The sequence below is a fragment of the Esox lucius genome, chromosome 17 (assembly GCF_011004845.1).
Source record: "Esox lucius isolate fEsoLuc1 chromosome 17, fEsoLuc1.pri, whole genome shotgun sequence".
Lineage (NCBI taxonomy): Eukaryota > Metazoa > Chordata > Actinopteri > Esociformes > Esocidae > Esox > Esox lucius.
In genome coordinates this window covers 25,583,880-25,645,849 of record NC_047585.1, presented here as the reverse complement: position 1 = coordinate 25,645,849, position 61,970 = coordinate 25,583,880, and the positions used below count along the sequence as shown (strand labels likewise).

Below are 61,970 nucleotides of genomic sequence, written 5' to 3'. Positions count from 1 at the left end.
AAAAGGTTACATTTTTAAGGCCCCTGGTGCCACACTCTAATCAGCTAATTAACCCAAAACACCTGCAAAGGCCTTTAAATGGTCTCCCAGTCTAGTTCTATAGGCTACACAATCATGGGGAAGACTGCTGACTTGACAGCTGTCCAAAAGACGACCATTGACACCTTGCACAAGGAGGGCAAGACACAAAAGGTCATAGCTAAAGAGGCTGGCTGTTCACAGAACTCTGTGTCCAAGCACATTAATAGAGAGGCGAAGGGAAGGAAAAGATGGGGTAGAAAAAAGTGTACAAGCAATAGGGATAACCACACCCTGGAGAGGATTGTGAAACAAAACCCATTCAAAAATGTGGGGGAGATTCACAAAGAGTGGACTGCAGCTGGACTCAGTGCTTCAAGAACCACCACGCACAGACGTATGCAAGACATGTGTTTCAGCTGTCACATTCCTTGTGTCAAGCCACTCTGGAACAAGACACAGCGTCAGAAGCGTCTCGCCTGGGCTAAAGACAAAAAGGACTGGACTGCTGCTGAGTTATGTTCTCTGATGAAAGTACATTTTGCATTTCCTTTGGAAAAATTTTCCAACAGGACTTGGCACCTGCACACAGTGCCAAAGCTACCAGTACCTGGTTTAAGGACCATGGTATCCCTGTTCTTAATTGGCCCGCAAACTCGCCTTACCTTAACTCTATAGAAAATCTATGGGGTATTGTGAAGAGGAAGATGCGATATGCCAGACCCAACAATACAGCAGAGATGAAGGCCACTATCAGAGCAACCTGGGCTCTCATAACACCTGAGCAGTGCCACAGACAGATCGACTCCATGCCACACCGCATTGCTGCAGTAATTCAGGCAAAAGGAGCCCCAACTAAGTATTGAGTGCTGTACATTCTCATACTTTTCATGTTCATACTTTTCAGTTGGCCAACATTTCAATTTTAAATTTTTTTGTATTGGTCTTAAGTAATGTTCTAATTTTCAGAGATACTGAATTTGGGATTTTCATTAGTTGTCAGTTATAATCATCAAAATTAAAAGAAATAAACACTTGAAATGTATCAGTCTGTGTGGAATGAATGAATATTATATACAAGTTTCACTTTTTTAATGGAATTACTGAAATAAATCAACTTTTTGATTATATTCTAATTTTATGACCAGCACCGGTAGCTCCCGATGTTTGAATGACAGAGACCTTATGGGCTTCTTTCGCAAACACAGATTAAGCCTAGTCCCTGTATTTTTAAAGTGATGTCAAACTAGAAAATGTGCAAGAATTAAGCAGTTAATGAGGGTGCAGGTCTTCAAATCCTCATTAAATAATTTGTAGATCTCCAGCCATGTGAGCTGTAAGCAGGTGTAACACAATGGCATTAGGGAATCTAGATGGTAAGATGACATAGCTTTTTCCACTGTGACTTTGTCATAAGTTGATAAAAAAATTATTTGTAAATTGATCGCATAAATGTAGTTTTCAGTACTCCTGAATCCATGAATTTGTCTTTTTACCCATCATTATTGCTCTGCTTCTCCACACAGCACACTCATACAGCCATGGAGTGCAGTACTAAATATCTCTGCCTACAAGCACAAGAAAGAAAGGTATTACTGATATCTCCCCTGTTTAATCGCTCTCTCCTTCCCTAATTGATGTTCCTTTGTTAGGGAAATGGTTTCATATAGAGGAATATTAGCAGATATCCCTGGGGATACCCACTCCTCCACAGAATCTGGGATATCAAGATGACTCATGGGAGGATGACACTCCTGACCACTGAGAGCAGGTTTAGGTTTCTCAGGGAGACAGAGAGAGATCATGGGTGCCATGTGGTCTTCATTTCAGGGTAATTCCTGCTCTCTGGTATTTTTGCCTTCTTTACATTTAATTTGAGTAGAATCAGAGAAGCTTTGAAACACAAGACACAGATTTTTCTTTCCAATTCCATTTCCATCACAATGCTCCTATAGTGAGAAGACACTCTATGTGACTTAGACCGCTGCTCCATCACCAGGAGATATGTGACTTAGACCGCTGCTCCATCACCAGGAGATATGTGACTTAGACCGCTGCTCCATCACCAGGAGATATATGACTTAGACCGCTAATTCATCACCAGGAGATATGTGACTTAGACCGCTGCTCCATCACCAGGAGATATGTGACTTAGACCGCTGCTCCATCACCAGGAGATATGTGACTTAGACCGCTGCTACATCACCAGGAGATATAATGTCTAAACTATTAAAACTCGTAAACCAATGATCTTATATTACTGAAATACAAATGGTACACTGTTTATTATTTTACAACACTGAAACTCAAAAAACGAATTATCCTATGTGACAGTGTTTTTATGTTGGGAAGTATTTGTAAGAAAAAAAAACATGTCAGTTGCATAAAAATTTTACTCCCACACATTCATAATGTGTTTTGCATGTGCATTTCTCTGTTTTTCTGAACTTAAGATTGATGTGTCATATACAGTCGATATAAAAATTCTGCACACCCCTGTTAAAATGCCAGGTTCTTGTGATGTAAAAGAATGAGACAAAGATAAATCATTTCAGAACTTTTTCCACCAATAATGTGACCTATAATATGAACAATTCAATAAAAAAAAAACTGAAATCTTTGAGGGGAAAATATTTAAAATAAAACACTCGCAATTACCTGGTTGCATAAGTGTGCCAACACCTTTTGATTTTATTACGGCACTCAGTCTTATTGGGTAGGAGTTGGGTAGCATGGCACATCTTGTCGTGGCTATATTTTCCCTCTCTTCTTTGCAAAAGCGCTCCAAATCTGTCAGATTGCGAGGACATTTCCTGTTCTTTGTGGATTTGGATGTGTGCTTTGGCTCGTTGTCATGCTGAAAGATGGACGTCCTCTTCATATTCAGCTTTCTAACGCCTGAAGGTTTTGTGCCAAAATTGCATGGTATTTGGAACTGTTCATAATTCCCTCAACCCTGACTAAGGCCCCGGTTCCAGCTGAAGCCCCAAAGCATGATGCTGCCACCACCATGCCACCAATTGTGGCCAAAAAGTTCAACCTTGGTTTCATCAGACCATAACACATTTTCCCACGTGCATTTGGGGGACTTGATGTTTGTTTTTGAAAACTTCAGCTGGGCTTGGATGATTTTCTTTGTAAGAAAAGGCTTCCGTCTTGCCAACCTACCCCATAGGCCATTCATATGAAGAATACAGCAGATTGTTGTCACATGTAGCACACAACCAGTACTTGCCAGAAATTCCTGCAGTTCCTTTAATGTTGCTGTAGGCCTCTTGGAAGCCTCCCTGACCAGTTTTCTTCTCATCTTTTCATCAATTTTGGAGGGATGTCCAGTTCTTGGTAATGTCTCTGTTGTGCCATATTTTCTCCACTTGATGATGACTGTCTTCATTGTGTTCCATGGTATATCTAATGCTTTGGAAATTATTTTGTACACTTCTCCTGACTGATATCTTTCAACAATGAGATCCCTCTGATGCTTTGGAAGCTCTCTGGCTTTTGTTCTGAGATGCAACTAAGAAAATGTCAGGAAAATCCTACTAGAACAGCTGAACTTTTTTTGTGATTAATCAGAGTCACTTTAAATGATGGCAGTTGTGTAATGACTTCTATTTAACACGAGTTTAAATTCTGAACACAGCTACATCCCCAGTTGTAAGAGGGTGTGCACACTTACGCAACCAGGTTATTGTAAGGTTTTTATTTTTCATTTTTCCCTCGAGGATTTCATTTTGTTTTTCAATTGAATTGTTCACATTATAGGTCACATTAAGAGTGGAAAACTCATTCAAATTCATCTTTGTCTCATTCTTTTACATCACAAAAATGTGGCATTTTAACAGGGGTGTGCAGACTTTTTATATCCACTGTAATTACTTCAAAATGTGTATTTCTATTGGCCCAGTGTCTGACCTTTGCCCCATGCCCGAAGTGGCATTCAGCTCTTCCAGAAATGTGGCATGAACATGTTCTAGAATCATTCTCTGAAAAAACAAGATTCCATGGGACAGGGTCTGACTGACCATCTAACTAAGTGGTAGTCTTTATCACTGGGGTTTGTCAACCATCTCATTAGCCACCAGTTAGGCAGTTTGAACAGTCGTAGACACATTATAAAACATTTAAAAACATAGCACACAATGCCTGTTAAAGACTGCTGGTAAACATAGAGGTGAGAGTGCAGACAGGTTAGCGAGTAAAGGTCCTGCTGGTAAACACCGAACTGAGAGTGCAGACGTGTTAGAGAGTAAAGGTCCTGCTGGTAAACACAGAGGTGAGAGTGCAGATGTGTGTTAGAGAGTAAAGGTCCTGCTATTAAACACAGAGTTGAGAGTGCAGACGTGTGTTAGAGAATAAAGGTCCTGTTGGTAAACTCAGAGGTGAGAGTGCAGACGTGTTAGAGAGTAAAGGTCCTGCTGGTAAACACCGAGTTGAGAGTGTAGACATCGGTTAGAAAGTAAAGGTCCTGCTGGTAAACACAGAGTTGAGAGTGCAGACATGTTAGAGAGTAAAGGTCCTGCTATTAAACACAGAGTTGAGAGTGCAGACGTATGTTAGAGTGTAAAGATCCTGCTATTAAACACCGAGTTGAGAGTGCAGATGTGTGTTAGAGAGTAAAGGACCTGCTGGCTTGGAGGCCAGTAGGAAACACATACGTCTGGTTGAGCCAGCAGAGGTCGGGTCCCCTGAGTGTGACGCTGAACAAGACTCCTTTGCTTTCCTAGCTACCTATAAGCTATGAAAAGAAATGAGGAAAGGGGGATAGGAAATTATGAAAGGAAGGGATCTAGGAAAGGATGAAAGCAACTTAGGAGAAGAGGAAATGAAAGGGGAGCAAAGAAAGGGAAGGAAGGAAATAGATCTGCTCACTGCGACAACATTCTGCACTTGCAGGACCTGTCCTTCACTTGTTAAACCAAACGCATGGACTCCTGACTCCCTCCCACCTCCCCCTCCCTGTCATCCACATCCCCCTCCCTGTCACCCACGGCCCCTCCCTGTCACCCACGTCCCCCTCCCTGTCACCCACCTCCCCCTCCCTGTCACCCACGTCCCCCTCCCTGTCACCCACGTCCCCCTCTCTGTCACCCACCTCCCCCTCCCTGTCACCCACGTCTCCCTCCCTGTCACCCGCCTCCCCCTCCCTGTCACCCATGTCTCCCTCCCTGTCACCCACCTCCCCCTCCCTGTCACCCACGTCTCCCTCCCTGTCACCCGCCTCCCCCTCTCTGTCACCCACGTCCCCCTCTCTGTCACCCACCTCCCCCTCTCTGTCACCCACCTCCCCCTCCCTGTCACCCACGTCTCCCTCCCTGTCACCCACGTCTCCCTCCCTGTCACCCGCCTCCCCCTCCCTGTCACCCACCTCCCCCTCCCTGTCACCCACGTCTCCCTCCCTGTCACCCACGTCTCCCTCCCTGTCACCCGCCTCCCCCTCCCTGTCACCCACCTCCCCCTCCCTGTCACCCACGTCTCCCTCCCTGTCACCCACGTCCCCCTCCCTGTCACCCACCTCCCCATCTCTTTCTGTCACAGCTGTCTGCCTTAATTGCCGTTGAGGGAGAGAGGGAGGCGAAGCATTGGGTCTCCATCGGGGGTTTCCATTGGTGATCACAGGCAGGTGAACTTGGCCTTTGACTACAGATTGAGCAATCAAGCTAAATCAAGCTAAATCAAGCTAACTCTCTGTTGAGTCAACCTCTATGCTCAAGTCTCCTTCCAACACATGGATGTATAATGTAGCTCTTCTATGTCTTTATTTTATCTCACAAACCAATCAGGTAAAGTCTTCATACAAGTGTTATGTAGTGCTTTCATTCCTCTTTAACACGTCTGTGTATTTGAGAATGTAAAGAAGACAAAGAGAATTGTCCTTTTCCCTCTGGGTCCCGGTACAGCCATTTCACGGCAGGACTCCGCCGCCTCCACAGTCCAGGATGACCCGACCAAACGCCCTGCCGTCCCTCCTATCTGTCACCACTGAACTCACACCTGGAAGGGATCACAGCTGAGATGGGCTCCAGGGCCAAACTATCTGGACTCAGGATATTGACAGGATATTTAAAACACGTCGGTACCAAGTCTGCTGCAGTGTTTGTTATTTTAATGAATGGGATTAAACCAGCGCAGGCACGCACGCACACACACACACGTAGACACACACACACACATAAAAGCACGGATACACACAGATGTCATGACATGAACATAGAACCCCCGTTATCAGAGTCCATTACAGCGAGGCACGTACGAAGAAATACGACAAACTAGATTATAATCTTTGACACGGCATATATTTCATTTTAACATACATTCATACGCAGTATAGTCTTCTTCAGTGTATAATTCTTTACAGATCTATGTTTCTATAATGAGTAGCATGATACTATAGAGAAGCTTGGGTTTATGGTGGTTGTACATGTTGTCCATACATAGGTTTGTTCCTGTGTCCTGGCAGGGAACTACATGGGGATATTCTGTGTGTGGCTAGTGTGTGTTTAGCGGGCTATGTATTTAGCAAGTGTTTGTGCGTGTGTGTGATAAGGTGTAGCGACAGTAATGTGTGTGTGGAGTCGTCATGTGAACTGAAGATGGTGCGTGTTATGATATGTGCGCTTGGAGAGAAAAGTGCTCATGTCATCATGTACAGCATTCCTGCTCCACCCAACCCTGTATATGTATGGACACACAGACCCCTTGGTCGTCTGGCACCAAGGCCGGGATTCAATCCAACTCTGGGTACTGAGTTCCTTCTTCTGATTGAGTCAACGCACGCCGCGGTTTGCATTAATGGGACTTTCACCTTCAACACCTTAGCATCAACACATTCAGAGTGAATCCCGGCCTGTGAGTGATTCGGTGAGTAATGTTCTGAGGCACTGAGTGACGGTGTGACAGTTGATGAGTGGAGCAGTATCTGGCTGTACAGGGACAAATGGCCACACCACCACTGCTAACACAACATGATCATGTACACCTGGACCGCTCATCATAAAGTCTGTCTGTCGGTCAGCGCTCCTCCTCTGGCGGGTGAAGTCTGTTCTTTCAGACCGACCGGCGCTTGTGTCTCCCCCTTTACATCCAGACACTCCAGATGAGTCCCTAAAGCAGCAGCAAAGAGGGAGGGCACTCAGCCCCCCCGCCTCCCCCCCCCCCGACCCCCTCCCCCATTCCCTCCTCAGACCCTCCTCTCCTCGCCCGCCATCGCCTTTCCCCAGGTCCGACATGCCCCATCCTCAGTCCCCCTCTCTCCCCTTCAGTCCGGTCTCCCCCTTCGCCCACCTCACCCTCTGATTCACTCACATCCACGTGAAATAAGTTAAGGAACAAAACGTGTGAAAATGAACAAAAACAAAAAAGTATAGACAAACGTAACCACAAGAATGAGAATCAACAGAGGGTGAGGACACAGGGGGTGAGGACACAGGGGGTGAGGACACAGGGGGTGAGGGTGTGAATCCTCCGTCGGGACCCGGTAAACATCTGCCATTTTAGTTGTGTACATCCCGTCGATGCGTATCATTGGGGTGGCGTTGACACAAAGGGGAGGGAAAAACCACAAAGCCACCCCTGCCTCCCTCCCTCCCACTCGCTCCCTCCTCCCCGTCCCGCCCCCCACGCGCGGGCGAGGAGGGAGAGGGTGTGGCGTGACTGGCGATCGTCCTGGGTCTCCGCCGGGGTTCTCCGCGGCCGTCACCGACAGGTGTGAACCTCCACCATCTTGCGGCACTGCTTGCACTTGACATAGCAGCACCAGTGGAACTTGCAGCTGCACCTGTCCACCACCTCCACCTCCTCCGTCTGGAAGCCCCGGCCGCAGCACATCAGCTCGCAGCCGTCGATGGCCTTCGACGTCCGGTTGCACTGCCGCCCCGCCGTGCCCAGCATGCCCGGCGTGCGCGGGTCGTGGTCGCAGAAGTCGGGGCTGGGGTCCAGGTAGACCAGGTCTTGGTCCGTGTGCGGTTTGAACTGGGAGTTCCGCGGAACCAGGACCTTGGTGGTCCCCGCCTTGCGCTGCTCCACCTCGGTGGCGCCGTCGAACTTCTCCTTAATGACGTTGCCCACCTTGCGGAACGGGGGCATGGCCTTCCAGCAGGTCTTCACCTCGCAGGACCCGGACACCCCGTGACACTTACACTCCACGCGCATGTGGCTCAGGATCGCCTGTGGGGAGACAGAGGGGAGGACACGTTTACGTCCCCGCTTCGCTGAGGACACGTTTACATCTCCGCGGGCTGCGACGCGCCACGCCGTACCTTCCTCCCGGCCTCGTTGTTGTGTAGGTTCATGAGCGCTCTGCTGGAAGACTGTCCTTTGCTCCTCTCCCTCACGTCGACGAAGGACTGGGAGAAGGCCACTCCGTATGCGATGTTATCACTGCAGCCTGACCACTGGAACCCTGGGGGAGAGGACAGGCGGACGGTAAGAGGGGACCGGTTCAGCTGCAGCTTCTCATCTGGGTTTGGTGTGTGTGTCCTACCCTCTGGACTGACTCCGTGGACGTTGCGGTCGCAGCCACATTTTTCCAGCTCCCCACTGCTGCAGGCGCGGGTCACGGCGAATGCCACACTGGCTGCTGAGATGGCATAAACAAAGGCTGCCTCCCGAGTGCCTGTCACACACACACACACACACACAGGGCAACTTAACACAGCACTACACTGACATCTGTCAGCGACAGTCTGCATGACCATCCTGAAACACGCTGTGGTTAAGGTCATTGTTACTAAGCTGTACCTTGCGTGACCACCTTGCCAAAGACAGGCATGGTCTCCAGGGTGGAGCAGTTCCACCTGCGGTTCCGGAACTGAAACTGACACTCGTCTATGGCTAGCTGAGCCCCGCGGCGCACTGCATCCATCACCTCCACACTGCGCTTACAGATCTGCACCTGGTAAGAATTATGAGCATAACATTACAGATCTAGACATGGTCAGAATATTGACATAACATTACAGATCTAGACCTGGTATGAATAATGATCATAACATCACAGATCTAAATCTGGTCAGAGTCATGACCATAACATCACAGATCTAAATCTGGTAAGAGTCATGACCATAACATTACAGACCTACACCTGGTAAGAATAATGGCCATAACATTACAGATCATGACCTGGTATGAATAATGACCATAACATTACAGATCATGACCTGGTAAATATAATACAGATCTGCACCTGGTTCAAGGGTAATGACTGTAAAGGCTTGTATCTTGTATTCTAAGCCTTGGCTGTAACCTCTGTCCCATCCTGTCATTCCCTGCCAGCCCAGTAGGTGATGATAGATGTGTACCTGTCTCTGAATGAGTCCCCGCAGGCGTTCACACGTCTCCTCATCACTGATACTGCCAACCGATGAAAGCTTAGCCAGGTATCTGACAGAGACAGGGCGGATTAGAGAGATAACAACACAATGACTTATACAAGAGGAAAGTGTCCACAGACAGAAAGAATATGCGTCAGTATAGGCTGGGCACAGGATTAGTTCAAAAGCCCGATGGAGAAAGTTGAGCAGTGAGAGTTTGGCTTTGTGGGAATGTTTTGTTCAATTGGTTGAGAGGAGGTGAAGAGGTTTATCGCCCACCGCCTTCGGGGGTAAACGTTGTGGGAACGTTTTGTTCATTATGTTGAGAGGAGGGGAAGAGGTTTATCGCCCACCGCCTTCGGGGGTAAACGTTGTGGGAACGTTTTGTTCATTATGTTGAGAGGAGGGGAAGAGGTTTATCGGCCCCACCACCTTCAGGGCACACAGGTTAATTGCCCCCCCTTCAGTCCCATATCTCTGGGTCAAAGCAGCGGACAGAAATAGGCTCATTTCATAAGCTCATCACAGACACTCTTCACCAGAACTTCCCACGGAGGGGCCTGGTCTGCGACCCTTCCCTTGCTCTCTCCCTTTCTCTCTCCTCTCTCTCTATATCCGTCCCTCACCTCACTCTCTCTTTTCTCCGTCTGTGTCTGTCTGTCTCTCTGGCCCTCTATGTTGACAGGGTGTAATTGGTCGGATGGTTCCCAGTGCTGATTGTCTACACACCTCCTAGCTTTGCACCCTCACCATCCTTCCTCTACTGCCCAGATAACCCCTCTCTCCCCCACTCCCAGTTGCCCTCCATCCCTCCCAATATCACCACTCCTCTGACATCCTCCTCCTCTCCTCCATGCAGATAACCTCACTCCCCTAATCTTCCTTTCTCCCTCAATGTCAGTCTGTGTCTTTGTCTCTCTGTGTTTCTGTCACCGTCAGATGGGCTCATCTGTCCACTCAGCCATCAGATAACATGGACCTTGACCACTCAACCACATCCGTCCTCTGACAGTCTTGTATATACAGCAGAGTGACCTCAGTATATTACCCAACTGCTCCATTCATCCCATGTCTGTCTGAAACAACAATCAATCACCTTTTTAAAAAAAGGGAGGTCTTTATTTTAAAGTGAATCCGTTTTAAGGTTGTCACACTTGGTTTCGGAAGTCAAATGGCAAAAACATTTACAAAGTTCCACATAATTGCTGGTTATAGTTCTTCTGTATGTTGAATATGTAGACAAATGTCTGTGGTGACCATTAATTAAAAAGATTACAATTGCGATCAATCATGGTTGTTGCTCAATGAATGTGCTCCTCCAGCCCATATGTGCCAGAGATTACTTCCTGTTTGTGCAATCAGTGTGATTAGAAGGTAAATGGCTTAGCAAGATTTGTATTGTAGAACATGTTTCAAACTTCTATTCTTCTGAACCTGCTGTGAAATTGTTTCTATGAGGTAAGTTAATAATTTCAAACTGTGCAACACAACACCAATTGGGAAATAAATATGGGATAGAAAAACAAAAACATGATTTTTTTAAATTCACTATATGGAGAACAATCTAAATAATTGTTTTTGACTGTAACAATTATTGTACTTATTCAACAATTGGAAATTGTTGCCATCTGACTTCTCAAAACATTGAGTCTGAGCCCCATTATCCTTGCTTTATGTGAGCATAGCCATCTTCCCCCAAATAAAATACACTGAAGTTCAAATAGGGATGTACAAAAACAAGTCCCACAACCTTGAGCTGTGTGCTGTCTGAGTCCAAAGCCTCCACACATCCAGCTGTGTGAGGAAGTCACCTTGAGGCAATCAGGCCTCTTCCGAACACTGGAGAACCACAGTCTGTCTGTGGTTTGCAGCTGGTGCGACTCACACACACATGCTTAAAGTATGCATACGCATGCGCACACAAGCACCTGTGCACACACTCAAGCACACACACGCTCACACACAGACACAGACACACACACACACACACACGTGCCCCCACTCCTTCATGCACACACACACATAGATGAAAGTACTTATAAAGCACCCATTTTTACTGGCATGCCACTGGCCCAGTCCTGACCTGGAAGCATTTAATAAACATTGGATAAACCAAATGAGGACAACAGATAAGCTCTACGCAGGTGATGCTCTGTTGTCAGACACTAGTGCGTGGGAAAAGACTAGCCCAGACATTTGGTGTGTGTGTGTGTGTGTGTGCAACGTTATCTGTTTACTGGGCTGTGTACCCTCTGTCTCCCAAGCCAGGGTTACCAAAACAACACACAAGAGACATGGTGGGATTCCTACAGCCGTCCATACTCCCCCTCCTCCCCCTTAAAGCAGAATGTCTCTACCTTTGTCCTGTACTGCTCTCCTTCTCTTCCTCTGATTGCATTCATGTCTTTCTAGCCCTGCCCTGTCCCTTTATGCCCAGTGAAATCTTCACTTATGAAAGGTTCAGTTAAAGATGCATTCCATGATATTTGGCCACTGGTTGTAAAAGTTGCACTGTTTAGCCAAAAAAGGGTCCCAGGAAATGGTGTTCTGTATCATTCATGTACCTGTACGTGCCCCATGTCATCAAATCCACTGGCTTTCTACCATAACTGATAGTTTCTACCTATGCACATATCAACAACATATTACAAATCCATCCATTTCTTTTTTTTGTTGACTTTATGTTGATTTGCCTATTCTATTTTTATGTGACTATAGCTAAGAAGGAGAAAGATTCTTTAAAAAACACCTCAAATATTTATCTCTATTTAAAAAAAATGTGGATCTGAAGGAATTTTTGTCAGGAAAATCAAGATCGAAGGGCAATGAATAGCTCCAAATGTCAATATATTTAGGCGCGAACACTGCTGCCCTCTGCAAAAAATCGGAAGTTAAAGAACTATTTAACCTTTAACAACCATCTGAAGTACACAGCAAAATCAACAAGGAATGTTTTGCAAAAAGACAATGTCTTGGAATGGCCCAGTCAAAGCTTGGAAATCTGTTAGGGCCTTTAAATTGGGCTGTGCACAGGAGATCCTGTTGCAGTTTGACTGAGCTTCAACTCTTCAGCAAACAAAAAAGTTGCATAAATGTACAACATTCAGGCGTGCTAGGTTGATAGAGCGCTATCCAATCAGGCTTACGGCAACAATCCAAGCAAAAGGTGCTTCCATAAAGTATTAGTTATGGATGTGCACACTTATGCAACCAAGGCATTCACAGTTTTTTATATAGATTTTCTGAAAAATGATCCATTTGCTAATTATATTATAAAGGGTTTTGGGGAAATATGTTATTTGAAATGGCACACTTCCCAAATAGTTTGTTAAGGTCAACATTTTCAAGCTCATTAGACGTCGACTCAATGATTGTCTCTTGTTTATTTTGGAAAAGTCGTTGTGTAGCACTGCCAGTCTCAAAGAAATTAGGATAATGCTTTGGAGTCAACTCAAATCAGGAGGCATTGCTTTAAATCAAACATATTTAGTTAGCTGCTAAGGCTATCCAGAGTTGTAAATACATTGTTTCTGCTATTTCCCTTGTTGTCTCTAGAGGGCGGAACACACATTTCTACTTTAAGTGAATTACACAATTGCAAGTTGTGGTCCGAAATGGATGCAGGATCCTGGCAGGAACTTTTGGTGTGCTAAAATAAATCTTTGCCATGGCCACATTTGGAGTAGAGCCAATAAGCACTACATTTCTCCTATCAAATTTCAAGGGCTTGGAGCCAGAGGGGCATGAGATTTTGGACAAATATGAGTTTGTCAAATGATAGTCAAATGAAAGCCCTCGATGAGCACTATTCAGTGCCAAAATGACAGAAGTGAAATGATGACCAATAAAGAATAAAACAATAAACCATAAAGACCTAACCTTAATTTTGTTTTGTTTTGGCTCCCTCAAAGTTTGTTCAGTATCAGTTATGTCCCTCTGGCTCCAAACCCTCGATTTGCAAGATACAAAGCTAGCTGACAACAAGCTTCCCAGAGAAGCAGAAAGACAACGCCTTTATAATCTCTATTATAATCAATTTGTGTCGCAGATGAGTGAAAAACTATACAATTAAGAGTTCCAAAGAGTTACAATCTATTTATTTAAGACGCCTTGGCCTCCTGTCCTGGGTGGAACAAATTCCCTTGGCCTCCTGTCTTGGGTGGGACAAATGTCCTTGGCCTCCTGTCCTGGGGGGGACAAATGCCCTTGGCCTCCTGTCTTGGGTTGGACAAATGTCCTTGGCCTCCTGTCCTGGGGGGGACAAATGCCCTTGGCCTCCTGTCTTGGGTTGGACAAATGTCCTTGGCCTCCTGTCCTGGGGGGGACAAATGCCCTTGGCCTCCTGTCCTGGGGGGGACAAATGTACTTGGCCTCCTGTCTTGGGTGGGACAAATCTACTTGGCCTCCTATCCTGGGTGGGACAAATGCCCTTGGCCTCCTGTCCTGGGTGGGACAAATGTCCTTGGCCTCCTCTTGGTGATAAATCAAACACTTTTACAAGTGTAAAAGGTAGTGTGCGACAAATAGTATTTCCAGCAGTTTACACAATATATATATATTTTGTTTTTATATATTTCCGATGTAAATCTGTCATCTAGATAAAAATATCACAGTGCAATGGGTAATGACGCTGTCAGCCACTTCAGCCAATCGCTATGCCCAGTGACATTCTTCCTAATGTATTCACTATGAAAAGACAAGTTTGATGTGTTGGTCCACCAAACCTCCCCTTTTGCCCTGGATGGAATTACTTCAATCGTAAACCTTAACAACTGGGAACTTAACCAAACTTTACAGTCTTTTTAAAGTTTTTTCTGTGGTAACCCTGTTCTAAACACAAACCCTCAACCACTTGAAAGTTAATACCCAAACCGTCAAAATGTATGTTTATTTTCACTTGATACATAGACATTTATCACCCCCCACCTCATAAAAAACCGCCTCTCTCTTTCTCTATCTCTTTCCCTCTCTCTGGGGTATAGTCAGAAGGTTTGTGGAAGCATTCCACCTGGTGTGTGGGGTATCTGCCGACTGCTGCGTGTTTGTGTTGCATTATGGATCACAGCCCTCCCATCACTACTGGCTCCAACAGGCTTAGCCCAGCGCAGCTTAGCACGCAATCACTCCACTACAGCCCTACCTCCACCTCTCTGAGAGACAGACACAGGCCACAACCACTGCCATTTTATATTGACAGACTGAAAGAGAGAGCGGGGGGAGAGAGAGAGAGAGAGAGAGAGAGAGAGAGAGAGAGAGAGCGAAGGGAAAGAGAGACTCAACTTAGCTTAACAACTCTACTGCTCTGAAGATGCCAGGCCCTACACCATTAGTCAGGTGGGTCTCTGAGCTGTACCAACCCACCCAATGAAAACAGATCAACCTCCAGATGTATCTCTACTCACACAGAGTTGGACCTCACAGAGACCAGCCCTCACACACTCTCACAGACACCTCTGTCTGTCCCTCAGGGTATTTATATCAGCCGATTAAACTTTCCTCTGCTGAGTACACAGAGGAGGTAAACAGGTGGAGGTGTATGTATGATTTCAGGGAGTAACACAGGAAGTAATACATGGAAACAGATGCCGTTTGTGTTCACTGCAGTATTCAGCTACAAATGTGTACTGCAAGTAAGTTGTCTTGGCTTGCGCATGGTGCCTGTAATGGAAGGAGAAGAGCTGTTTGGTGTCGAAGTGTTGGAAGTGATGTGAGCAGAGGTCATGTCAGACAACCCTCTGTCCACACATCTTGTGGTGGCCATTGTTCAACCAGCCAACTGGACAACCACAGAGATTTTCTGAGCACCATTTGGAAATGAAGTGGGAACTTTGCGGTAAGACAGGCGCACACAGAAAAAAATACGAATACGCAGGCCTACATGCAAGCACGCAAACACACACACACACATACGCGAAAACACGTACACACAGTCAGGGGTTTGTCGAGATTACCCATCATTTACTGCAATCTTTGGATTTCAGCATACTGTGGTTTGCCCCAGCACATTGATGAACCCCTCACCTAGATACAGTATGTGTATGGGCATACAGAGTTTAAACATGCCCTTATCTGAAATAAATGAATACAGAAATTGTATATTTATATATATATATATTTATTGACATTTTTCATTATTTATTCTTTGTCTTGCGTATGTCATGCAAATGTACTGGGGAGGATGAAACTTAAGTTTTGCTTTTCTGATTAGACTGCAGTGTTATATGCTGCAAACCCAAAGGGCTGTTCTTAAATGCCTCATGGCTAGCAGCTTTCGATAACTAGCATATTATTTGAGTTTGTAGTACAACTAAAAAAGAAACGTTGGGACTGGCAGATAATACATAGATGGTGTAGTGTTGATAACCAGAGGAATGTCTAGACATGGGGAGATTCCAGCGTTATACTGATGTTGATGGCATTGCAGGCACCTAGTTTGCGGAGGACATTTTGATCCTGATATAATATTAGGTACTGGTCAATTGATTATTAGATACTGGCCTTGATTAATTTGATATTAAATTACACTTAATGGTCACTTTATTAGGTACATCTGCTTGATAAGGCAAATAGCCAGACATTGAATCATGTGGATTCAACTCAATATGTAAAGCATGCAGACAGGGTCAAGAGGTTTAGTTGTTGGGTAAGAGGTTTAGTTGTTGTTCAACCAAACATTACAATAGGGAAGACCTAAGTGACTTTGGTATGATAGTTGGTGCCAGATGGGGTGGTTCCTACATCTCAGAAACAGCTGACCTGGGATTTTCACACACTACGGTCTCTCCAGTTTACTGAGAATGGTGTGATAAACAAAAAGTGAGCTTGATCATTCCACAGCTATGCATTGTTGCTGAATATGTGCCTCCCTTCATGGCCACAGTACACCTGTTTAAATGGACAACTTAAGCAGGACAATTTGATATGTCACAAAGCATTAACTTTAGCTGGTCCCATAAACATTCAGTTTCCTCCAATGACCGATACAGTCCACAGACCTCAGCCCAATAATGCACCTTTGGGATGTGGAACACTGGGAGGCCAATTCATCAGTAGGGACTGTATGATCGAATCAGAATGGACCAAGTCCAAAAGGAAAGTTTCCAATACCTTGTTGAATGCTTACTGTGAGGAATTCAGGCTGTTCTGGAGGCAAAAGGGGCTCCTATCCAATATAAAACAGGTGTACCTAAGGGACAGCTAACTGCGTGGCTCAGATTGGAGAGGTGAAAGAGACAGCCTGCCTGTCTCTAAGACTGCCCATTGACCAATCCAAGACTAACCATTGACCATTTCAATACTGACCATTGACCAATCCAAGACTAACCATTGACCATTTCAATACTGACCATTGACTAATCCAAGACTAACCATTGACCATTTCAAGACTGACCACTGATCAATCCAAGACCAACCATTGACCAATCCAAGACTAACCATTGACCAATCCAATACTGACTATTGACCAATCAAAGACTAACCATTGACCAATCTTAGAATAACCACTGACCAATCCAATAGTGACCATTGACCAATCAAAGTCTAACCATTGATCAATCTGAGTTTAATCAGTTTGGGAATCAATGAAAACTGTTCAGGTGGGTGATGTCATGTAATGAGCTGTGGAGGCAATATATCGTTAGCGTTGGTCAGGGATGCAGAGGCTGCATACTCAACATGGGTTTAATCATCTCACCAGGCAAGGCTGCCGCAAGTGCTGGTTATTGAGCTATAGAGAAATGGTGCTAGGTCAACACAGACAAACAAATCTGGCCCAACCTTCCCCTTCCCATGATGCACAAAGCATATTTATCGTAACATTATTAATAAATATAAAATTTTTAATTAATACATACATTCAAATGTATTTATGCATTTATTTTAGAATAAAGTGGAATAAAACCTACATTGCCAAACAATGGCTGATCCTGGCTGGCTGTTTTTTGCAAAAGGAAACTAGACAATAACTTATAGATATTCTAGAGCAATGTAAGGCCACAATATCACGGCAGCTCAAAAAACTCTATACCACCAGTTTCTGAGGAAGTCCAATTCGTTGACCTGGGATAACCTCAGCAGACACCTGTGGCACCCAGCCTGGCCTGCAGAGGGCAGGATGATCTCAATCTCCACCTAGGAGTTCCCCTGAAGCAAAGGAGCACGGCACTAGGCCAAGACCATCAGCAACCAGAAAAAGAAAGAATATATAATTTCTGGTGTTAACTGAGAAGCTTATGATGCTCTTAGATAACATCACATCATGATGCCAGGGCAGCCATGTTAGAGTTGTGATGATAAGTTCCAACCAGTCTAATGAGATGTTAACAACTCTAAGGGCAACCTACACTAAGTGAGTAGTTCACCAAGTACACCAAATGCTCCTTTCCTGACAGTGAGTCATGTGGTTTGCTGACAGGCTGACAGGCCTCAAGGCTTTCAAGTACGGTAAGAATGTCAGTTTGTGTTAGAATGGGCAAAATGAGGTCCCTAAGCGACTTTGAGCGTGGTATGATGGTTGGTGCAGGAGCGCTGGGCTACATGTGATAGTGTCTAGGGATTACAGAGAATCCCTGTAGAGCCTATCAGACACCTTGTAGAATCCTTCCCCCAAGAAATGCAAGATGTTGTGGAGGCAAAATGGTCCTAAAGGAGACATGATTGGGTCAACCAAATTAAGTTTAAAGTCATTGTACGTCCATTGTTCTAGTCAAAATTGCTCAAGCTCAGAAAATGTAGGAATCACTAAAGCACAGCAATATTCCATGTCTCAGATTTTCTAAATCAAATTTAAGTCACTTTAGTTTAAGTCAGGTGTACTCAGCAGCTCTTGGAAAGCAATTATCTTTGGTCTGGAATAAGCATGGGCTTAAATAATTTTATATTGGATAGAATTAGCTTAGTAAACAACACCAACTGGCATCAAAAAAGTCAACATTAAAATATAACAGATTGATAGCTAGAATAACAATGTCTAGCTACAATTCCCAAATGATGTTTGGGCTAGAGACGGGTGAGGGATAAAGACTTAAATTAACTGTCTATTAGGGAACTGCGAGGGAAGTCAAATCAACACTAGAGGCAGTAGACTTAATTGATTCCCCACCCATTCATTTACAGAGAACTGAACAGCCAATAGAGATGGAAGAGGATAAGCTAAAATGAGGAGTTGCATGAAGGACACGGAGGGAGCTCAGAGGAAATAAGAGGTGACAGAATGTGAGACAGAGAAGAGAGGAGAAAGAGGAAGTTTCCCGAGTTAGAAAATAAACTCACCCCAGCAGTCTACAGGTCATATCAACAAACAGCAACCCTCTCTCAGACTGACCCTACAAGTGACCTCTTAACCTAACACCTGAACCCTGGCCTTCCCTCTCAGCTGCTGGTGTTTGTATTCTGACATCTATACTCCAGTTGGCAGCTGTGAAATAAGAAAACTGTGAATTTGGACACAATAACTTATATTAGATTTAAAGTAACAGATTTTGCCATAAGACAGAGATTGTCTATACAGCATCTAAATACATAAATAAAATGTTTGCCGTCCAGGTAGAACTTGATGGTGGTCGATTTGCAGAAATAAACCAATCTTGTTTCACATAATATCAGAAATATGGACAAAATATGATCTGTGAAGATTTAAAATGTTGAAAAACCTATCAATTAACCTAATGCCTAACATATTCTGTCTGTATCTATTTCCTGCTGAAATATGGTGACTAATATTGAAATGTCATTTTTGTTTCTTTTATGTAATGACTAATGAGTTTTGGTAAATTGCTTTAGTCTTTTGAATTTTTGGCAAATAATAGATCCACAACCATTAACTAAAGTTTGTCAAAATTAAATTTTATCTGACATAAATAATGATTTACCACTTTTATGTTCTCTGGCACAAGGTGAGAGTTTTATGCTTAACTTAAATTTTTAGGCCCACATCTGTAAAAACATTAAAAGCAGCTTTTTATCACTTCAAAAATATTGCCAAAGTGCATATGTTTCTCCACAAGGCTAACACTGAGACTAATACATTCGTTTATCACTATTGTGAGAGGTCACATTGAGATTTCTATCTCTTTTTCAAGTAAGAACCGGCCAAGAAGCTAGCAGTCCTGATTACTAAAATGCTGTCCGTCTGGCCCTCATGCCCCCTCCAAACCCGGCCCCTCCAATCCTGCCCTACACCCTTCTTCCCCAAAAAGCAAATTAAAATTCAATCAGAAAGCAGCAGCGCGTGAGCTAACACATACCAAAATGAGAAAACACCCTGCACATATTTCCCTACAGTAGTTTCGTTTTTTTGGTATTTATTTCTAAATAATGTTTGAAATGATATGTTGCCTTGAACATTTCTGATCTGTTTTAAGGTTCCTGGTAAGTCGCTCAACTCCTTGGGCACTGGCCTCCAGGTTGAGCCAACAGTCATTTGAAACAAATAAGGGGAACAAAGTGGGTGAAGCTGTCTTAATTCCCAGTTGTCCTGTCCTCCAGAACAGCCTGCTGGAGGGTCTTTCAGCTGTGGTCGGCGGTCTCGAGGTGGCTTGACATCATCACATTCTGTTATCCACAGCTCGTGTGTTTGTGTTGGAAACATATTTTTTCTCTGCATCTATCTGTGTCTTGTGAATCCACCTTATCAGGCGTTTATGTGTGGCATTGCACAGAAATGTTTTTTCAGTCTAAAAGACAGATGTCACAAAAACATGTAATTCTCAACCTGTTTTGCCTACAAATGACTTAGTTACATATTCTAATAGGAAAAGTCCCTGGGAATACACTGTTTTTTGTTGTTTTTTTGCTGTGCCTTTCGTTCAGAGTAGCCTGTGCTACTTTAATGAACTGTTCAGACTCAGTGTCTCTGGAACAAAAAGATGGTTTTGCTGTATGATACCCACAAGCCTATGATCGAAAGCTGAATACCTGTGCTGTAAAAATTGGTAAGAAAGGATATGAAAGCCTATTACTACCATAAAAAAGCTATGTAAAACATACCTCCAACTTTTGTAATCTCAAAAAATTATTATACATTATTGGAATATCTACATACGTCCTTAAGGTTCATATGAAGTTGAAGTCCATACGATCCATAGAATCACCATCTTATAACAATCCCATATGTTGACTTTGAACAAATCACAAAATAAGTAAATAGGAGGGTGTATTTTAACTGGAATGCTTAAGGACATATACAATTTATTGCATTTATTTGGATCACATTTTAGGTTGCGTTAGTTTCTCAGGTCCACTGTTATTTTATTGTTTTACTATTTTAAATTGCCCAATTTTGTTTTAATCTTGTTATCTTTTGACATTTGATTTAATTAATATCTGTTGAATACCATGAAAAGCATTCCCTGTAGAATGTAAATATTCAATCCATTTAGAAAATGTTTTTGTGATGGGAATCATTTGTTCTGTTGTATTCCTCCTCCGGGCTGGAACATAACTCTTTTCTGTTTTAACATGAGATGATTGCTGAGATCCATGATCCTCTCACCTTATCCATACAGAGAATCCAGGATGGAGGACATAGTCTATTGTTTAAGTCCCTGTATAAATGAGTGACCAATAACACTTAAAATAGCCTTGCCCTCATGCATTTAACCATACACACCACATGCTAAGCTAGCCCCTAACCACAAAACTCTATCCGGCTGCAATAGACAAGCACACTAATGTGTGTGTAATGTGTGTTTGTTTGTGTGTGTGTTGGTGATGGGGTCAGGGTGTTGGCAGAGGCTGTTATTTTTAGGGTGAAATGAGCTCTAGTGGAGACAGCAGCAGAGCAGGCACCAGGCAGTGAATTAAAAATACACTCACACACACACACTCACACACACACAGAATAGAAGAGGCAATAAAATCCATTAAATTAACCTCCCGTCTGGTGTTATAATCCCCTGGCCCCAACAGGTCAAGCCTACTGTGTGTATGTGTACGTGTGTCTCTGTGCTTGTATGTGTGTGTTTGTGTGTGCTTGTGTGTATGTGTGTGTGTGTGTGGAGGGGGGGGGTTGTGTGTGTGTATGTATGCGCGTGTATGCGTGTATGTGAGTGTGTCGGAGTATCCTCCTAAAAGGACTTCATACTAGAAATGGCTGTATTGTCAATATCCTGACAGCACACCATTAATATCCTGACAGCACAGATTAATGTGTAAGAGAATGTCAGTTTGATCGTTGACAATGATGTGTTTGCTATAGTTTTAGCTATGTTAGCCTGAGCATTAAAACCATGTTAGCCTGTGTTGGCCATAGTGTTGTAGCTATGTTAGCCTGAGCATTATAACCATGTTAGCCTGTGTTGGCCATAGTGTTGTAGCTATGTTAGCCTGAGCATTATAACCATGTTAGCCTGTGTTGGCCATAGTGTTGTAGCTATGTTAGTACATGTCACAATAGCTGTAGCATATTAGCTATATTGACCATGCCCTTATGAGCTAAGACTCCACAGGTAATAGCCAATATCAGACATTTGAGCAATTGAGTTAAAATGGGAGGGCCAAACATCTCAATTAAATAATAAAATATTTAATTAAACACAGCATTTCCTTTGAATATACAATATATATATATATATATATATATATATATATATATATATATATATATGAATAGCAACACTTTATTCTGGAAAAAAGCTCTTCAAAAATTGTCTTTGTTCATACAAACATTTCTATTTAATAATATTGGGGTGCATTTCCAAAAGGTGTTCTTCACAACTGTGTTTTTAATTTCAGGCCTGTTTTCACAATATTCATAGCAAATCAAAGGACACAAGAGGGTGTGTTTTATTTTGTCAGAACTCAACTATGGGTGTACTTATGGTATAAGATATTTGCTCATATCTTTAGCAGATGAAGTCAACTCCAATGACAGAGCCAAGGATGTAATTTTGCCCCACATCGAAAAGGGAAATGTTGGCAGAGACAATCGCTCTATGGGACATTAACATTAGCAAGGGTGTGTGGACTGTTCTGAATGACACTGAACACTATACTGTCATCTAAAAAGACATCACCGGCTTACTCTGAGTGTCAACCAGCACAAGTCGAGGTCTTTAGCTGACAGTATGTATGTCTCAATTGCACTGAGTGACATATCCAAACATATCGTAATACTCATCCATCATGACTATGGCTAATTGAACCAATATGGGCATGTTCAGAATGCTCTAATCATCCTTGCTGTGTTAGTCCTGCAAAGATTTTCCAAGTACAGGGGGCTGTTCTTATATCTTTTTCAAATCAAATTCTTTATTTACATGTTTTTTATTCACTGATTTAATATGGCCCACATTAAGTAAAACGTATACGTATTAATTGAAAACCAGCCACTACTAGGAGAGTTTGACTTTTAAGGTTGTGTTAACAAATATTTTACCTTAGCTTTACCCAAGCCTTAAAACCTACCTTAACCATTCTGAATAAATACCTTAGCCTAACCTTAATCATCTCTGTGTGGAGGCCATGCTAATCTGTTCCCTGTATTGTTTACAACCATCCATCTAGAGACCATGCTAATCTCCCCTGTATTGGACAAACATGAATCACTGATGAGAGGCTGTAAAAATACTGCATGTTGCCCTAATATTCTACCATTTAAAAGACACACACATGTTTCTCTTTCTGTGTAACCCTTGTGGGAAAACACAGAAAGCCATGTTCCCTAGCTCATAATCCTAACCCTAACCTTAACCTCAGTAATCTAACCTCTATAGCTAAATTCAAGGTCTAGCTCCAAACCCTAACTTGCAATGCCTAAAACTAAAAGTAACCCCAATTCTAACCTGGCAAACCTCTAAGCCATAAATTGAATTTTTCCTAGTCCAGACCTGCCAAAAACCTTTGTTGGGACAGACTGATTACATACACAAACCGACACAATGCTACTCAAAGATGCTCACAGAATTTTTACCAGTAAAAGACAAGCTTGAGTGTTCTAAATCATGTATTATGTGACAAGAAGAATATTAGTAATGCAGTAAATATAATAATGTTTTTGATAACAAAGTATGTTTAAAATTTTATTATCTTTGAATGTACAAGTACAAACAGTACAAACAGACTAGTTTCAACAGAAATTACAGAAACCAGTTCTGTAATTTTGTTATGCCTGACAGCAATATATTTTTTAAACTCAGCAGGCTCATGGTCTGCTTGGCCAGACTAGTCCTTAGAGGGCGTACATAAAAAAATGTAGTAAAGACTGTCTGTTGGAGGCAGTAGTGAGCACAGTAAAAACTAAATAGAGGGGATTTTTGGTAGGGCATAGTGGTCAGGGATCGAGGATGGGAGAAAAAAATGTCTAACCATAACTCAAACATTAACCCCAGTACTGTGATGCCTAATGTAAACCAAACCTTAACCTAACCTTTTTCGTTTTATGACCTTAACCTAACCTTAATCATAACCTTTAACCCTAGTGCCATGATACATACATTTTTTTGTAATATTTTTAAAGTTTGTGTTAATTTGTAACATATGATACATTTTAGCAATTTCGTAACATATTATTCGTTTTTCGGATTGTGAAGTAACATTTTACACGAAATCGGGTGTCACAGATTTGTGTATGATATGTTACGCATTCCCCTGAGACCACGTCGGCTTGGTTCAATCATCAATGTCACATTGGTCATCAAAGTTTTATGCGATCCATTCTGTTAATATGACTATTTAACTCAAGCAATAGTCAATGAACACTGTATGGGTGTTTAAAAAACAATTACTCAACACGTTCAACGTTTCAATTGCGATGAGCGATCTAAAACAAATAAACTAGGATTATGTTAGTCTCCCCTGGGCCAACTCACCCGGCTAATGTTGAGTAAATAAATGAAACCGAAGCAACAAACCAACACATATAACCACTGAAGGCACGCTCTTAACCCTGATTTTTCCCTTGACGCACGCCAGACGTCTGTCCATTACGGTGACGCGTCCAATCTCGCTCTCTCCCTGCTTTTCTCTATCCCAAACACGCGCACGTGCGCGCACGCACACAAAGACACATTTAAACAGGAGCCAGCTGTTTACCAGGCATGGGAGCTGGAACCGGTCGAGCCACGCGCAGGTGCAGCGGGGAAGTCGTTCCCGCTACTGAGGGGGAGAGGAAAGGAGAAGGAGAAGGAGAGGAGGGCGAAAAGAAGGTGTTGACGGACAAACTAATGAACAGTAGTACTGAAAGCCTGTCAGCCCTGATTCTGGGGAGGCTTTAGGAGTATGACTCAGCGCTTAGTAGCCGATGAGTGGTATACAGAGGGAAAGTATTAAACAATAAGAAAACGATAGGCCAAATCCAAATAGTTCACTTCAACAGTGCTTGATCAAATTGGGACTAGTATTATTTCTCTTATCCAAATTACAGAATATAATTCTGAAAATATATGTGGGTTGTGAGGCTTTTCTCTTTATGGATCCTAAATGGCAAAACCATTAAATGTATGTGATCTTTCAAGTATCAGGTATCTTACATCAGGTGACAATGGTCAATTGAATGACAAAGTTAGAAGATGTCTTAACGTACGTGATTACAAGAATAAGCATTGCGGAAAAACAGAAACAATAGCCACTTGGATACCAGAATGACAGGTCAGCATATCATCAGTTATGTATTAGAACATTCTTATGATTTATCACCTTTATCTTGAATTGGTATAGGCTCGAAGGTAAAGTGCTATTTTCGATTTAATCAAAGAACACATCTATAAGTATTTATTTGATACTATATATAACCAACACATTTGATAAGAGATCACATTTAATATATTTTTCTGCAATACGCTACATTTTTTTATAAAAATGTGGTGAGACAGAACAAGTCGAACATGTTTTAGAAGCAACATTTAAAAGAAAAATGTATCTCTAGCCTAAATCCAGATAATGTGGAGGCAATCGAAATCCATCCCTTAAGCGAAAACATCTACTTTTCATTCATGCCAAATTCTACCGCTTGTATTCAGCGACATTGCCTATTTGTAATAATAAACAACCACAAGAAAATTACAGATAAATAATAATACCTAATAACACCTATGCCATCCTCAGTACCTAGGGCTATATTCGTTTAATTTGGGATATCGTTTTGGGTGTATGATGATACATTTCATCAATTGCGTATGCAATTTAAGGCCTAAATTCGATTTGTTTTTTACAATGTTAACACGTAAAGCACAAATATATTAATATTCTGTCGATACACTTTTAAATGACCTCTATAAGTAGTTGTACAATTTACGTGCAATATGGCAAGTGGAAACATATGCACATTTTAAACGTTTCACTCTACCGTGAATATTAATATGATCAGTCCAATATAGTTTTTCTATGCACTATTTTGAGAACGTGTTTGCCCTCTTGTCTACCTGCTACTACTTCCACCTGAACGTCTCCCATCGACGCCGGGGAAGAAGAAGACGGGGGTTAGGGCTAGAGAAAGCACATGTTCCCGGTCGGATGCCTCCTACAAAATAATCATATTTAGCAGACAAGCAGGGCGCTGAAACAGTTTTCACTGCGCGTGGAACATGCCCGCACACGCCCGCGTAATGCTCTCTCGCCACGCCTTAAGTTAAAAAAAAACACGAACTGCCATCAAACCAAACTCAATTATTAATTCACTATATGTTTAATATAGACCTAACACACAGATTGACCGTGTGTATAAATTGAAGACATTGAAGTGCTATTAAAATGTAACATCTGTGAATTAGCAAATTATCAATGTATAACGCAATACTGAATCCTGACTAAACATTAAGAATCATCATAATTGGATAGGCAATCCTCCTCTGACAACATAGCCTGCATCAAATATGTGAGAATATGACATTACCAGTTCGGTAGAAGCCTGGAGGCCTAAGCTACGGTACATCTAAGTAAAATGTTAGTCATGAAGTCTTCATGTTATAAACAGGACATTAAAACCTAATGCTGTTGCTTCTCTCTGTCTCTCTCTCTCTCTAGGTATGCAAACCCACCTAACCACCCACGAGTTTCTCTGAGTGCAAGCACGCACATGTGATAGAACAGCGAAGCCGGTGCAGCGGGAAGAAACGGGCAACAATATACAATTCGCCCATGGTATAGTAGTCTAGACCTATCCCTTACTCCGTGTACCCGGCAAATTTCAAGGGCCCAAGGGACAACTGAGACAGACAAATGTGGGTGTTTTATATTGAAAGAAATCCTATAATGGAATATGACAGTCCACACAGAGATGCTATAACCCTAGCTACTTAATTGAAGCAAGAACAGGTGAGGTACGATAATGTCGTGGGGCGTTATGTGTAGCCCAATTATTGTAACTTTCTTAGCGTATAATAGCGAGGACAGGCTCAGAATAGGCCTACTGCATTGAGTGTAAGAGTGGAGTGTTTGGGTTAACATTTAACAAACCAGGGCAGTGAGATGTGACCATGCCGACAAACACACCGATCACAAAAACAGGGAAAGAGACCGCGACAGGTACAGCTTCGGTGATGACGGTAGGAACAATGCATAGAGGGAAATGACTTGAGGAGGGAGATGTTTAGGAAAAATAAGGCAGGTTAAGGACAGCATAGGGAAAGGTACCATGTTCAGGAATGTGATGGCGAGGGGCAGAGGGTGGGCAAAGATATGCGGGAGGCAGAAGAGATGAAAGCGAGAAAGCGAGATAGGGAGAAAGTTGGAGACCACAAACTTCACTTACAGCCAGTTACTTGCGTTTGCTGAGAGCAGCGCGAGGAAGAGCATCAACAGGGACCGTAAAACATATTCCGCGGTCATCTCGAGCGCTAACTGTGATGGAAAGAGCCTGGTCCGTAATCCACACAATGTATGGCGTAGATTTTTGCCAAGCGGTCCCACTGGGTAAGGGAACTGATGTGACAGCGAAGGTCTCGTGAAGGACCGGAGATACTTGGGGCCCAGTTTAATACAGTTAATCCATCGTCACACATCCACAGAGATCCACCGGAGAAGCGCGAGACTCGCAGCTGTATCGCCAGGTCCGTTTTCACAGAAAGAGAGAGGGAGGAAAAGGGAGGAGAGGGAAAATAGAGGATGCTAAAAATACGGCGAAATTCTCTTCTGTGCCACGGCGCGAAACTCAGGCAGACTGGGACTGAATTGGACCCTTCTTATTTCACTTGTTTACTCTCGTTCATGTTCTCCCATTAACACCACCGGGCGAGCGAGGAGACTGGCAATAAAAACCTTAACTTCTTCGCTAGTTAAAGTTTTAATCCCTCAGGTGCTCCTCGAGACGCTCCTTGATTGTGGTGGTGTTTCCGCTGTGAACAACTTCAACGGATGGGCTTTGGTTCTCTCCACGTTGTCAGGCATACATTCACGTAAACACACGCTTCGCACACTTTCTTGCACCCTGTCTGTACTTTTGCTCTGTGGATGGCACTCTGCGAGGGGAGAGGGTGAACGCTGACTTTACTGGAGGGGCGGCGCGAGGCTGAGGGGAGGTATGGGAGTGAGTTTGTAGATGAAGGCGGGTTTAGTGCGTTATGAAGGTATATTGTGTGTGTGTGTGTGTGTGTGTGGAGCGCGGTGAATGGTTGCGCTAATGCATCCTCCCCAGGGAGCTTTAAAACGGCGCAGAATACTCACACACACACGCACACACACACACGTCTTCGCAAAGTCTTTCTCAACCCTGTCCCGCTCAACCAAATATTCTGTGGCTAGGAGGATATTTAAAGCCTCTCTGAAAATCATTGTGTTTTAGACTGACGTAAAAATTCGTACATCGTAATGGTACAAATAACCTGTCTGGAAGATGTAATATACCACTACTAGTACTAATACTACAACTACTAAGCAACAACTCAGGTACTAATTGGCTATTTTTAGTACAACAACTATACTTAAACTAGTGTAACACTAGGCTACTACCACTTTTGCTAATAGTAAAAATAATTATAATATCTGGGAATTATGTCAAAGGCTCATGTTCATTATCCCAAAGTCCTGAACCCTATCGGTTTTTTTGTGGGAGTTGCCAGCTAAATTCTAACGAATTATCACACAAGAAACCTCCATGTACATAACAGCATATTAATTTCCAGACATGAGTTCAGTTCAGATATTTAACAGCGCGGATACATCAGAGCGTGGCGTTCTAATCTCGTTTGTGTGTGTGTTTGTGGGTGTGCGTTTATGATCTAATCTCATTTTACTTATTGGGTTTTAGGGAGCTAAGAATACCCCAACCAGCGTGAGAGGCAGCGGCGGCACCAGCTGTGTGCAATGTGGCTTCTGCAGTCATGACACACATTCTAAACTAGTGGATACCTGAGACCTAACCTTGACCCAGAAATCCATGTTCCCAATTCCATTACCCCAACCTTAACCCAGTAACCTAACCGTTATGCATAAACTTAACCTAGCCCTAATGCCTAATCCTAAACCTAACTGGTAATGCCTAAACCTAAGAGGAAAAAAACGTATGGGGACCTTTTTTCACATTTTACTATCTTTATGGGGATAACAAATCTCAAGCTGTACACAGAGGCCTGAATCACACATAACACACACACACACACACACACACACACACACACACACACACACACACACACACACACACATAGACACAGCAGTGAGTGTATTTTTCAAATTTGGCATTTTGTGTACAAAAAGCATCATGCCCGGCATTAGGCTATTTTCTACGTGCCATGGGATCAGGAGTTTTTCAACATTAGATTACTTTGTAAATTAGCACTTCAAATGCGAGAAGGTAACAGCCATCATTAAGCCAGTAGCACCAATTCAACATGCATATGACATTATTTGAGATCAGTAAAAAGTCTATAATTTGCTTGAAGATCATCCACCAGGGGCAATAGTAAGTGTTGTTGTTGGTTATCAAATTGACTCTGACTCCAAATGTAGTGAGTTTGAATCCTTTTAAACTCAGTGCCACTAGTATGTTATTATATGTGCTGCCACTCTACTTTCAAGTTGGCTTTGATTTTGAACATTTTCCATACCATAATTCTTAACAATTCAGGGCTGAACATGTTGACATTTTGTATTTTCTACTAATCCAGCAGATTCAGCAAAAATTTTTAAATTATGAAATAATTTGATACTGCTGAAGAGTTAAGGTTTGGCAAATGCTTGAAATAACACTTAAAACACCTAAGCTGTCTGTGAGTTCTTGATTTATCTGACTCGCTTAGCACTGGGATTTTAAAATGAGCAAAAGATTAGGTGATAAACTGGCCAACAGAGGGGGACAGTGAGTAACGTTAGGAGGTGTGTAAAGATCAGGATTTGGAATGCAAGCACACACATACACACTATCTGTCCTTGTGGGGACCTGAAACCTAACCATAGTCAAAAATCCATGTTTCCAAAACTCAACGCTAAGCATTACCCTAACTTAAATTTACACCTAATATATTAAATTCTAAGTTTTACCCTAAACCTAACCACTAAGCCAGAAATCATAATTCCTCTAGTAGGGACCTGCCAAAAAACTATTTTGGGACCAATTTTGTTATCCTATTCTGATCACACACGCACGCACACACACACGTACACACATTGCAGTTACAATTGCACAATCCCTCACAACAAAATGTGATTCATTGTCTTGCAGATGCCATGGATGAGTCTGTGTGTTTGTGTGTGTGTGTGTGTTATTCCCTTCCACTACTAGGCTGTCAAACAGGGCCATTATGTCCAACTATCCCCTTGTTGATATATTCTTATTTCTGCTCTTATAAGAACATTACTGTCTTGGAACACTGGTGCCAACACGGCTTTCATGAAAACTGTACAACTCAAACAGAAGGCTACAGTACAGTATGATTAGGCCAAGGCATACTATACCCATGAGAAGTGAAGTATGTGTGTGTGTGTTTGTGTGTCTATGCATCCCTCTTTGGTGTCCCCCTGGGGTCTTCCCAGACAGCCACTTTCCCCTGAAACCCCTCCCTTACAGTACTGTGTGTGTGTGTGTGTGTGGGGGGGGGGGGGTTCTGTGTGTGTGTGTGTGTGTGTGTGTACGTACGCGTGTACATGTGTAAGTATGTTGTAAGTGGCTGCCAGTCCCCCGCTGTGTGTTTAAGTGAAATTAGTGTAGGCATGCGCCGCCTGTGAAAGAAACCATTATCCTTCTAAGGACCCCAGACATCTGGGCCTGCTATACCCAGCATGCAGCCAGCCCACACACTCATATGTGTCTCTCTGTCTGCTTGTAATGGTGTTTTTGTGCATGAATGTGTGTGTGTGTAAGTGTGCAGGCGCACGTGTGTCTGTGTGTGTGTGTGTGTGAGAAAGAGAGTGGGGAAGAGATAACAACAAGAGAACAGAGAAGTTACTGGAAGAGAGAGACTCAGAGACAGATAAAATGTGTGTGTGTGCATCAACATGTGATGAAGCTAACTGGGATGGGTTCCTGGGAGAAAGTCCTAAGTCAGGACAGCAGATTTCCATAGCAACATGAGCTGGCTCATCTGTCTGTCACAAAGGCATTCTGGGAGGACAGGTTTTATATGGCCTTGGCATTAACGCCCAGTACGTTACCCAGGAAACACCAATGCCACAAACCCCACTTTGCGTTTACCCCTGGACGGCTCACACACACACACACACACACACACACACACACACACACACACACACACACACACACACACATATTTACTCTTTACTGTTCTTATGGGGACCCAACATTATTCCATTACCCTCTCACTTTAGCCCCAAAACCCTAACTCCTAACCCTAAACAGCTAATCCCTAACCTCTTACTTCATTTCTAAACCTGAGCCCTAAACCCTAACCCAAAAATAGTACTGTTCCTCATGAGGACTGGCAACATGTCCCCCTAAGGTCAAATAGTTCTTGTTTTATTATCATTGCAACGGTTTTGGGTCTCCACCCAGTATAGTAAAACCTGTATACACACTTACACACACAGACACAAACACACACAGATACTACAATATTCTGGACCTCTGGTGCCATAAACTTCACCCTCTGTGAGTTATGATTATAAAAGCTTCAGGTTCTCATGTTCGTCCCCTCTCTCTCGTTCTGTCGTTCTCTCTGACTGTCTCTGAGACTCACTCTTTCAACACCTTCTCCCGAAACAGAAAAAGAGAAAGGAGGAGGGAGGATAAGAAGCAGGGAAGAGCAGGAAATGGGTGAGGATAAGATAATTGAGGCATAATCATTAGTCTAAACAGTTGCTAGCAGTTTAGTTTTGCAACTAAAACTAGAGTTTATATCAAACAAATCCTGCCCGTTTCATTCTGTTTAATTATGTGTTGTTCTGTTTGATTCCTAGTGAATGCACCCTAGATATTTACCCATTAGTTCTCTGAGCTCAACCTGTGTTTCTTTAAGTCTGTGATTATGGTTTAGGGGCTGCTTTCTGGTTGAGTCACTTTGAGCTAGACATAAACACAGGCCACCACAGACACATCCCTAAACACAGTTACCCAACATACATGCATCCCTAAACACAGTTACCCAACATACATGCATCCCTAAACACATTTACCCAACAGACATACATCCCTAAACACAGTTACCTAACATACATACATCCCTAAACACATTTACCCAACATACATACATCCCTAAACACAGTTACCCAACATACATACATCCCTAAACACAGTTACCCAATATACATACATCCCTAAACACATTTACCCAACATACATACATCCCTAAACACAGTTACCCAACATACATACATCCCTAAACACATTTACCCAACATACATACATCCCTAAACATATTTACCCAACATACATACATCCCTAAACACAGTTACCCAACATACATACATCCCTAAACACAGTTACCCAACATACATACATCCCTAAAGACATTTACCCAACATACATACATCCCTAAACACATTTACCCAACATACATACATCCCTAAACACATTTACCCAACATACATACATCCCTAAACACAGTTACCCAACATACATACATCCCTAAACACATTTACCCAACATACATACATCCCTAAACACATTTACCCAACATACATACATCCCTAAACACAGTTACCCAACATACATAAATCCCTAAACACAGTTACCCAACATACATACACACCTAAACACGTTTACCCAACATACGTACATCCCTAAACACACCAATACCCAACATACATACATCCCTAAACACACCAATACCCAAGAGACATAAATCTCTAAACACACTTACCCAGGAAAACATCCATAAACACTGTTACCCAACTCTAAACACAGCAATACCCAACAACACATCCTAAACATAGTTACCCAACAGTCACATATCCCTAAACACTCTAATACCCAGCTACACATCCCTGACGAGTAACCCAGACACACATCCCTGAACACAGTTACACAACATACTTTCCTGAACACACCACCACTCTGCAGATACACATCCCTGAGCTACAATAATCTACAGACACATATCCCTCAATGTTCGAACACAGACACACAACACAGACACACATCACAGACACACAACACAGACACACAACACAGACACACTAGACCATGCTGGCTTTGTGGGTCTCCAGGATCTCTTTGATTGCGGTTTGGATGGTTGTGTGGGTGTCAGCTACAACATGTATGGTTCAGAGCTGGACACTAGCTGTTGAATCGGTTATCTCATGTATCTGCCGTACCTACAGTACAAACAGAATTCTCTCTTTCACTCTATATTACGTAAGCATGTGTATGTAGAGAGAGAGAGATGTGTTGACTGCATGTTGTATGTGGTTGGTTATTCAGTAACAGGGGTCTCTATCTCCCTGTGACCCATCTGTGCTCCAACCTAGAGGTCAGTCCCCTCCCCCTCTCCACTCTGATCATATCCCTCTAATCAGCCCTGTTCTGCTCTGTGAGGGGCAGCTTGGCAACTTTCCCTTTTATATCCAGAGCAGATTGAAAACTAAACTTAAAGCTGATTATTTGACAAATGCATCTTCAGTTGTTCTGTATGTGCACGTGTGTGTGTGTGTGTGTGTCTGTGTGCTTACACGGGGCATTTATCTATAGGAGAAGACTCAAGTATTATGACTATTTACTGAGGTAATTAACTATGTGTTGATAGATTGATATTTGTAAGAGTGGTTATGATTTCCAGAAGGGTGATTGGGTGTTGGGGGGAGTCATAAAGAAGGGGGTGAAGGGGTGAGGAAGCGAGTCATAAGGAAGGAGATGAAGGGGTGAGGAAGTGAGTCATAAGGAAGGGGGTGAAGGGGTGAGGAAGCGAGTCATAAGGAAGGAGATGAAGGGGTGAGGAAGCGAGTCATAAGGAAGGAGGTGAAGGGGTGAGGAAGCGAGTCATAAGGAAGGGGGTGAAGGGGTGAGGAAGCGAGTCATAAGGAAGGAGATGAAGGGGTGAGGAAGCGAGTCATAAGAAAGGGGGTGAAGGGGTGTGTGGGGGTCATAAGAGGAGAGGATGAAGGGGTGTGTGGTGTCAGGGGTTAGGCCCGTAAATGAACAGCTGAGTGCTGTGATTTAGTCGGTATAAAAGCAACCAACTGTCATAACAAAGGCCCCGCAGAAAGGAGGGACATGCAGACAAAAGGGAGTCAGTCAGTGGACCCCCAGAGGCTCCTAGAGACACACACACAGAAACACACACACACGTACACACACACACACACGCACACACACAGTTTCATGATGGCAGACAATGGGAAGAGAGGGCTCCTAGAGAGCATCAGACTGTGCTCTGAGGGGTGTCCTTCTGTCCCCTTTCCAGAATCTTCTGAGTTCTCTCCCCACCTAACCCAAAGTTCTCCTCCTAAATCCATTGAAGCCTTTCATAATGGTGGTTTGGTCTCTAGCTTGGCCTCCAATTGGTCTCGTATTAATCAGTCTTTTCTTCAGGGCCAAGGGGCGTGATGATGGAACTATACTGAGCCCCCTGACCCAGCCCCCTGTCTCCCCACGGGGCCATTGGGAAAGGATTTAGATTATTTCAGCCAGACAACACTTTCATCCAATCATCAGCTCTATCTATCTGTCTGTCTATCTATCTATCTATCTATGCAATCTGTATGTTTGTCTATCTATCTATATATCTATGTAATCTGTTTGTTTGCCTGTATATCTGTTTCTCATCTGCCAACATACAACCAGAGACACAATCAACGCAGCTTAAATGATGTTGAATAGGACTGGTGTTGCTCTGACCCGGCTCTTTGTGCTGTTTGATCCTCAAATCCTCAAGACACACAGGAGCTTTCAACAACGTTTCATTGACGTTTCACCAGGGTTTCATCAACATTTCATCAACGTTTCACCAGGGCTTCATCAAAGTTCTAATCAGCATTTCACCAGGGTTTCATCAACATTTCACCAGGGTTTCACCGGGGTTTCATCAATGTTTCACCAATGTTTCACCAGGGTTTCCCAATCTTTCAACTAAAACTCTCACACACAGCCTCACACACAGTCTCACGTACAGTCTGTCACAGTCCTACCCACAGCCTCACAAACAGCCTGACACACAGTCTCACACAAACATTCATTAATAATTAAATAGAGGTCACCACCCCCTTCCAAAAACATACACTCACACACCTCCCCCTACCCCTGCTTTAGATCTTGGACCAAAAGGGAGCTTTCAGTGACCCAGGAAAGCCTTTCACTTCCCATGTCACATTTAAGGGAGATAGTGGAGAAGTGAGGGGAAGATGAAAGTATCGAACTGCACTTTATTCAACACAAACTCTCTCTCTTTCTCTCTCAATCTCTTGGGACCTCTCTCTCTCTCTCTCTCTCTTTCTCTCTATCTCTTCCTCTTTCTCTCTCTTGCTCTCTCTCTCTTTCTCTCTCCCACTCTTGGGCCCTCACCACTTCTACTAGCCAAGACTTCCTCTGTGATGCAGTAATGACATAAGCCACAGGTATTTGTTCAGACTATGCGCCTAGTTGTAGATATATGCCGAGTTCACCAAGTTCACCAAACACAGTGTTTCATAAACAAATATTAAATGGGCTTCCCATGAGATGCAAATTAGGACTTTATTGTCCACACATGGAGGATAAGTACGCCACCCCAAAAAATCTCTACACTTTATACTGTACACTGTATAGTACAGAACAGCCTCCAGTCAGAAGCACTCATGTCATAGAAAGGAATTCCCAAAGAGTCCAGCTGTGAAGGTTAGCACAACTAATTCCAGAATGAACCACAGTCAGTGTGAAAACAACAACTCCAGCCAGCCTGGCCTCTCTCACTGTTTTTCCCTGGTCCAACTTGACCTCTTTCGCTGTTTTCCCTGGTCCAAACTGGCCTCTCTCACTGTGTTTCCCTGGTCCAACTTGACATCTCTCATTGTGTTTCCCTGGTCCAACCTGGCCTCACTCACTGTGTTTCCCTGGTCCAACTTGGCCTCCCTCACTGTATTTCCGTGGTTCAACTTGGCCTCTCTCACTGTATTTCTGTGGTCCAACCTGGCCTCCCTCACTGCGTTTCTAAGGTCCAACTTGACCTCTCTCACTGTTTTTCCTGATCCAACTTGCCCCCGCTCATTGTGTTTCTAAGGTCCAGCCTGTCCTCTCACTGTTTTTCCCTGGTCCAACTTGGCCTCTATCCCTGTGTTTTCCTGGTCCAACTTGGCCTCTATCCCTGTGTTTTCCTGGTCCAACTTGGCCTCTATCCCTGTGTTTCCCTGGTCCAGCCTAGCCTCCCTCACTGTGTTTCTTAGGTCCAGCCTGGCCTCTCACTGTGTTTCTTAGGTCCAGCCTGGCCTCTCAATGTGTTTCTTAGGTCCAGCCTGGCCTCTCACTGTGTTTCTTAGGTCCAGCCTGGCCTCTCACTGTGTTTCTTAGGTCCAGCCTGGCCTCTCACTGTGTTTCTTAGGTCCAGCCTGGCCTCTCACTGTGTTTCTTAGGTCCAGCCTGGCCTCTCACTGTGTTTCTTAGGTCCAGCCTGGCCTCCCTCACTGTGTTTCCCTGGTCCAAACAAGCGTCAAAGGCCTCTTCTACACACTCTCACACTAACAGATAGGACCCACTGACGCAAACATATAAACCTAGAAACAAACACACACACGCACACACACGCACACACACGCACACACGCACACACATGCTCACAGCTGGACTCAATTTGGTTTATTCCCCTGTTTTCTGGGGGCACTGAACCGCATCACCCCTTGCTGTCACCGCTGCTCAAGCAGACAGATTTACTGCGGACATCTCCCTGGCCACACGCACGCGCACTCTCAGGGCCGGACCGGGCCGGAGCATCAGGGACTGCTGTGATTGGCAGTGTGTGGAGAGCAGGAATGAGAGAAGTCTTTAAGAGTCCTGTGGTGAGGCTTTTCCCTCTTCGGCCCACGCCTCCCAGCCTCCCAGTCACTCTAGAATGTGTTATATTTACACCCTGACCTTAATGCAGTGTGTCTGTGAGTCAGAGGGATCACTAAAGATTGACGAGAACATCCGACATTTGTCCAGCTCCCCAGGACCTAAATACTTGCCTAGGAAATCGGCCACAAAAGTGCTATTACGTTTTTTATCTTAGGTTTGATAATTTAGCAGACACTGTTACCAAGAATAAAAACAGTGGTGTGTATGTTTTTATGCTTTCTGTACTAGTCCCCTGTGGGAATCAAACCTACAACCCTGGCTTTGCAATCCCATTCTCAACAGAATGAGCCAATGGTTGGTTACAGTTTGGTAGGCTGGCTGCTTGCTATGGTTTTGTTGTGGATCGAAGAGATGTAGAGTGAAATCCTCAGACAGAAAACATTCACTGAGAATGCCACTACCCCATGAGTTGCTAATAATACAATGGTTGACAATATTGAGGCTGCTTATTTAAATGCTTACCCAGTAATATTAATAATAATTTACTAAATAAAGATCTGGCACATTCCCGACATAGCCTACCCCACCAGGGTCTCTGGGACCAGGGCAACTGCTGGTTTTCCACCCGGTAATTCATTTAATTCACTTGGTGTCACAGATCTAAATGAGTCCCTGATTATTGGGCTAGAATGAAAACCAGCTGAACTTTCGGCCCAAGGCCTGGAGTAAGGAACAACTACTAGCCAAATGGAACTCAGTCGCATGCAAAAATGTGGAATCCCACAAGGCACAATCACATAATTTTAGATTTTGTGCAATTTCATACAAAAGAATGGATAGGCCTGTCTAATTATATATCACATGCCCTTCTCTGTGTCTAAAGATGGAACCTGACACACTGAAAATATTAGTGGCCTTGCCTTGCTGCAACAACTCCACGGTAGGTGCAGGAGAGTTGAAGATCAAAACCTCCCATGTGAGGGTTAGACACACGTGACAGAATGTATTCAGCTCATCTGGTAGCGAGGCATGAGTATGCTGTTGTGGTTTGAGATTGACGTATACCTTGGCCACATGTGTCATGGGTCTGCGTTGTCTCTGAATATGGGTCAGTTTGTAATCTCAAAGCAGTCTTTTAGCGTAGTCCACCTCATCTGTCCACTCTTAACACAATAAAAGTGGGTGACTCTTGCTTTAATTGATGCTTATAACAACTTCTGGGTTTCTGAGAATTTATAGCGTAGCTTTTGAAAGTTGAGGTCCATATGAATGTGCTGTTGTAACAGTAAACATAATGAGATGGTTATATAGGATTTTGACCCGATAGTCCAGGATCAATAGGAAAAACATTTAAATCCACATTATATATTCCATAGCCCAACTAGTGGGTCCTGAGACAAAGCAAAACCAAGACATTTCCAAAGGCCTGCTGGAGTGGGTCCGTGGACATCCTCCATGTGAATATTGAAGTTTAATAAAAGAAACTAAATATTCTCTGCCATGACTACAACGTCCAATAGGAATTTAAGTACCTCAGTAAGGATCGATGTATACGGCCTAGGGGGCCTGTAAAAAGTTGCAATGAAAAGTGATCGAGACGGCTGCATAAAGGTTATGACCAAAACCTCAAAAGACAGAAACCTAGTCATTTGTTTCGTTGTGAATTGAAATTTGGTGTTATAAATGTTAGCAACACCTACGCCTTTGTGGGATGCATGGGGGATATGTTCACTAGTGTAGCCAGAAGTAGAGGCCTAATTTCCGGCAGAAAATACATCAGGTTTAAGCCCAGAAATAATTTTCCAGTCACCAATTGAGTTGTTGAGATTCTGCTGTAGATTTGACTTTGCCTAACATGAACTTGTTTGTGCCAAAATCTAAATTTTCTCTGGACTTTTCTCTGGACTTAGCCCCTACATAGCCCCACACCAACACCAGACTCTCTGTTGCTTGCCACGCCCCCTTGTAAACAATCTATGATTGCTGGCTGATTTCAGTTCGTCAGGACTACTGGTAGAAATCATCAGCTGGTTAAACCCTATAAAACTCTCTCTGATTCTGACTAGTTTTCTAGTGGCTAGTTTTCTGGTTTTCTAGTTTTCTAGTCTGATTCTGACTAGTTTTCAGAAACATTTGACAACGGTCAAAAGTTTCTGTTGGCTTTCTGTGCAACCCCAGTTGAGCAGGCCAAAAGCAACCATGAGAATGTTACCGTCTGAGAGGACTGTGTAAGGGAGTTAACTCTGGTACTACCACCATTTCTACGTGGGGGCACAGATGTTGTTTTGATCGTAGGATCAACGCACAAGAGCCATGATTCTATCACCTGATAGTCAGGTTCAAGGCCATTTTGGCATTCGATGGGGTGTTTGCTAAGTGTGTTCAGGTGTGTGTACAGATGGCGCCTGCATCTGAAAACTAGAAGACATATCTCTAACAGACCAAAGGATTCCACAGCACCATTGCTCTTCGTCTGAAACCATCTCCAATCCTGTTTGCTCCTTTTACCTTGGAATGCTGTGCAGGTATATCTTATTTTAATGTTTCATGTCATTTGTACTGTACTTAATGTTTTCATACAGTGGTCCAATGTTGAATTTCATGAATCTGTCTCCATTGCCTCTTTTTTTTTTATCATAAAAACTAATCCCAATTTCACGGTGTCCAAGTCATAATTATGTCATTGTCCGATCGCGCCCACTCCATAGCAGTCACTGGATAGTCAAAACTGAACACATGCTTCCTCTAAGCATATCTGAACAAGCTGGTCTGATTCTAATCACACTGCTCGCTCAACTTCAGCTCGTAGTTGCATGCTGAGGTAATGTTGGTTAGCCGCGACCAGGATGCAAACTCCTGTCCAGTGTTTCCTAATTTTTACTGGGATGCAGCGACTTAGACCACTGAGCCAGGCTAGGATCTCTATCTCCATTTCTCTTCTCCATCTGTAGACCGGGAATCAGACCAACAGTCAAGAAATGAACAGCAGAATGTGACGTTGGGCAACAGGCGTGTCACTCTGAGCGCAGTATAAAATCACTCTCTACGTTAGACATGTACACACACAAACTCCCAGCTCTGAAATATCAGTTTCTGATGCGCGTTTAATGTGTGTGGCTGTGTGTGGGTTTGTGTGTGTGTGTGTGTGTGTGTGTGTGTGTGCATGTGTGTTTGCAGTTGCCTGAATGAGAGAAAAGAGAGACAGAAAATGTGGTTGAGTACAGACATACTGTATCACAGCTAAGATTTAGATGGACAGTAGTGACTTAGTGAAAGTTCTCCCTGTCTCTCGTCTGATACTTGTCTCTCTCCCCTTCTCTCTCCCCACTCACTATCTCTCTTCGGTCACATGTGTGATATGAGGGATAGAGAGAAGGATCTTTGGAGTGTGAGGTCACAGCTCTGGTATTCCCATTGGATTGGGACTTCTAGGGAAAACCACAGTGTTCCATTCTGACTAGCCATTCCCAATCACCAGCAGCACCCGGGACAGTGGGCCTGCGCCTGGCTCCAGCCTAGCAGACGACAGGGAACTCAGACAACCCCCCCCCCCCAGAACCCCCCCCACACACACACACACACACTGATATCAAGGCACATACGTACACATACACACACACACGTGCGCTCACACCATTCTACAACACCATTCTCAGTATCGGTATCAGGATCCAAGGCATGATTGGAAATAAAACCACTTTTCAGCTCATTAAGTATGGAAGGAAGAAGAATGAACGAGTAGGGAGGGGATTGGTCATGAGGATCATTCTTTTACATTCAATCTTTAGTGTTCAATAAAACATTTGTCTCCAGGTAGCCATGGTGTTGAGAGGTGAGCACAGACAGGCCCACCCATGCAGGGTCGAGACACCAAGAGAGTGGTGACACAACAGCTCCTCCTCTCCTCTCATACTCTCCTCTCCTCTCCTGCTACCCTGTACCACTCTCCTCTCCTACTCCCCTCCACTACTCTTTTACTCTCCTTTCCTACTCTACTCCCCTACTCCTCTACTCTCCTACTCCCCTACTCTGCTCTTCTACTGTCCTGTCCTACATTGTTCTCCTCTTCTCCTCCTCTCCTGTGCCTGGACATCCTCTGGAGAGGTGAAGTTATTTAGAGACAGGCTACAAACACAGACACATCCTTGTGTGCACGCTGTAAGCCCCCCACCGCGATTAAGAAATAAAAGGCAAAGAAATAAAAACAACATTGGGGCATAAAACCACACACACACGCACACACCCACTCACACACACAGGCACACGTGCACACACACACACATGCTTGCAGAGCCTGTAAACCACAGGGCTCCAGGGACAAAAGCCTTGTCATGCTCCGGTGGGGTCTGACTTCTAATCCACACGGCTTTAGGAGCTGCAGACAGTGAGTAGACACACACACACACAATACACACACACACTCAAACAAACACACACATACACACACACACACACACACATTCAAACACATAAATACACACACATACAAACACACACACACACACACACACACAAACACACACACATGCAAACACACACACACATACGTACACACACAAACACACACACACACACACAAACACAAACACACACACACACACATACACACACACACACACACATACACACACATACAAACACACACACACACACTATGAATACTTACATAAAGACATTGGACACACAGGGTAGGGGTAGACATCCACACACACACACATACACACACACACACACACATACACACACATACAAACACACACACTATGAATACTTACATAAAGACATTGGACACACAGGGTTGGGGTAGACATCCACACACACACACATACACACACACACACATACACACACATACAAACACACACACTATGAATACTTACATAAAGACATTGGACACACAGGGTAGGGGTAGACATCCACACACACAGTGAATTCTTACAGAAAGTCATTGGACACACACACACATGTTAGGGGTATACATCCACACACACTGTGAATACGTACAGAAAGACATTGGACACACACACACACACTGTGAATATGTACAGAAAGACATTGGACACACACACACACACACACACTGTGAATACATACAGAAAGACATTGGACACACACACACACACTGTGAATATGTACAGAAAGACATTGGACACACACACACAGGTTAGGGGTAGACATCCACATGCACTGTGAATACGTACAGAAAGACATTGGACACACACACACACACACTGTGAATACATACAGAAAGACATTGGACACACACACACACACACTGTGAATATGTACAGAAAGACATTGGACACACACACACAGGTTAGGGGTAGACATCCACATGCACTGTGAATACGTACAGAAAGACATTGGACACACACACACACACACTGTAAATACGTACAGAAAGACATTGGACACACACACACAGGGTAGGGGTAGACATCCACAGACAGTGGTCTGCATTGTGGTGAGGCTGCCTGGGTGTTAAGCAGTCTGCAGAGCTACTGGCGACAGCTTTTTACAGGGGAGATGGCTCACTAATCCTAATCACACAGGGGAATGCTGTCTGGGGCACCTGACCCCCAAAACCCCTGTGTGTGTGTGTGTGTCCGCGTGTGTCCATGTGTGCATGCGTGTGCGTGTATGTGAGTGTGTGTTTACGGTGTGTACAAGGGTAAGTGTGTCTGTGTGTTTGTGTGTCTCCAGTCATAATTGGGGCTTATCACCCTGAGTGGCGCAGGAGGCGAGGTGCCAAGGCAGGATCCTGGACATCTGACCGGGCACTGTGTTTGTGTTGAGAGGGCCTGGGGGAGACATGAGTCATCGCCATGCTTATAGACTGAGACACATATGCTGCTGACGCACTCTGATCAGAGATCCAACCCACACACATATTATACTTGGACACTGTCAGAGACTTGCACGTTAAAGGGGTTTCTGTGATCTTGACAGAAGCTTACAGGCAGCTTGTGACAGCTCACATTTTGTTTTACTGTAATATGAATTCAGTATCAAAACAAGAACTGTGTATTAACACACATTACAATGCTGTAAAATGCAAAAATATAAATGCTAACGTTTTGGAATTGATTAATTACAGTTTTTCCAGATTGCTTACAAGCATTGAACAATACTGAAGTTAACAAAACTCTTCACACAGTCAGCAAAACAGAAGTGTATGTGAACCAAACTGTGAATAATTTCTCATTGCTTTCATACAAAATGCATTCAATGAACACATCCCCCAAATTCATGAACGGTTTTCTCATTCAATCTCAACCACCTACAAAACAGTATATTCACAGCATATGTTTTCTCAAATGCTAACACACTGTTCTCAAAACGGTTAAAAACACATTCAAAACAGAATGATGGCAACTGGTGTGCATGTCTGCAGTAACCAGATTGAAATAAAAAGAAAATGTTTGATATTTGTTAGAAAATGTAAATAATGTTAGAATATTTAGTCAATCCAAACACAGTTGAGTGTGGTACACTGTACCTTTGAGAGAAACGGAGAAAGTGTGAAAGAACTCCAGTATCAATATATCCAGGTAAGATGGCTGTTCAATAACCAAACAGGGTATTCATACATTTACACATAATGTAAAGTACTGTAAAACTATGGATTTACAGTTTTATTTTTTTAGAGTAATGGAGATGGAAGCCAGTCAAACTGCACATAAATTCATCTTTGTGGATGAAGCTGGATTCAACCTGAAGAAAACCCACCGCAGGGGAAGAAATGTGATTGGATAGAGCGCCACCATGGAGGTTCCAGGTCAGAGAGGAGCTAACATCACAATGTGTGCAGCACTGTCCAGTGGTGGTTTGCTGTTACACAAACCACTCATTGGCCCCTACAATACACAGAGGCTAGTGATTATACTATATCAATCAAATTTCAATCAATTTATTTATAAAGCCCTTTTTACAACAGCAGTTGTCACAAAGTGCTTTACAGAGACACCCGGCCTTAAACAACAAAAACAACAAGGAGCAAACAACAGTAGTGTTGAATTTCAGCATATGAAATACTTGTTGATGTTTGTTTGTTTTTGTTGCAGCCTTGCTACATTTTTCAAAAGTAAAATGTACTATATGTAAAAATTTAGAAAAAATAAAGGATGGTCTTTCAAATTGCTGGGTTTATGATTCATTCTTGTTCCATATACTTTAGTAAAGTCATTAAAGTGCGGTGTTTTTCTTATTCTATGATCAAATACCGATTTATGTGGAAAATACTTTTAAAAACCTACAAGATAAAACTTCGTCATTTATGTAATGCTCCCTGTTGTTAATGGTTTTTAGGTCAGTGTGTTAAGAGTGACATTTTGGTTATTTTTGGTTTCAGTATTGACCGATGCTTGTAAGCAATCGAGAAAAACTGTAAAACACATATGAGTTAATGAAAGTTTTGAATTGTGTGGCACGTTTAAAAAAATATTTATAGCAGAACAATCATGGTCAAATGCCTAAATACATTATTATAATGTTGTATAATTTGTCAAAAAGTCTGCTGAACGTTAAATAAAATGTTTTTCATTTAATACTGAATTCACTGTAATGTTTCTTCACAAACATCAATAAGTTGTTTTCATCAGAAGAGAAGATGTTGCAATGTCCGACAAAATTATGAATGGCTTAATAAGTAGCCATTTAGGTAAAGATCTGGATAATGAAATGGGTTTACTTCTACTTGTGCTGTAAGCATCTTTACTTCTTAGTCATCATCTCAAAAAAGATTGAAACCTTCCGGCCAAGTCTGCATATAATGGGCTCATTTGTGTTTTTCACATTAGATTTGTTGTCACTTGTTTTGTGTTTTTAGTAGATGAATTGTTTCCCGTGGTTCTCTACCTTTTGAATGTTAAATGCTGATTGTCCTGATTTAGTGACTGCAAAGAAAATGTATTCATATACTGACTATATGTTTAATCAGCTTGGACTGATAATCAAATTATTTTACTGATAATTTCTTGCATAAAGTAATGATCCTTTGATTAATGTATCTGTAAGAATGCATTTACTGTTTTGCCAAGTACCACATAGTTTTATGTCTTGCAAACACCTAGAAAATTCATCGAAATTGCTCCAACAAATACAAGTATGAGACTAAGAAAAGGGATAAGTTCGTGTTTCAGAGTGTTTTTACAGGGGATTGCTGCAATCAGATTGGCTGTTAAGTGTTTACAGTGGTTTCCAACCAGGGGTGCTAGGACCCCTGGGGGTACTTGGCCTCTCCACAGGGTGTACTTGAAAACACTCATGATACCAAAAGCTTACTAGTGAAATTAACATGAGGGGGTACTTCAGGGTTACTCCAAGTAGAGCAAAATTCTGTCTGTGGTACAGTAACTGAAAAAGGTTGGGCACCTACAGCATATTAAAAACAGAAAATATTTTAAGTGAGAAGAAAGGACTGGTTTGAAGCTGTAAAATAGCAGTAATTCCCATGTGTACAACAATGCCTTATCCACCAGTGTTCCACCAAAGATTTCCAACACATGGCTTTGACCAACTGCAGTAGCTTGTTTAGTTTATTGCACTTCAAACACGTTCTAGGCAGGTTACTTAGGTGAATTAGCTGAATTCATACTCTAAAGAGGTGGTCTAAAACAACAATATAATCTAAAGTATTGGGTTCTTGCATTACCCCAATCTATTATCTTTTTAAAGGGTAACTCATCATCCCTTAATATACAATCTGTAATTACCTTTAAAATGTCCTTTATGTCAGTTAGGATAGAACAGTTAAAGATAGTGAAGTTACTTTAAGACAGACTGATATCTGTCTGTCTATCTGGGTATTATGATGTGTTGTCTGTTGTCTGATGTGTTTTCTGATGTTGTCAGATGTTTTCTGATGTTGTCTGATGTGTTTTCTGATGTTGTCTGATGTTCTCTGATGTTGTCTGATGTGCTTTTCGAATGTTGCCTAACGTTTTCTGAAGTAGTCCTGGCTATATTGGTTGGCCAGATGTGAGCACACTGAAATAGTTTGGTGTTCTTCTCTGTACTGACTGGATACTGACACAAAGCCACTACTGTCCCCTACTGTTTTTTGTGACAGATATGCCTTTCTAGCCTTGTCCCTGTTTCTGCTGACAATGTAGGAGATGGCAAGATAGCACAGAACGATGGGGGTCCCAAGTAATCAAGTCAATCAAGTAATTGTGGGTAGAGTGTGGTATATTGACTGAGGAATGCGGATGTGTTTGGGCGCCCAGTCACCCCAGCCTTGAAGCAGTACTTACCGTCAACACACTCAGCTATGAGCCAGGTCACACCAGATCAGTTGTGCTCAGTTGGGTAAGACATCTATATATGACTTGAAAACTAGCCACTAGGGGCATTTGTGACCACCAGTAAAATATGTAATACTGGTGGTTTGCTGGTGTGTTGTGAATATGGATTGTGGTCGGACGATTAAGCTGCAGATTGCTCTTCTGTTTGAGTCTATTGAGAAACCCAACACAATTACATTTTAAGCCTTTACCAGAGGTAGATGGTTAATAAAAAAAATGTTTGTGGAAAAGTCACAGTTTTATAAATTTTTCCTCAAATATGAAATCAAATTAACCAAAATACATTATATATAAAGACTAGAGAAATAAACATTATATTACACTAAACACAGTAGACCCATATACATGTTTTGTTTTTAATGGTCAAATCAGCTTCAAACTGTAACTTGATTCTCAGAAAACAAAGCAATGGATTCAAGTTTATCTAGGCCAATATATTGCTTTCAGGGTGAGGAACTGGCTAGTTGAAAATTAAATACAATTATCCAGTCAGAATCACAAACTTTTCTTACTTTAACCCTCAACCATTTGGAATAAATCAATAGCCCTAAATCTAACCATACCAGATCCATGCTCATCTTCTTATCATATCCACATTTTCCTTCACATCACCGATATTGTTTGGTTTCAATTAATCTTCAGATTGTTGTCTCTGACTTTCCTGAAAGAACGGTCCATGTTATTCAAGGCCTTACTGATGTCGGAGCGAATGCTTTCAAAAGGGTTGAACACACATCTGTGCCTGTATGTACGCACAAAAATATGTATTTTCTTCAGTGTTTAAGCTGAGGAGTTGTAATGGCTTCAATTATTTCATTTTGTGAATTTTCATTTAGTGAGAGAACAGCAGCGATTAGTGAATCTCATTCAACTGGAGTGTGAGGGGAAGCTCCTTAAATGTACTACCCAATAGAAAATCTTAGCGATGCGATTCAGCGCTGCATTCAAACCGTTTTTATAATACAACATTTTTCAGACCTCTAAGGACACGGGACAGTTTGGGAGTATGGCCTCCCAGAAGCACTGAAAACGGAATATATGTGACATCATTGAAGTCAGACACTGGTCTGAACTCTAATCGGTATTGGGTGTCCGCGGACCCAATTCCAGATGGACCTCTAGTCCCGAGCCTGTAACCCTCTTTTACACCAGCGTACACTATGCAGAACAGGGATGATGTGGTCTGGGACTGCTGAATCATCACTGTGGGACATGTGAATCATCCTCATGGTACCTGTCCTCTGGTAGGTGGAGGGAGGGAGGTGGAGAGAGAGAAAGAGGGCAGATGAGAGAGACGATGGATGGATGGATGTAAGAACACCATCATAACCTTGTTAGAACACCATCATAACCTTGAGAAGAACACCATCTTAGCCTTGTAAGAACACCATCATAGCCTAGAGAAGAACACCATCATAGCCTTGTAAGAACACCATCATTGCCTTGAGAAGAACACCATCATAACCTTGAGAAGAACACCATCATAGCCTTGCAAGAACACCATCATAGCCTTGAGAAGAACATCATCATAACCTTGAGAAGAACACCATCATAGCCTTGTAAGAACACCATCATAACCTTGTTAGAACACCATCATAGCCTTGAGAAGAACACCATCATAGCCTTGTAAGAACACCATCATAGCCTTGAGAAGATCACCATCATAGCCTTGAGAAGAACTCCATCATAGCCTTGTAAGAACACCATCATAGCCTTGTAAGAACACCATCATAACTTTGAGAAGAACACCATCATAACCTTGAGAAGAACACCATCATAACCTTGAGAAGAACACCATCATAGCCTTGTAAGAACACCATCATAGCCTTGTAAGAACACCATCATAGCCTTGAGAAGAACTCCATCATAGCCTTGTAAGAACACCATCATAGCCTTGAGAAGAACACCATCATAGCCTTGAGAAGAACTCCATCATAGCCTTGTAAGAACACCATCATAGCCTTGTAAGAACACCACCATAGCCTTGTAAGAACACCATCATAGCCTTGAGAAGAACACCATCATAGCCTTGTAAGAACACCATCATAGCCTTGAGAAGAACACCATCATAGCCTTGTAAGAATACCATCTCAGCCTTGTAAGAACACCATCATAGCCTTGTAAGCTCTGTAATACCATGTAACACCATTATGTCAATGTTGTGTTCCTCTTTGTCCTGTAAATGTGTTCCAGATGTGTGTGTGATCTCTCTCTGATCTGCAGGGATCTGGCACACAGAGGTTACGTGATGAAGTGGACCGAGTGGGACCAGTCCTTCGTCATGCCTCCTTCTAACCATTGCCTCCGCCATGTCATTTCTTCTGCCTCATGCCTCTCCACAGCTTCACATAGCGCTGGCGTGTCGCTGGGCCATGCCTGTGCGTGAGACAAGGGTACGTGTCTGTGTGAACATGTTAAGGAGCGTGTAGAGGGGATATTTGTGTGTGTGTTTGGTATCAGGTCCCTCTCACTGCCAGTAAAGCGTCATTAATCACCCAGCCAGCGGATGGGCCTGGCTCTGTAACGCCAAACCGCAATCACTTATTGCTTATGATCATCTTCTATATCCATCTATCACCCATCTGGATCCTATTGTCCCCCTCCCCACGTGTGTGACTCCTGCCCGACATCAGGCACTCATCTGGACCCCTGAGGGGAGTGCGGGAAAAGTTAAGAGCGAAGAAGGGGTGGGGGGGAGGGGGCAGACATTTAAAAAAAGATACAGAAGAAGAAATTCCCCTATCATAAAATGGCAAAATGAAGGTTTGTGAAAAGTCAACCTTCACTGGCCAAGGGTGGTCCAGCCGCCAAAGCTGCTGCCTCCGGGTTCGAATCCCACTTTTTCAGGAAAAAAATATTTCCAGTCTTTCCTGTCAAATAAAGGATCAAAATCCTTTCTATCTAATTAAGTGGAAAAAGGGGACCAAAACCATCAGGCAACGTTATGGCAACATTCCACCAGTGTTTTTTGGCTTCTCTAGTGCATCCCAGAAGGGTCATGTGCAGAGCAGATGTGTGGATGTGTGGACATCTTGGTGAGGATAAGCCAGGGGGATCTGATGCTGGCAGGCTGTTCTTATTGCCCTCCACAGCGTCATCTCAGATTCCTGTGTGTTTTCAGGTTGACCTTGGCTGCTAAACTCAGGCCACCTACAGTTAAGATAGCTGACCACTCGGTCAGGTCCCGTGTCTCTTCCAACCAACGCCCCCTCTCTCTGGGGTTCTTTCTCTCTTTCCACTCCACTTTCTTTCTGGGGCTTGTCTCGCTTTCCACTCCACTTTCTTTCTGGGGCTTGTCTCGCTTTCCACTCCACTTTCTTTCTGGGGCTTGTCTCTCTTTCCACTCCACCTTCTTTCTGGGGTTTGTCTCACTTTACCCCACCTTCTTTTTGGGGTTTGTCTCTCTCTACACCTACCTTCTGTCTGGAGTTTGTCTTTCTCCACCCCCACCTTCCTTCTGGAGTTTGTCTCTCTCCACCCCCACCTTCCTTCTGGAGTTGGTCTCTCTCTACACCCACCTTCCTTCTGGAGTTGGTCTCTCTCTACACCCACCTTCCTTCTGGAGTTGGTCTCTCTCTACACCTGCCTTCCTTCTGGAGTTGGTCTCTCTCTACACCCACCTTCCTTCTGGAGTTGGTCTCTCTCTACACCCACCTTCCTTCTGGAGTTGGTCTCTCTCTACACCTACCTTCCTTCTGGAGTTTGTCTTTCTCTACACCCACCTTCCTTCTGGAGTTTGTCTTTCTCCACCCCCACCTTCCTTCTGGAGTTTGTCTCTCTCTACACCCACCTTCCTTCTGGAGTTGGTCTTTCTCTACACCTACCTTCTTTTTGGGGTTGGTCTCTCTCTTCCCTGACCCTCCCCCTTGCTGGGTTTGTCCCTCTTTATCCCACCATCTTTTCTTTGCTCCTGTGCATTCTCTGGTTTTATCCTTCCTCTCTGTCTTGCCTCTCTTTCTACCTCCTTTGCTTTAGTGTAACTCTCCCTCCCTCCTTCACTCTAGCGTAATTGAACCCCCCATCTCTTTCTCTGTAAGCAGTGATTGGTTCTGACAGGCTGACTGGAGCTCTGGCTGTGTTTAATTGTTCTGCTTATTTTGTTCTGTCTCCATTCAACCATTTTCATTTCAGAATTATACGCCAAGCTAAACTAACTCCAACACTCCCTGTATGGTGCTTGACACACACACACACACACACACAAACACACACCCGCACACACACGATGTGCACAGGCACACCCACATGCAGAGTCTCACACGTGCACGCACTCTTTCTTTCTTTATCTCTCACTCTCTCTTGCTCTCGTTCTCATTCTCTTTCTCTCAGCATGAGGCTTAAAGTAATACATCATCTGAAGAGTCAGGGATTAAAACAACAATGAGCCAATAAAATCACACCAGCTGAGAGTCTGCCTGACAGAAAAGTTTCATGCTAAAACCACAGTAGCCTTCTCACTCACCAGCAACACACATCACAAACAGCATGGCAAACAGGCATGCCGACATGTACACACACACTCACACATACACACACAAACACACACACACACACACACACACAAACGCACACACACAAACACACCATTGACCTTGACCAACAGAGTTAAATAATCAAACTGACCTTTTTAAGCGGAACACCATCCTATTCTTCTTGAGAGTAGATGTGGATATGGTCCAGACTTTGACATCACTGGGAATCCAGGAATCAGTTTGTAATGAAAATGATTTGGCTCCTTCTAAATGTTTGGCCCTTCTCTCCTGTTTCCACCATGCAGATCTCTGCTCTATGTTCCTTCCAGTCTAAACAGTGGTAAGGAACACCCTTAACACCCACAGACATGCTCTGGGGGCAGCACACTGATCTGAATGGAAACCTACACTATCCTTAACACCCACAGACATGCTCTGGGGGCAGCACACTGATCTGAATGGAAACCTACACTATCCTTAACACCCACAGACATGCTCTGGGGGCAGCACACTGATCTGAATGGAAACCCACACTATCCTTAACACCCACAGACATGCTCTGGGGGCAGCACACTGATTTGAATGGAAACCTACACTATCCTTAACACCCACAGACATGCTCTGGGGGCAGCACACTGATTTGAATGGAAACCTACACTATCCTTAACACCCACAGACATGCTCTGGGGGCAGCACACTGATCTGAATGGAAACCTACACTATCCTTAACACCCACAGACATGCTCTGGGGGCAGCACACTGATCTGAATGGAAACCCACACTATCCTTAACACCCACAGACATGCTCTGGGGCAGCACACTGATTTGAATGGAAACCTACACTATCCTTAACACCCACAGACATGCTCTGGGGGCAGCACACTGATCTGAATGGAAACCTACACTATCCTTAACACCCACAGACATGCTCTGAGGGCAGCACACTGATCTGAATGGAAACCTACACTATCCTTAACACCCACAGACATGCTCTGGGGGCAGCACACTGATCTGAATGGAAACCCACACTATCCTTAACACCCACAGACATGCTCTGGGGGCAGCACACTAATTTGAATGGAAACCTACATTATCCTTAACACCCACAGACATGCTCTGGGGGCAGCACACTGATCTGAATGGAAACCTACACTATCCTTAACACCCACAGACATGCTCTGAGGGCAGCACACTGATCTGAATGGAAACCTACACTATCCTTAACACCCACAGACATGCTCTGGGGGCAGCACACTGATCTGAATGGAAACCCACACTATCCTTAACACCCACAGACATGCTCTGGGGGCAGCACACTGATTTGAATGGAAACCTACACTATCCTTAACACCCACAGACATGCTCTGGGGGCAGCACACTGATCTGAATGGAAACCTACACTATCCTTAACACCCACAGACATGCTCTGGGGGCAGCACACTGATCTGAATGGAAACCTACACTATCCTTAACACCCACAGACATGCTCTGGGGGCAGCACACTGATCTGAATGGAAACCTACACTATCCTTAACACCCACAGACATGCTCTGGGGGCAGCACACTGATCTGAATGGAAACCTACACTATCCTTAACACCCACAGACATGCTCTGGGGGCAGCACACTGATCTGAATGGAAACCTACACTATCCTTAACACCCACATACATGCTCTGGGGGCAGCACACTGATCTGAATGGAAACCCACACTATCCTTAACACCCACAGACATGCTCTGGGGGCAGCACACTGATTTGAATGGAAACCTACACTATCCTTAACACCCACAGACATGCTCTGGGGGCAGCACACTGATCTGAATGGAAACCTACACTATCCTTAACACCCACAGACATGCTCTGAGGGCAGCACACTGATCTGAATGGAAACCTACACTATCCTTAACACCCACAGACATGCTCTGAGGGCAGCACACAGATCTATGCTTTAAAGATGCTATACAACCTGACTTTGTTTGTTTTAAAGGTGTTATGCCACCTGACTTTGTTTGCTTTAAATATGTTATTCCATGGGCTTTGATTTAAAGATGTTATTACACCTGGGTGGTTTTGTTTTAAAGGTGTTATAATGCGTGACATTGTTTTATAGATGTTATGCCACCTGACTTTGTTTGTTTTAAAGATGTTATAACACCTGATTTTGTTTTATAGATGTTATGCAATCTGATTTTTGTTTGCATTGAAGATGTTATACCACTTGACTTTGTTTTAAAGATGTTATACCACCAGGCTTTGTTTTATAGATGTTATGCCACCTGACTTTGTTTGCATTAAAGATGTTATACCACCTGCCTTTGTTTTAAAGATGTTATACCACCAGGCTTTGTTTGTTTTAAATATGTTGTAACACCTGACATTGTTTTATAGATGTTATGCCACCTGACTTTGTTTGCTTTAAAATGTTATACCGCCTGACTTTGTTTGTTTTAAAGGTGTCATACTACAGTTTTTCTGTTTGTTTTGAATATGTTAAAACCTGTTTGTGTTTGTTTTCAAGGGGTTATACCACCTTGTTGTTTCCTCTTCTAAATGATAGGATGGAGAAGCTCATGGAGGTAGAATAAGTACATGGGTGTGTCTGTCTGCGTGTGTGAGATAAAGAGAGCGAGACAGAATGTGTGTGTCTTGTGTGTGTGAGAGACAAAGAGAGAGAGACAGAATATGTGTGTCTGTGTTTTGGCTCCTCTGCTGCCTGAGGCAAAGGTCTGTGTTTTGGGGTCACTATAAGGGTCCAGGATGGAATTACCTGTCTGCCCTCTTCCCTCCCAGACTGCCCTGATAGTCCTCCTCCAGGCACTGTCTCAGTCAGACAACCTGACCCCAAACCCCACCTTCCAGGTCCTCCACTTCTTCATCCTGCACACATGTTGACAGGAAGGATCAGAAGACCTTCTGAGAGGTGTCTATATATTCTGAGAAAGGGCTTCAGCAATGTCAAATAAATGATGAGACTTGTACACCAGCTAGGTTGTGACATTTCCCAGTACAAATGTAACATCAGTCCAAGTCCGTAAAGCCATACTGAAGATCTGCCACTAGAGGCACCAGTGAGTGCTGCATGGTAAATCCAATGGCACATGTAGATTGATTGTTTGTGGTTTATTTTAAGCCAAAACCTTAAACTTGTATGTGGGTGTGTTTTCTGTAGGGATTTGTGTATGTGTGTTTGTGTGTGTGTGTATCTTTGTGTTTTCTGTGGGGATTTGTGTGTGTGTGGTCCAACTAGGCCCAGGGATTGATCAAGGCGTCTGGGCTGTATCAGCTCCTGTCTGGGGAAGTGTGTCTATATGTGTTTCTGCTTCCTCTTTTTTCTCTCTAATGTTAACCAATGCACTGTTGTCTTGGTTGGTTAAGGTATTGAGGTGCGAGTGTGTGTTTTGAGGCTTCAGGGCAGCTTTAACTATGACTGATGTGTTGTGAGCAGTGCTGAGGGACACCTGAGACAGGCCTAGGATCAGATAGACATCACTTAATCACACTAGAGTTACAGAGAGATGGGAGGGAGAGAGAATGGCGCGTATGTGTGTGTGCGCGCGTGTTTGAGTGTGAGTGTGTGTCAGGTAAGAATGTCAGTGTCTGCAGGTGAAAAATGAGGGAACTGTTTTGTAGACATCACTGTTGTAATTAGTACAACAGCATACAGAGAGATGGGATGAAGGAGTGGTAGGGTTCTCACTGGGAGTGGGTGTCTTTCAAACCTTGAGATCCAGTGAGTCTCCTGTTACTCCTTCAGAGAAACATTGTGCCAACACTACACCATGTTCTCCTTTCAGAATCTCCTCCTTCTCCCTGCTCCTCTCTACCTTGTCCGCCTCCCCCCCTCCCTGTGACCCTTTTTCTCTCCCTTCTCCCTACTCCCCCTCCGGTCTCCCTTCTCTCTACTCTTTCTACTTGGTGTTTGCGGTGTGTAAGGACTTGTTTGGGTCTCTGGTATTATGACAACACACCACAGGCACATTACTGTCAGACTAGAATCCCTCTCAGAGACCCACAGGGAGGAGAGAGAGAGAGGGAGGTGGGGGAAGGAGAAACTAATTGTTTCTTGCTCTGTTTAGAGGCGCCTGTCATAGCTTTATAAGGAAGGACAGACCAAAGAGAGAGAGAGAGAGAGAGAGAGAGAGAGCAGGAATATGGAGGGAGAGGAGGGGTTGTTTATTTGACTTTTTTTAATTATTAATTATTATTTTAATGAAGTTCTGATTAATAAATGCTTCTCATGCAAGTAACGCCCTTTGATTTTATTTGACAGACAACGGACAGAGAAGAAACAGTGACAGACACTATAGTTACCCAGAGAGTGTGTATAGTGGGTGACAGAAGGCGCAGGAGACAGCAATCTGTGTGTGTGTGTGTGTGTGTGCTTTTCTACACAGAGTGACACAGGCCCGTTCAAACACACAGACACCTGAGCCTGAGCTCTGAGGAGATTAAGACTAACATTCCCCCTGCATGCTTTTTACAACTACACCCCCATCCCTCTGCCCCCCACCAACTACACCCCCCCACCAACTACACCCCCCCAACTACACCCCCATCCCTCTGCCCCCCACCAACTACACCCCCCCACCAACTACACCCCCATCCCTCTGTCCCCCTACCAACTACACCCCCATCCCTCTGCCCCCCACCAACTACACCCCCCCACCAACTACACCCCCATCCCTCTGCCCCCCCCACCAACTACACCCCCATCCCTCTGCCCCCCCACCAACTACACCCCCCCAACTACACCCCCATCCCTCTGCCCCCCACCAACTACACCCCCATCCCTCTGCCTCCCCACCAACTACACCCCCCCACCAACTACACCCCCGTCCCTCTACCCCCCCACCAACTACACCCTCCACCAACTACACCCCCGTCCCTCTACCCCCCCACCAACTACACCCCCCCACCAACTACACCCCCCCACCAACTACACCCCCGTCCCTCTACCCCCCCACCAACTACACCCCCCCACCAACTACACCCCCGTCCCTCTGCCTCCCCACCAACTACAACCCCCCAACTACACCCCCATCCCTCTGTCCCCCCACCAACTACACCCCCCCACCAACCACACCCCGATTACTCTCAACCCCACCAACAACAACCCCTAAACAACTACACCCCCCCACCAGCTATCAGTTGATCAGTGATAAAAACACCAAATGAAATCAATTTTGGTTTCATGTTGAAAAAAAATTCCATGGGGGTAAATACTTTTGAGAGCCACTTTTGAGAGCTACTATAACTTTGATAGAAATGCTTGTAGGTGAACTGAAAGTATTATTTCTCTTTTATTTTTTTGAAACGTTATTAAAAGATGGTGTTGATGTAATATAACTTCCAATATAGTTATATGTGCCTACAGAAAACATCTAATCCTTGGATGAGTTTTCCTTAAACAATCCCTGCAAACTTTCACGAGCAACAAAAGGTGGAAAGGTTGCTAGATAAAATCCAGAGCCGGCAAGGTGCTCCCTGGGCGCTTATCGGGTTGGGTCAAATTTGAAGCCAAATCTGCTTTGGACCTTGCGTGCAAACTGACAAACTGACAAATATCCCCTTTCCCATGTATCCACTTCCTATGGATTTGGATATATATTTAATGTCAACTGGGAACTGACGCAACTTGCTGCACACACACAGACACACACATCGCTGATTTGGGTTCCATAAGAAGGGGAAGTGTGCTTCATATAAAAGCCTTTCTTTTAAAATCCCCCTGTGAATATATCCCACATTCATTACTTCCATTCCAACATCCGCTATTCCTGTTTCCACCATAACAACTAGGCTCTGTATCCAGAGGACCATGTATCCAGAGGACCATGTATCCAGAGGACCATGTAACTAGAGGACCATGTATCCAGAGGACCATGTATCCAGAGGACCATGTATCCAGAGGACCATGTATCCAGGGGACCATGTAACTAGAGGACCATGTATCCAGAGGACCATGTAACTAGAGGACCATGTAACTAGAGGACCATATATCCAGAGGACCATGTAACTAGAGGACCATGTATGCAGAAGACCATGTAACTAGAGGACCATGTAACCAGAGGACCATGTATCCAGAGGACCATGTAACTAGAGGACCATGTAACCAGAGGACCATGTATCCAGAGGACCATGTAACTAGAGGACCATGTAACCAGAGGACCATGTAACTAGAGGACCATGTATCCAGAGGACCATGTAACTAGAGGGCCATGTAACCAGAGGACCATGTATCCAGAGGACCATGTAACTAGAGGACCATGTAACCAGAGGACCATGTAACTAGAGGACCATGTAACCAGAGGACCATGTATCCAGAGGACCATGTAACCAGAGGACTATGTAACCAGAGGACCATGTAACTAGAGGACCATGTAACCAGAGGACCATGTAATTAGAGGACCATGTAACCAGAGAACCATGTATCCAGAGGACCATGTATCCAGAGGACCATGTAACTAGAGGACCATGTAACCAGAGAACCATGTATCCAGAGGACCATGTATCCAGAGGACCATGTAACCAGAGGACCATGTAACCAGAGGACCATGTATCCAGAGGACCATGTAACCAGAGGACCATGTAACTAGAGGACCATGTAACCAGAGGACCATGTATCCAGAGGACCATGTAACCAGAGGACTATGTAACCAGAGGACCATGTAACTAGAGGACCATGTAACCAGAGGACCATGTAACTAGAGGACCATGTAACCAGAGAACCATGTATCCAGAGGACCATGTATCCAGAGGACCATGTAACTAGAGGACCATGTAACCAGAGAACCATGTATCCAGAGGACCATGTATCCAGAGGACCATGTAACCAGAGAACCATGTAACCAGAGGACCATGTATCCAGAGGACCATGTAACCAGAGGACCATGTAACTAGAGGACCATGTAACCAGAGGACCATGTAACTAGAGGACCATGTAACTAGAGGACCATGTAACCAGAGGACCATGTATCCAGAGGACCATGTAACTAGAGGACCATGTAACCAGAGGACCATGTAACTAGAGGACCATGTAACTAGAGGACCATGTAACCAGAGGACCATGTATCCCAGGAAGGGTTGAGTTGGCCAGTGTGTTAAGGCTGGAGCAACAAGGAAGGAGACTGTGATGCAGTGAAGGGTTGGAGCACACACACACACACACACACACACACACACACACACACACACACAGGTAATATGGAGTATCTACAGAAACACTTTAGGGACCTTCAAAATTAAATGTTATTGTTTTTTATTGTTATAATTGATACCCAAAACCTTACGACCAAATATTTTTTACAGAGGCATATATTAGTTTTATTTGCGTGTAAAAAACTATAAAAAGTTTATTGCTTTATGTTATTGGAGGCCATCTGTGGCAATATGCTTGTATATACTGATATTTTGAAAAGTGATATTTTGAGTGTTTGAGCCAGGATGGGGGATCCAGAAAGGCCTTGTCCTGTTAGTGTTGAAACCCCAACCATGTGAGCTTGAAACAAATAACATGAGAATCTACTCTACATAATAACATCTTTACTTCTTTTTCCTGAGACTCTGACTCTCTTCGTGGCAATTACATGACAGGAATGTCTTCCCGGATGTTTGGACAGAAACAGACCCAGGGGCTTCCTTAGAACACAGAGGTGTTGGAAGGTCGTCACTGTGATGTAAACAAAGTTCAAAGTAGATGGCGGAAGGTCATAATGCCCATTCAATTAATTGATAAAAAAGAAACTTATCAGATATGTGAAACCACCTTGATTATTCCTGAAAACAATGTTAGCACTCTTTTTGTTTTTACAAAGGCTTTCTAAAATCCAATTGTATGGGCAAAAACTGTATTCATGTTTTTTCATTTGTTTTTATACCTACAGGGTTTTTAAAATAACCAGTGGGGTCACAGAGCCAGTAGGGTCACATTGCCAGTAGGATCACAGTATCAGTAGGGTCACAGAGCCAGTAGGGTCACAGTACCAGTAGGGTCACAGAGCCAGTAAGGTTACATTGCCAGTAGGATCACAGTATCAGTAGGGTCACAGAGCCAGTAGGGTCACAGTACCAGTAGGGTCACAGAGCCAGTAAGGTTACATTGCCAGTAGGGTCACATTGCCAGTAGGGTCACAGTGTCAGTAAGGTCACAGTACCAGTAGTGTCACAGTACCAGTAGGGTCACAGAGCCAGTAGGGTCACAGTACCAGTAGGGTCACAGTACCAGTAGGGTCACATTGCCAGTAGGGTCACAGTGTCAGTAAGGTCACAGTACCAGTAGTGTCACAGTACCAGTAGGGTCACAGAGCCAGTAGGGTCACAGTACCAGTAGGGTCACAGTGCAATAAAGGTCACAGTGCCAGAAGGGTCATAGGGAACGTAGAGTTACAGAGACCAGTAGGGCCAGTAGGTTTATAGGGGAATGGTTTCAGCTGTGCATTTTGCTCTGGAACCACCAGAACCACCAGATAATCACTGTATACAGATGCCCCACTATCAGGGTCCAACAACCCTCTTTTCTCTCCCCCCACACCACTCTCTCTCCCCCACCACTCCCCCCCCCCACCACCATTCCCCTCCACCACTCTCTCTTTCCTACACCACTCTCTCACTCCCACACAACTTTTCCTCTCTCCCCCACCACTCTCTCTCTCCCCCATCACTCCCCCCACCACTCTCTCTTTCCTACACCATTCTCTCTCTCCCCCACCGCTATCTCTCTCTCTCCCCCACCACTCCTCCCCAACCACTCTCTCTTTCCTACACCACTCTCTCCCCCCACACCACTCTCTCTCTCCCCCTCTACTCTCTCTCTTTCTCCCCCACCACTCTCTCTCTCCCCCACCACTCTCTCTCTCCCCCACCACTCCACCCCTCACCATCCTCTCTCTCCCACACCAGTCTCTCTCTCTGTCTCTCTCAGGCCTCATCTCTTTCTGAGTGTCTGTCAGCACCCTAGCCATCCACACTGATCTTATCGCTTAAATACTGCACCCATAGCATTCCTGTTAACCACACACACACACACACACACACATAGCATTAACACACGCATGCATGCACACATCTAAACAGATGTCTGTACACATGCACAAACACACACACACTCACCTCCAGGGTAATGCTAAATGTTTAACATTGCTGAGGAGGTAACTAGATCACAAGTCTACGTTGTCACTGCCATTCACACAAGGTTTTAGCTGAAACCTTTTAGTCTGGTCAAATTACCAGATTCGTGTTACAAATCCTCAATTCTTTGCTGTAATGTGATGTGCTAATAACTCAATAACATTGTGTTAGTGTAATATTCACAGACATGTACACCCACAACTACACACACAGGTTGTTTTCAGAACTGAAAGCTTTCTAAACTGTATAATATTATAAGTAATTATTACAGACTGTAGACATGTTAAAGTCTGTTACAGAGTGTTTGTGTGATCGGGTTTCACTATATAAACAGGACAGAAAAGTGAATTCTTTTTTCAAATAGGTAATATTTTCCTTAAGTGTGAGGTTAAGGATAAAACATAAAGTTGTTGTTAAGATAGATTTGGGTTTTGTTTAGGTATTTGGATTTCATTTTAGGGTTCAGGTTGGAAATAGGGATACAGGTTGCAATACGTTGAATGTTTGGTTCAGGAGTTGCAGTTAGGTTTATGGTTTGGAGTTTAGGTTATATTTTGGGGAAAGATCTAGATTCAGGCTTGGAGAAAATCTTATCCAGGTATAGTTCTCCGGTCATCACCAGTGTTGTTGTACAGTACCAGCATATATGAGTGGTTGTCTGTGTGTGAGGATGTATTTGGTGTGTGTGCTCATGATGTTCACAGGTGCGGTGTGCATGAATGCATGGCTGCATTAATCAGACTGGGAGCGGACAGGGGCTTCCAGGGGTACAGCAGTGTTAAGCCGCCCGTAGTCTCCCCCTTCAACTATTTGGTAGTTGCAGGAATGGTTAAAATCCCGACCCCTCTTTTTGTATTGTAGTCATCATAAAATGTCCAGGTTGGTATTGCATTGATTTGACAGTTCTATGGGGTTATCGTGCATATGAATGTAATCAGCTCAGGTCTATGGTATAACATGAACGTATACAGCTAAGGTCTATGGTATAACATGAACGTATACAGCTCAAGTCTATGGTATAACATGAACGTATACAGCTAAGGTCTATGGTATAACATGAACGTATACAGCTCAAGTCTATGGTATAACATGAACGTCCATTTTTCCATGCTGTCTTTGCTTCCTTCCTATGCAGTCAGATCTTCCTGTTTGCATTATTACTGCCAGGTTTTATTCCTCCAGTTACACAGAGTTGTCCTTAATAGGTGATCCCTGCAGCACAAAGCTTGTCAGTATGAGTTAGAGGACTGGGGCACTCACAGGGGTTCACATCACCTTCCCTGAAGCCAGAGGCCCTCCCAGAAGAGGTCCTTAGGACATTGTGATGAAACCTCTAATGTGCTGACCTCCAGCCCTGCCTACCATCTCCAGATGACCAGTCTTGCCTGATCAAACAGGCGGTGGGGTGTTGAGTGTCTGTCTTCTCCCACTGCTGCTGTGCCTTGGTGTGTCTCCTCCAGTACTCCGCATCAAAGACATTGAGAGGAGGGAAGAGGGGAGGTAATGTCACACCCTCATAGTTCACAGCAGCTAATTTCATCTCCACTGTCTCTGAGAAAATCTACCCATAATTCCTCAGTCCCAGATGAATCCTCATCCGGGACTAAAAATCAAGTTCAATGGAAAATCTCCAGTGGGATTAAATTTTAGTCCTGGGGTAGTCGTTATCTGTGTATGGGAAATGGCGCATTAAAAAACTGGTTTAGAATTCTCCCTCTATTTGGCTGTCTTTCTCTTTCTCTCTTACACTTGAACACACACTAACAGACACACTCAAACAGATACACTTCGGCTTCAGGTTTTACATGAGAAACCCCCACTGCATCTCCCCTCACGTCTGACCCCCTGCCCTGTACAAATCCTGAATTAATTAAACAGGGAAATCCCAGTAGCTCTTTCTCTGTCTCCCCCCTCTCTCTCACACACACACAGACACACGAGAGAGAGATTGGGTGTCCATCCCTCTCCTGTAGTGGGAGAGGATTAGTGGAGCTGGTTCAGTAATGGAGTGTTTCCAGAGGGCCACTGAGGGAGCAGCCTGGCTCTGAGCGTGATTTAACATCTACCTGTTTACTTGAATGGAACGCTACTGATACCTGTCTGTCTGTCTACCGGGAAGAAACACTACTGATACCTGTCTCTCTGTCTACCTGGATGGAACACTACCGATACCTGTCTGTCTGTCTACCGGGAAGAAACACTAGTGATACCAGTCTCTCTGTCTGTCTAGCTGAATGGAACACTACTGACACCTGTCTGTCTGTCTGTCTGTCTACCTGGATGGAACACTACTGATACCTGTCTGTCTGTCTACCTGGAAGGAACACAATTGATACCTGTCTGTCTGTCTACCTGGAAGGAACACTAATGATACCTGTCTGTCTGTCTACCTGGATGGAACACTACTGACACCTGTCTGTCTGTCTACCTGAATGAAACACTACTGACACCT

The 61,970-nt window shown here is 43.7% G+C and overlaps 1 protein-coding gene across 1 annotated transcript; it reads right to left on the bottom strand.

Moving 5' to 3' along the window:
* Positions 1-7,221: 7,221 nt before the first annotated feature.
* Positions 7,222-27,743, bottom strand: wnt4 (wingless-type MMTV integration site family, member 4). Its single transcript, XM_010896147.3, has 6 exons — positions 27,016-27,743; positions 9,318-9,399; positions 8,758-8,911; positions 8,501-8,632; positions 8,277-8,419; positions 7,222-8,184 (listed from the first exon to the last, which is right to left on the bottom strand). Exons 1-6 carry the CDS (start codon positions 27,090-27,092, stop codon positions 7,714-7,716), a joined length of 1,059 nt encoding a protein of 352 aa, XP_010894449.1. The 5' UTR covers positions 27,093-27,743; the 3' UTR covers positions 7,222-7,713.
* Positions 27,744-61,970: the final 34,227 nt, after the last annotated feature.

Excerpts from the sequence above, each read along its gene's own strand:
- wnt4 (XM_010896147.3), bottom strand. The coding sequence starts at position 27,092 with ATGACCGCGGAATATGTTTTACGGTCCCTGTTGATGCTCTTCCTCGCG. Across the intron at positions 8,633-8,757 it reads TGGCAAGGTGGTCACGCAAG|GCACTCGGGAGGCAGCCTTT; the intron begins GTACAGCTTAGT and ends TGTGTGTGACAG. Across the intron at positions 8,185-8,276 it reads ACAACGAGGCCGGGAGGAAG|GCGATCCTGAGCCACATGCG; the intron begins GTACGGCGTGGC and ends GTCTCCCCACAG.